The sequence below is a fragment of the Cololabis saira genome, chromosome 16, assembly GCF_033807715.1.
Source record: "Cololabis saira isolate AMF1-May2022 chromosome 16, fColSai1.1, whole genome shotgun sequence".
NCBI classification, from domain to species: domain Eukaryota; kingdom Metazoa; phylum Chordata; class Actinopteri; order Beloniformes; family Belonidae; genus Cololabis; species Cololabis saira.
In genome coordinates, this window is record NC_084602.1 from 5,655,249 (window position 1) to 5,727,337 (window position 72,089).

General features: G+C 39.6%; 2 protein-coding genes across 2 annotated transcripts; one reads left to right on the top strand and one right to left on the bottom strand.

Annotated features, from left to right (window-relative positions):
* Window positions 1-2,876: 2,876 nt before the first annotated feature.
* letm1 (leucine zipper-EF-hand containing transmembrane protein 1) lies at window positions 2,877-40,949 on the top strand. Its single transcript, XM_061743702.1, has 15 exons — window positions 2,877-3,193; window positions 10,979-11,036; window positions 15,137-15,629; window positions 24,964-25,107; window positions 26,750-26,887; window positions 27,514-27,717; window positions 28,603-28,722; window positions 28,831-28,962; window positions 29,854-30,012; window positions 31,493-31,600; window positions 32,202-32,234; window positions 32,811-32,945; window positions 35,439-35,632; window positions 37,743-37,899; window positions 40,228-40,949. The coding sequence occupies exons 1-15, from the start codon at window positions 3,109-3,111 to the stop codon at window positions 40,378-40,380; spliced, it is 2,313 nt and encodes a 770-aa protein (XP_061599686.1). The 5' UTR covers window positions 2,877-3,108; the 3' UTR covers window positions 40,381-40,949.
* Window positions 40,950-57,017: 16,068 nt separating this feature from the next.
* LOC133462831 (uncharacterized) lies at window positions 57,018-59,575 on the bottom strand. The gene is made up of 2 exons (XM_061744282.1): window positions 59,366-59,575; window positions 57,018-58,094 (listed from the first exon to the last, which is right to left on the bottom strand). Exons 1-2 carry the CDS (start codon window positions 59,573-59,575, stop codon window positions 57,018-57,020), a joined length of 1,287 nt encoding a protein of 428 aa, XP_061600266.1.
* Between the last annotated feature and the right edge of the window lie 12,514 nt (window positions 59,576-72,089).

A 72,089-nucleotide genomic window follows, 5' to 3' on the forward strand; every position in this document is an offset into this window, starting at 1 on the left:
TGGTGAATATTTTTACAATCCTTTAAATCAATTGTTAAAGAGTTCCATAATTTTACACCACATACTGAAATACGCATTTGTTTTAAAGTAGTTTGTGCAAACGGATGTTTAAAATCAAATTTCCTCCTATGGTCCTTATTTTCTGAACTAAACACAAAAAAACGTGAGTGAAACTGTATTTTATTGATTTTATTAAACTGACAATAAATCTCTATTCTATTGTAAAATAATAATTTCCGTCAATTTTATTACCAAAACTAATATTTATACTTTTGGATTATTTGAGTAGTCACTTTTTTGCATAATAATTTAACTATGATGTTATAGTGTAAAATGTCACCATGAGTTACAAGATTGTTCATTAATTTGTTAATTTGTTCATTCGTTCGTTTATCGTCACAGACATCTGCATGAGCCATTCTCCGGTGTGAAATAAGAAACAGTATAAATGTTTAAAATATGCTTATATGCTTTGTATTTCGTATTTTAAAAAGTAGCAGTCTTATGAATTGATTTTAAAGGGAACCCTGCGTATTAAGACATGTAGGTCTTAAAAGATAAATGTTGGTATCAATTATAACAATGTGATATAAAAAAACTTTTTGATGTCTTCGTTTTTATAAAATTTGAAAATATAATTTAACTCGTAGGTCGCCATTGTTGTTTACACCGCAATGCATTCTGGGTAGTGACGTCACACGGTTGCACCTGCTGGCCCCCGTACACTGTTTTGACTGTTCAACGAGATAATCCAGAGGATAAACATGTCATCTGTTCAGCCATTTCAATTTGAACCCGAGCACAAGGTCAATGAGGAAGACAACACTGAAAACATATCTCAAAACGAGCCAAATGAAGACCAAAAAAGACGGGATACTATGGTTTAGTTTATGGCATGGTATGTCAATTGATGGTGTTTGATTTTATTGTTTGTTTCTATCTTAAGTATGGCGTTGTTCAGTGCTAGAAAGGTATCTATAAATAAAGCATATAACTATTATTGTTATTATGAAGCGTGAGCATATATATATACAGTATATATATATATATATATATATATATATATATATATATATATATATATATATATATATATATATATATGTATATGTGTGTATATATGTGTATGTGTGTGTATATGTGTGTGTGTGTGTGTGTGTGTATTCTTATTTTCTGTCAATCTTCTTTATTATTGGATATTATATATATGTTATAGGGGGAAAACATTGACATTTCACAATCAAAAAAGAGAACAGAATTTAACCCAAAATTACAGTTCCCAGGTACATATGCTCAAAAACGGCTGTGATAGTGTCACCAAGTGGCTTGTTACAAAACTGCAATACTTTCCTTTCCTTCTGAATGTTTTCACATAAGTACAAACATACTCTACATTGTTCATCCTTAGACATCTATAAACTATTTCTAGCTTCAAGGAACCTGGAGAAAATCCAAGGGACCTCACCTCACCATGAGAAAACAAACAATATGTGACGGCTTTGACAGGTTTTGTAGGGAAAAGTTATATTTGCAGAGCTCAAAGTTTGTAGCTTATTTTTCTTAGTCAAGCTTTCAAGGTGTGTAGCAGTGAGTTGACTTACAGTTATAATATAACATCATCACCGTGACGAGGCCACGGTTCCAACCAACTGGCTCCAACTACACTCGGTGCGTCTGAAATGCCATACTCATTCTGGAGAAATGTATTAGTAGGGATTGATGGACACTAGCTAAGCAGAAACTTCCCACAATGCAATGCAGCGGTGTTTGGTTGCTGCGCAGATACGTATATGTCATAAGTATAATAATATTATTATATAATATTAATATTATAATATTTGTATATATTAATATTATATAATGTCATCTTGTTTGGGCCAGGATAAACGGGAAAGAGCGGAGCCGAGCTGCTACTGCTGCTGGGACAGGAGTTGTTACCATGGTAACAACAGCAGGAAGTGCCGTGTGGCTCCTCTGAGTAGTACGTCCCAAATTGGGACTCCCAATTAATGCATATTACTGATATTTACTCAAAAGTGTGCCAAACTTAAGTATACCTTTTGACGTATATAATGTTTAGTATGGCATTTCAATTCAATTCAATTCAATTTTATTTATATAGCGTCTAATACAACAGAGTTGTCTCTAGACGCTTTCCAGAGACCCATACCCAGAACATGACCCCCGAGCAGTTATTACATAAACAATGGCAGGTAAAAACTCCCCTAGTGGGAGAAAAACCTTAAGCCAAACAGTGGCAAGGAAAAACTCCCCTTTAGGAGGGAAGAAACCTTGAGCAGGACCAGGCTCATAAGGGGGGACCCTCCTGCCGAGGGCCAGACTGGTGGGTCAGGGACGGCAACAGCACAGCAGGCAGGTGGAAGCAGCAACGGGATGACCAGGGGTGGGGACCGCAGGCCAGCACGCAGCTCCCGAAGCTCCGGCCCAATCAGCAAGTCCCAGGTTGGGGTGCAGGGTCAGGGAAAGACTTGTGCTCCGTAAGGCAAGCTACAAGCCACCCACGACCACCTGCAGGTTCCGGTGTCCGGCAAAGGATGCTGCAACATGGACAAAAGAGAGAAAAGGGAGGAGAAGGGGGGGCCAGCACAAGAAACTACAGGAGCGACTCTGACACACTAAAGTTTACACTACCTAGAGATTTACCAACACCAGAGGTTTACTAAACACTAACTATAGGCTTTACTAAACAGAAATGTTTTAAGTTTAGTTTTAAAGGTGGATTTTCGGACGCACGGAATAGCTTTTACTTTGTAAACCCACCGGAAGTTGCACCTTCTCCTCCAACTATAATGGCTTTTACTTTGTAAACCCACCGGAAGTGGCACCTTCCCTTCCGCCGGGCAGCTTGAGCTTGAGCCGGCTCGCTGTGACGTCAGTGTTTGGCTAACTGTCACCACCTAAAGCAGAAGGAAGGACGTCCATCACATGGAGATAAACGCTCCACTGAACCGCTATACATGCCTGGTAGCCCGCTGAAGTTCGTCCAGGGCTTTGGGACTCCTATGTGAGACTGTAGCGTCGGTCTCGACCACTGAGCGGAGCCGCGGCGGCTGCTACCAGATCCCGAGCAGCGACTCCCCATAAAGCATGGCGTTAATCCTGTTTACCAGGTCCCGGGCTCCTCTGGTCAAAACCTCCCGCTCGCTCAACAACGAGTTCAGGAAGGGCAAAGGTAAGGTTTTATACTTGGATTCATTTCAGCAGACCTGCCTTTAGGTGTTTGAGCAGTGATCCTGGGTGTGTGGCGCTAAAGCCTGATTTATGGTTCTGCGTTAAATAGACGCAGAGTACGGTGCGCGTCGCCGCGAACCCTACGGCGTAGGCTCTGCGTTGGTGTAACGCGGAACCATAAATCAGCCTTAAGCGTTAGCCCCGGGGCCTCCGGGGAGTCCGGCTGTAGTTCAGGTGTCTGTTGATCCCGGTCGACTCTTCAGGATTATTCAAGGTGACAACACCACTGGCGTCACCATTTGTTGGAGATTCTTTGAAAGGGTACAGGCACAACCATCCAGCCGTGTGTAGGGGAACAGAGCTGGGGCTGGGAAACCTGATCTGGGAGGAGGTTACATGAGGACGTCCTGGTGGGGTGACCTGGTGCCCCCCCGGGCTCTGAGGTGATGCTGTTGCTATGGAAACACGTCCTGGTGACCCCCCCCCCCCCCCCCCCCCCCCCCCCGCCCCCGGGCTCTGAAATGATGCTGTTGCTATGGAATCTAGGGATGGGCCCTGCTGATCCCCCCCGGCTCTGAGATGATGCTGTTGCTATGGAAACACGTCCTGGTGGGTTGACCTGCTGACTAGGGTTGCCACCTTTCAGAAATAGAAATAAGGGATGCCCCGATTTCAGCAGCGCAGGAGCCAAAAAAAAAAGCCCCAAAACTTCTAAACTACATAAAAATGTCTATTTTATATGAAAAAACCAAATGCTTTAATAGCATTGAACTTGCATGACTGTACAGACAGCCAACCATACTAGCAACTGAAATAGCCTCCTATGCTATGTAAGTCCACATCAGCCCAGATGTATAATATAGCCTACAGGTGAAGAATATGGTGTAAAAGTTAATTTATTTCAATAATTCAACTAGAATATGGTGTAAAAGTTAATTTATTTCAATAATTCAACTAGAATATGGTGTAAAAGTTAATTTATTTCAATAATTCAACTTAAAAGGTGAAGCTAATATATTACCTAGTCTTATTACATGCAAAGCAAGATATGTTAAAACCTTTATTTGTTATGATGATGGAATTGTTTATTGATTTCATAAAATATATATATTAGGTTCACCTTTAGTTAAATTTACTACAAATGACGTTTTGCAATATATTCAAATTTTCCGACTTTCACCTGTATATTATGCCATCAATAAATAAGAGCTTAATTTATGTCCGTATTGGTTCAATACGGAACGCAACTTTTAATTCCCAATTCCCAACCCATACCTGGAGGTGAAGCCCGAGTCCTCCCTGCTGTCTGGCACACACACACATATAACATATATATATATATATATATATATATGTATATATGTATATTGTAATAATAATAATAACATATAAAGATCTGGGCACAGAGTGCAGCAGGTCCTGTTGTCCCGCCACAAAGATTTTGCTGGCCTTAATGTTTCCTGTGTTTTATTTTGTTCATTATTGTTAAATTTAGTGTTGATGTGTGTGTGACAGACGTGTGTATGGGGTGTTAATGAAAATACGGGACAAATCGCGTCCCGTATTAGTTCAATATGGGACGCAACATTTTTTTTCTCAAATGAAGGACAATTCCGTATTTTACGGGACGGGTGGCAACCCTACTGCTGACCCCCCCGGGCTCTGAGATGATGCTGTTGCTATGGAAACACATTGATATCTGACTATTTGGCTCCCATCAGATGTCCTTTCTTTGGCAAGAAAAGAGGAAGAAAAAAAACAAACAAGGAAAATGAGGGTTATGATATAAATATAAACTCCCATATTCAAAAAAAAGTACTTACTGTAACACTTGGGCTGAGTCTATTAATAGCACTCATCTCACCTCAAGGAGTGGAGAAAAAAAATCCTGGTCTTTGGGTGTAGGTGTTGTTTCCTCTTTAATTTAATTCTATCAGTTTTTGAATGAATTGTACAGGAAACATATTACCTATAAAGAAAAATATAATGTATGCTATTATTATACAATTATTTGATTTATAAAATGACATAGAAAACAACGGGTATATTTTATTATGATAGTCTTGGTAATGTGTCTGTTTCATACTTTTAATTAGCAAAAATAATTTTGATAATGACTTTTACATTTCAGGAGTATTTACAGTAAAGTCTTCATGAAAAATTCTAGGAACAATCAAGCATAACTTCTTATAGAATTTTTTTATTTTAATACAAATGTTTTTACCTAATTTTTGCCACGTGTGCAATACATAGAGTAAGTGAGAGGTGGACATTTCTGCTCAACTCTTTTTGATTATGTCCTGGTTCCTTAAGAAAACCCACCATCACCACCATTTCTCTGCCCACTGATTGGTCTTGAACAGGGCATCATTAAATCAGAATGCAGTCTGACACTAAATGAGAAAGAGAAACTGACTCCTCAGTGGAATTGAGAAGTGAGAGTTCATTACAAGACGTTTCCCCCGTTGTTACCTGCGTCCAGGCAGCATATCTTTGTTGCAGTCTAGGAAAACGTTCTCTTCCTCCCTTCTTAAGAAGGAACACAGCAAAGACAGCAAATATTGAAGTCCTTTATTACAATATCTATCAATGATATTTGATATAGGTGATATGGCTTGTTGCACTTTGAGTGTGTAATACAGAAGTGGCTCACAGAGGTCAATGAGTTATATTGAAGACAGAGGAGGACTATACTGTACTTGTGGAAAAAAAAACTCATGTCTTTAGTCAGGGTAATGTGTCTCTGGGGCTGTTGCAAGGGCAGTAATAGGGATTTGTCTGTCTGCAGTGAGTGATCTTGGCTGCAGGCCCGCATTATCAGACATATGGGATTCCTTCCACCAATAAAGGTCAATGTCTATTCTATCTCCACTAAGACAGTGTTATATTCCTATTCAGTTTCACATTTTTGGGGCTACGAATGGTGTTGGAGGTCTCTCCTTGTCAACACTTCATACATTTGTAGAGTTGTAAAGATATAATGTACAAAATTACGTATGAGTACACAAGTATGCATAAACGATCTCTGTTTTTATAATCAAATTATTATGAATAAGGTTGAATAATAAGGACAATTTCTGTTTGAGGTGCGTATTTATAAACTTAGACCCATGCATTGACCTTTAAGCTCTGCTGAGAAAGCTTAACATTGACCAATATGTAGCCTTTGCAAAGTGGATAACTGTCATCCACTTTGGATGCCTAACTAAAAGATCACAGACAGTAAAGATCAGCTCATTATCTAACACAAGTCAATAATCTATAGGAGAAAGAATAAAGGTTTAGTTCTGATAAGGTGACTGCACAAATGGATCTTATACGTGCAAAGTGAGTAACTTAAAACATGCACTAGTGTATACATTTTTTTTTTCTTCAAGCTTTTACTTTTTATTTAATATGGCCAGTATGTTGGAAATAACTTCCTGAAGTCACTTTGTACTAACAGTGTTGAAAATGAGTATCTCTGCCCCACTGTATAAATTGTCTGGGAGTGTTGTCCAAGGGGAGACAGTCCAGGAATACCGTTGTTTGATATTTTTTGGAATCTGGGAAAGAAACTTTGATGGCATTTTAAAATCCATGGCTTCAAATAAAGTTAATTTTGAACTTACGTCACTCCAAAAATACAATTGTGCAAGTGATCATATATCTAGGATATACAGGATTGTCTCAGAAAATTAGAATATTGATAAAGAGTGATAAAGTTCTTTATTTTCTGTAATTTAAAAAAAACAAAAATGTCATACATTCTGGATTCATTACAAATCAACTGAAATATTGCAAGCCGTTTATTATTTTAATATTTCTGATTATGGCTTACAGTTTAAGATTAAGATTCCCAGAATATTCTAATTTTTTTAGATAGGATATTTGAGTTTTCTTAAGCTGTAAGCCATGATCAGCAATATTAAAATAATAAAAGGCTTGCAATATTTCAGTTGATTTGTAATTAATCGGGAATGTATGACATTTTTGCATTACAGAAAATCAAGGACATTATCACAATATTCAAATTTTCTGAGACAGTCCTGTATATGCAGTCATGTAAACCTCCTCACAGTGGTAATTAAGATGTTGCTTTTTTATTATGAGGTAATGAGGTTTAATCCAGTTCAGGAAGGAACACATTCAGTACACTGTTAGATTGTTTTATTAAAGCAACTGAGAGGATAAAAAGAAAAACGGTCACTTTATTCAACATTATTACGAGAGTACTTCAAATAACTTTTCCTTGGCCTGTGTTAGGAGATAGTAGCCGCTAACGCAGCGTAAGGGGTAATGGTGTAATTAGACTGCACTTTTAGTGCCTTGAAAGCAGACAGCTGCAGGCTGTGAATCATACACCAGCTAACTGTTGCACCTTCAACTTAAACAGCCACAAGTCAGAGCCGTTGTGTGGTCGTGTCACCTTCGTTTGACCTTGCGCTGTCACCTTGCACATAGTAAGTGGTGTAGAGTTGAGTAACGCACTCTTGCGGTGTTTCCAGGCTCTTCTTTGAGCGCTACAGTAGCGGGCCGCTCGGCCACAGAGCCGGTGTTCCAGCAAAGTCTGTCCTGTTAACAAGCTGCAGCCTGTCACGTCCAACCAGGCGTTGCTGGATTCACGCCAGCCGCCACGTGAGGCTCAGAGGAAAGGGGGGGTGGCCGAGTGAATGGCCCTCGTCCCATTGGATGAAAGTGTCTCACCACCCCGCCCTTTCTCTGTGTGGTCTGTGGGCCTCACCGGCGTGAACCACAGTGAACTATAGCATGGACATTAACAGGCATCGGCAGAAAGAGAGTTCTTTACAGACATTAAATGTGTAACACACAGAGGTGTCAAAAGTATTCACATTCATTACTCAGGTAGAAGTATAGATACTAGAGTTTAAAAAGACTCCTGTAGAAGTTGAAGTATCAACTCAAGTTTTTTACTCAAGTAAAAGTATAAAAGTACTGGTTTCAAAACTACTTAAAGTATAAAAGTAAAAGTAATGTAAGGGAGAAAAAGCCATTAAGGACAAAAGCCATTGAAAATGAATGTATCTTAGTATAATGCAAATATATTAAAGAACCATATATGTGTACTATTGAGCATTAACATGTGTTTCAGAGAGCAGGAGATATGATGACTAGTTGCCTATAAGTATTGTAATGGTGCAAAAAGTCAAACTTCAGAGGCATGTTATCATTTATCCTAACCTTTATTGGAATGTACATCCAAGTTTAGTTGCAGGAATCTGAGGGAACGGATGTAAGAACAAAACTGGACAAGAACATCTGAAACAACCACAACCAAATTCACTCTATCCAGATGGAGCAATTTAACTGGATAGTTTTTATTTAAAGGGCGAAATGAAATAGAGTAACGAAGCTGTTTTTAAAATGTAAGGAGTAAAAAGTACAGATAATTGCGTGAAAATGTAAGGAGTAAAAGTAAAAAGTCGTCTGAAAAATAATTACTCCAGTGAAGTATAGATAACCAAAACTTTCTACTTAAGTAGTATGTATATGTAGTAAGTACGGTAGTATTTGTACTTCGTTACTTGACACCTCTGGTAACACAAAGATATTTTAACTGAAAATATAATGACACTATTTTGATCTGTAAAATCTTTCATGGCCAGGCACCACCCACATTACAAGAATCTGTGAAAAGAAATTCAAACAGATTAATGATTTGATTTATTCACACTCACACATGTGAATTGGTCTCCTGGAGAAGCTAAAAGCTTATTGTGGGAGCCAATGAACATAAATACAGTAGACGGGAATACATACACTTGCACTTAATACACACTAAACAATACAACATGCACTTTATACTAGACTACCACTTACATACAACATATCACATTACAAACACTTAACATGAAACATTTTGTGATCCCCAAGTGTACATCTATATACAGGACTGTCTCAGAAAATTAGAATATTGTGATTTTCTGTAATGCAATTACAAAAACAAAAATGTCATACATTCTGGATTCATTACAAATCAACTGAAATATTGCAAGACTTTTATTTATTTTTTAATATTGCTGATCATGGCGTACAGGTTAAGAAAACTAAAATATCCTATCTCAAAAAATTAGAATATTCTGGGAATCTTAATCTTAAACTGTAAGCCATAATCAGCAATATTAAAATAATAAAAGGCTTGCAATATTTCAGTTGATTTGTAATAAATGAATGTAGAATGTACATTTTTGTTTTTTTAATTGCATTACAGAAAATAAAGAACTTTATCACAATATTCTAATTTTCTGAGACAGTCTTGTATGAGCTTAACAATTGATTCTTTAACTGGCGTTTGAATATGGAGATGGACTGTGACTTTTTAAGGCTGATCATTCAACTCATTCCAAATCTGTGATCCCCGACACACAACACTCATACTTGTTCCCACAAGTTTACGTTTTTTCCCTATGATAAGGTGTTTATGTCTAGTTTTGTGGGTGTGCTGGGGAACAACGGAGATTGGGATGAGTTGAGTTAATCTGGGATTCAAACCTGAGACCACCTGATATATTGTACACGCATTATGAAAGTAGTTATATTCTTTAAGGCGAAGAATACCATAGTGGGCAAACAGATGGCCAGTAGGTGAATTAAATTCAGTCCAGGAGATGGCACGGATAATTGTTTTCTGTAAAACTTCTAATTTTTTTTTAGATGACTGGGATAAGTATTACACCAAATAATATTGCAGTAATTTAAATGAAGTTCAAACAAGGTTTTATACAGAGTGAGAAGGGCAGAGCGTGATTAACCAGAGCTGGTGTTAGAGGCGACTGTATAGTTCCTTTTAGAAAAAGTGCTTTTAGTCGAGCCACTTTTTCGGTTCGTATCTCTCACACCTGGAATGCAACACCAAGCACGACACGTGAACTTCCCACTCTGACCTCTTTCACCAAACATCTTAAATCCTGGATGAACAACACTGTTATCACAACAGGCTTAAACTTGTGTAGTTTGTCTTAATGTTAATTATCTGTTTTCATTCGTACGTACCAGAGCAATGTGCAATCCAACACGCACTTTGTATGTTACACAACTTGGATTCTCTCAGTAACATAATATTACCATCGCTGGTATTTTATTATTGTAATATGCATTTTTTGCTCAAGTCACTTTAAACTCAAGTCACTTTAGATACAATCCATACTGCTTTTAAATTCTGCTAAATCTATTTTGCTACTATGTATGTTTTATGTTTTTTCCCTTGTTTGATTGTATTGTTTGACTGAATAGTTTTTATGTTTTCTGTGGGGACTGCGTGTGGAAACTAGCATTTCTGCTAAAATCTGGTGTAGTTACACTGCTTAATGTAGTGATCATTAATATGCATTGTCCCTTCTAAATAAACTTTGATTTGATTTAACTGTACAAATTATATTTTGACTGTACTTTAGAATTAATTACCAAGAGTTGCTCTTATTTCTTTATTTCATCTTTACTTTGTATACTACCATTATGCAATGATTCAGCCCCTGAAACAAACCAGGGCCAACTGTGGATTTCATCATATTTCTGTCAGGTGTTCCTTGAAATGTCATTACATAAGGAACCGGTGTCGAGGGAAACGAGTGTCACTTGAGAGTATGTTATTGCATAACCAGTTATAGGAGGTATGTGTCTGATGTCAAACATTTTGTAAATTATGTTCCTCAAGTAACATAGATCAGCAGAAACTGGGAATGGCTGCTGATGCATGGCTTTCTCATCAGATACACATAGTCTGAGTGTGTGTTAGTCTGTGTAAACACTTGAGATCCTAACAGCTTCCTCCTTTTTTTCCTTTCAGGGAAACTAAATGAGGGCCCTTGTTTCAACTGCACAACTCTCAGACTTGCCAGTCAAAAGTAAGTAATACTAAATGGGAACTCTACAGTTTGTGGAAATGACTTGTATGATATGTCGAGTAAGTTTGTACAGCTCATTAAAGCAATGTTATAGCCTCCAAAAATAACCCTGTTCCCTACATACTGATCATACCAAGACCCCTATGTCCGCGTCTGGAATGGTAAACTCTGTCTGACCCCAGTCCTGCTGGAACAGCTCTATTCACGACTGGAGGAAACTATCCAGGTACCAACCCCATCCCTCCAACACATGGAGCTGGGTGTGATCCCATCACACTGAAGACAGGCTGGGAAAAAATCCATTTGTCTCCAATACAACAAAACAACAAAATAAAGAAAAAAAAACCACGACACACTCAACTGAATGGCTGTCAGGCTTCACATGTTTTTTTCTTCTCTCTGCTTCTCCACTTCAGCAGCAGTTTCCTCTTTTATCCTCCTTTCAATTGATTTATTTCAAGAAGAAGAGCGGTACTAGCTTCATATACAGGACTGTCTCAGAAAATTTGAATATTGTGATAAAGTCCTTTATTTTCTGTAATGCAAAAATGTCATACATTCTGGATTCATTACAAATCAACTGAAATATTGCAAGCCTTTTATTATTTTAATATTGCTGATCATGGTTTACAGCTTAAGAAAACTCAAATATCCTATCTCAAAAAATTAGAATATTCTGGGAATCTTAATCTTAAACTGTAAGCCATAATCAGCAATATTAAAATAATAAAAGGCTTGCAATATTTCAGTTGATTTGTAATGAATCCAGAATGGATGACATTTTAGTTTTTTTTAATTGCATTACAGAAAATAAAGAACTTTATCACAATATTCACACTTTCTGAGACAGTCCTGTAAAGTTGAAGGTACACACAAGAGTCTCTGGTGCAAGTGCAGGATCAGAATTTGAAGTTGCGATCTTTAGAAATATAAGGAGATCATTTCAAGTATTTTTTATTTCTGCTGATAATACAGAAAGCAATGTCAGGCAAAAAAGGATTTAAACCTCAGTCCGAAGTTTTGAATATAAAACTAGTGCCATTGAAACCTCAGTCAAACTGCTCAACTTATGTGGAATAACGTAAACATAACATTTTCTCCACTGACAGAATCAGTCCATCAGCTTCATCTTAGCAGACCTTTCTTTCCATTCAGACATGGATTAAATATTTGCAATTGCAACCCCCAGGACATGTTATTCACATAAAACCAGCCACTCGTTTGCGTTCATTTCTGCAGCAACAGTGCAGAGAGCAGCTGTCAGCGCAGCGTCAAGGTTTTGATTTGACCTGTCGATGCTGCTCAGCTTTTCACTGGCCTCACTCCAAATGTTCAGAGTTGAGCAGCATGTCTGTTTTAGCTCCTCAAAACTCGTCTTCAATGCTTTTACTTTAGATTGTTCGATTTGGATAAAAGCTGCAGAGTTTAAAAGCTTCGCTGTGCCTATCTTTAATCAGCAGATACAATCAGAAATGTGTTGAAACTGAGCTCTTAGTCACGGATACATTTTATTATGCTTCTCTTTCTCATATAATATCTGTTACATGGCTGACCGTATGAAGAATCAGAGCAGTGTTAACGTCTCACTAATAATAATGTCACTCTTGGTTTAATTGGACGTGTTTGCAAACATCCACTGTGAGATTGCAACTGCATCACAATCAGATAGCGTTTCACACAGATGGCAGAAGCCACTGATGTAGCACCAAGGTGGGTTTTCTGCATCCGTACCAAATGTCAAAGCAGATGCAGCTCATGCACCAGTAGCCTCCCAGTGTGGTACGCCGTAATCCTCTGAACTATGTTGAATCTGAGTGATGGTTAGTGTATTGCACATGTGTGCTCTGAAGTTTCCCATTTATTTAAAATTAGTCTGGATGGTACTAGCAGGATGTAAATGTATTTTTTGTTTTGTTTTTTGTTTTATTTTTTATCTATTATTTGAAAAAGCCTTGATTTCACATATGCAGATTAGTTAAGATAACATTGGCATGACATTTTGTAGAACTTCTGATGTTCCAATGCCTCCTGGCTCTTCCCAGAATGTTCTTTGTAAAATATTTACATGGAACATGGAAAGCTTCTCATCTTAAATATTACATACAGAAAATGACACACAAAGCAGAATGAGTAAAGATCGTGCTGTAGATTATATCGATATATCATATTACAAAACACATTTTGATCCCATTCCTTATTTTTGTCAAGTTAGCAGAAGTCAGACCTAATAGGTTTTATGTTCTCAGTCCACTTAGACACATCTGGTAACATTTCTACTCTATTTTTAGAGAGAATGACAACTTTTCCATTATGTATATTTCATATATATTATTCCTATCCATTCATCTATAGTGGGGGATTCAGGTTCTAACCACCTCCTTGTAACAGCTTTTTTGCTCACTGCAAGCAGTTTCTTATCTTTGTTATTCCACCCCTCAAATTGGATGTCACCCATATATAGAGTATCAAACCATAAGGAATTTTGACTCTAAATATGTTGTTAATGTGTTTGTGAATTTCCCCCCAATAGGGTACAATAACCTTGCAATCCCAAAATACATCGAAGTGATTGGCATCCTGAGTCCGTAAATGGAATTTTAAAGCCTGTTTGGCAAGATTCCTTCCTCATAAATGAAAAGAAATACTAGTGGGCGACCTCTTTAGTACGTATTCAAAGAACTGTGTGAGCCTGACGGGTCTCCCAGCCCCCACAAGCAGCTTCACAAGGCTCTGAGTTCAGTAATCTTTTATCTCACTGGAAATTACTACAAAATAAGTAATAAATTAACCCTGGATTGAACAAAAGTGAAATGGTAATGTTTAATCAATGTCTTCGAATAGGCGTTGAAATGGATTTCCTTTTGAACCACTTCTGAACAGCTTTACCAGCCAAAGTCTTTCCTGGGCTAGTAGAGTTTAGGATTGAAGTGATTATTTGAAAATCATACATTTCTGGGTAACAGAAGTCTGATAATCCTGCATCAACTTTAGGTCTTCTCAGTCTGTGCAGTCAAAACATTCTGGTGTTTTTTCAGTCTTGTAGCTGAAATTGTTAAAGTTATCCTATTGGTGTTGCACATGAGACCCTTGCGCAGTAACACCAGCAGACCAGCATGAGCTGTGAGTTTACGGAAATATGTTGTTGCCATCTTCATTTGTCAGTATATATGTCATGAAACACACCGATGCCAGTCCTCTGCTTTCAACCCATCACTAGTTACACTGAGACCAGTGGGCTGCTGTGTTTCTGGTGCCCGGAGAGCAGTTGGGGGGTTAAGTGCCTTGCTCAGGGGCACCCGGGGACTTGACCCTGGGTGCTCCAGACCCGAACTCACCTCTTGTTGTCCCTGTCAGTAACGTTTTATCTGCGTGTAATTGTCATGTGACTATACGTTTGACCAATTAAGAATACATGGTGACTTAGAAGGGCAAATGATTGCAAGCATGTCATTGTTTCTACAGCACAAGCAAAGCTTTTCCAAACCTGAGTGAGTTCTGCAGAGTATCTAAAACTCAATTTAAGGGGGTTTATTTTACTGGTTTATTACACAGCTGTTTTATATGGAAGAGTATTAGGGCCATGCAGGGGAAAAAATATTTGAGAGGGGAAGATTTTTTTTTTTGATTGTGCACTCGAGAAAAAAGTTGAAATGTCGAGATTAATGTTGAAGTACAATTTTGAGAAAAAAGTCGAAATTTCGTGAATAAAGTCGATATTTTGAGAATAATCGACTTTTTTCTCGACATTTCGACTTTTTTCTCGAAGTGCATAATGAAAAAAAAATGTTCCTCCTCTAAAATATTATTTTTATTTTTCTCCTGCCTGGCCCTAATACTCTTCCATAGTTTTAGAATGAAAACACGCTAGCATGGACGTGGTGGAGTGGTTGCATTTGTTAAAGCATACATGCATGAAATTCTGTGTTTAAAAACATTGATTTTGTGTTTTGTACCTGGGGATTTTAATTCCTGTCCATTTTTAAGGAGGTCTGAAGCTGCCTCTGCTTCCATGTGTGTTTGTTTTTTATTTTGAAATATCACTTTTGATCCAACATTGTCTGAGCGTTGTAATCAGCAACTCTGCTCTGCTGTCTCCTCAGGCTTGATGGGCTCCGACTTGGCAGCACAGGCCAGGTTTCCTCACTCAGCCCGTCGCTCCTCCTGTCAGACGAATGTGTGGGACCCGGCCAGAGCTTCGACCAACAGCGGCTCTACTGCGGCTTCGTGGTGGCGGCGTCTGCCTCACCTTACCCTGCCATCACAGCCGGCGTCCAGTGGACAAAGGCACGGCCGCAGGACATCCCCGGTGTCAGGTGGATACACACCTCAAGGAGAAGATGGGACGACTCAAAGGTGGAAAAGTCACTGCGTATACTCAAAGACAAGAAAAAGAAGCTGGAGGAAGGGGGGCCGGTTTACAGCCCCACGCTGGACGCAGAACCTGCCAGAAGGACGATCCGACAGCGGGTTCTGGATGAGATCAAGCACTACTATCACGGCTTCAAGCTGCTGTGGATTGACACCACCATTGCAGGGCGGATGCTGTGGAGGGTCCTGAATGGAAATCCCTTGTCTCGCCGGGAGAGGAGACAGGTGAGCATCGGATATTGTCGTTACAGTTTTTGGGTTTCACCAGTTACAACGAGCTGCAGGCCTTGGAAGACAATAAGTCACTGATATATTTTATGTTTGCTAATTATATATTACGGAAGAGTATTAGGGCCACGGTCATTATGCACTTCAAGAAAAAAGTCGAAATGTCGAGAAAAAAGTTGAAATGTCGAGATTAATGTTGAAGTACAATTTCGAGAAAAAAGTTGAAATGTTGAGAAAAAAGTCAAAATTTCGTGAATAAAGTTGAAATGTTGAGAAGAAAGGCGAAAATATTGATTTGAAACACATATCACACATATGCAGTTGCATAACTTCAGAAACGTCGCCTTAACGTTCCACTCCAAGGATGTAAGTTAGTTAGTTAGTTAGTTGCGGCTGCAGAGCTGTCAGTCACTCTAACTGGATTTGATGGGCCAGAGGAGACATTAACACTTTATTCACCAAATTGTATCAACTTTATTCTCGAAATTTAGACTTTATTCACGAAATTTTGACTTTATTCTTGAAATTGTATTTCAACATTAATCTCGACATTTTGACTTTTTTCTCGAAATTGTATTTCAACATTGTTCTCAACATTTTGACTTTTTTGTTGAAATTGTATTTCAACATTAATCTCGACATTTCGACTTTTTTCTCGAAGTGCACATTAAAAAACAATCTTCCCCTCTGAAATATTTTTTCTCCTTCATGGCCCTGATACTCTTCCGTAATATATAGTGTGTTTATCTGTTCAAAAAACACAAATCTTAGTGGAGAGTGGGAAAATGTGGACTTTCTCGGCCAGTGTTTTCAGTAGAAAAATACAATTTCTTCCAGTTTAAATCAGCATTTACACAGCTGATGAACCATCATGAGCTCAGAGATGAGAGGTGGGCTAGTGAGGATTGAAACCTGCCACCTTACACGTCTGTTGCCTAATGCTTAATCCGTGTCTTAACCTAATGTGATCAGTTAGAGAAATTGGATTTACACAGTGTTTACTCACCACCCACTCCGGAGATTTAACTGCTTAATTACTGTGAAGCTCTTCGGGGAAAACCTTGACCTGTTACAGCTGTGATCACAAAGCTCCACATTTAACCAAGATTATGATTTTTTTTTTTTCACAAGTTGACAAATCATACTGAAATGCTTATGTAATGATTTGGTCAAATTACCACAATATTTTGGCTCCCAGCCTCTTCTCAGTCCTGCCACGTCCGTAGAAGACAGGGGGGACTTTGGGGACTTGAGTAAAATAGTTTGCCCCATCATCTGCAGGCTGCCCCGCTTTTGGAGCTAGCTGTTGTGCAAGAACATTCAAACATTAATATGGATGCAAAGTAAATCGTAGGTGGAGATGAAGATGGGGAGGTTGGACAATTGTCTTCTGACTGGACCTTTAATGTAACAGAAAACTGCAGGTCTGAATGGTTTGCTGGATGTCAAGTTTTCAGAACGAGACAAACAAAATGACAATGATCGTGAGTTGTTTCTCATTTTAGACCGCGGTTAACTAGGGCTGCAACTAACCACTATTCTGATATAGATTAGTCATCGACTACGGAAACGATTAGTCGACTAATTGGATTATAACCCTCAAAATTATTAAACGGCTCTTATTCAGTACCCTATTTTCCGCACTATAAGGCGCACCTAAAAGCCTTTAATTTTCTAAAAAAAACAGCAGTGCGCCTTATAATGCAGTGCGCCTTATATGTGATCATTACAGTAATTTCTGTTACTGTAGTCAGGGGGATTGTGGGTAATGTAGTTGGTGTCGCCGAGGTAATGGCGCTAAAAACGTCAGGAATCGTCACAGACGTTCAAGACGACAGCAGCGACGCTGACTCGCATAACGGCGACTTTGACGAGACGGAGCAAAGCTGGTTTTTATTTTGTTAATAAAGTTTGACATACGGTACTTTTCTTCTTGTTTTTTTTTTTTGCATTTGCTGTAGGATTTTGTAGCATTTCCTGTAGCGCAGCTCCATCAGGTAGATACGTAACTCAACCCCAGCCACTATAGTACGGTATTTTACCATATATTTAGTGCGCCTTATAATGCGTATCTATGAAGGGTGTTTTAAAAGGGGCCATTTATTGAAGGTGCGCCTTATAATACGGAAATACGGTACTTAGCTTTTACATTTTGCCTGAGGTTGTTTAAATGATGCGCTAATTATAAATTAAAGACATTAAAGATGGACACTTAAATACATATTTTAATGAATTTTACTGCCGGTCGCCGTGGTGTTACATCGGTCGCCGCCATATTGTTTACCTGGTGCTGTATCACGCATGTGCAACTCTCAACAGACGGGAAGGGAGGAAGATGCTCACGTGGTGACAAGTTTCAAGAGATAGGAATGAAGGTGATGCCTTACTCTGTAAATTTTTTTTGGCCGACAATAGTCGCCAAGTAAATTAGTCGGCAACTATTTTTATCATTGATTTTGGTCGACAAGGTCGACCAATCGTTGCACCCCTACAGTTAACCTATCTCAACTATTGTGGGGATTGAAACAAACAAAAAACAATCAATATCATCGCTGTTTTTGGGAGCGGGAAACAAAACACAATCTTTCATCATTTTATTGTTTAAATATGTAAAGAGTCACTTTGCTGAAAATATCTTACCGTTATTTTTAATTTACAATTCTACACTTGTAGGATGATTGAAAGTTTAGTGATTTGATCATCTGAATTTGATTAAGAATAAACAATAATTTACAGTCAGCCATTTTGGAAACAGATGTATTATTTTGAACCCTGTTCTAAGTTAAGGCTTAGATGCCTCGCTGGCGTTGTCTTTTATAATAATGTTCCACCTTTCCTGTGTTCATGGCAGCTGGTTCTCAGGCATTCAGGTCGTTGTCTAGAAGGAGGCCTGTTTTCCGCTGCAGTAATCTGCTGAAGTCGTCAGTGTAAGAGTCAGTTCACCGAGGGTGAACACGTCACCCCTGATCACTCTGACGGTGTCTTATGTTCGTCAATAGTTCTGGAACAGATTTAGGTGACACAGTTGCCCAGCTGCCAGTGCTCCTCCTGCTGGAGATCTGTAGACGGCTGGACGTGTCTGGATCCAGCAGTCAGAGTTCCTGTGAGGCTCAGCAGCCGTGAGATGGGACTAACTGTCGCTACATAGTAATTTAGTTCCACTGGGCTGAAAATGTTCCCGATGAGGCTCCATTACGGCCTCTTTGACTAACGCAAATAACATACTTACAAGACCTAATAGACAGACAGCTACTTCATTTTTTCATTCTTTTTTTTAATTATTTATAATTTTTATTTTTCAAAATGAAGACAAAAAAAGAGGTTAACAACACCACATTTCACATAGCAACAAGAAAAACATTACAATGACAAAATAAAAAAAAAGACAAGGGGGTGGGGGGGAAGGGTTGGTAGAGATAAACTTCAGAGATGATGGAGCCTCTAGCGTCAGTTCAGGTCCAGCTCTAAAAGAAAAATAAGTAAAATAAAATAAGAAGCATGTGGCCAACACATCAGGTCATGTTATTGTTCCATTATTCTCAGGTGCTCTCTAATGACAGTCCATGGGGCAAATTGGCCATTTTCATTGTCTTTAAGGATTGAGGTTGCCTTTTCCATTGACAATAAATCCAAAAAGTCCTTCAGCCAATTGTATTTATTATAGCAGTTTGGCTTGCGAATCTTCCAATTCATAAGTATTGTCCTCTTCACAGACAGAAAAGCTAGAGCAATGATACGTTGCAAAATTTTCACATGTATATTTTCCACTGCACTCCCCAGTAAAAACATACAACAGGACATTGAGGAATATGAATATTCAAAATAGCTTTTAAAATGTGAATTACTTCAGACCAGAATTGTTGGACCAGTGGGCAGAACCATAATAAATGCATAAATGTACCAAACTCACTACAGCCATGCCAGCACACTTCAGAGACATTCTTTCATTCTTATTTAGAAACGTGCCAATTATGTTAATACAGTTGTTTTCAAATATTCTATGTTACATAGAATCTAGGGCTGGGCGATTTTGGACAAAATTAAAATCCCGATTTTTTTTTTTTCTCTGAAAACCCGATTTTCGATTTCGATTTTTTTGGTAAAGCTACAAAAGACTGGAATAAATTGTTTCAAATATTTTATCTTTATTTTTAAAGAAAAATAGCAAACAAATTTCCCAATTGGGAATGAAGTGCAATTGAAAGATACTGTAAGTAATAAATTGACAACATTTACAATTTTCTTCACCAAACAAAGATGACTAGACGAGCTCTGTCTGTAATGCAGCCAGCTGCAAAAAAGGAAAATCGATTTTCCGATTTTCCTTTTTTTAAACATCGTCTTGATTAATAAATCCGATTTAGATTTAAAATCGATTAATCGCACAGCCCTAATAGAATCTATGAAATCTATGAAATCCAGATCCCGGCCCTACTCATGACATGTTCTGGATCCACAATCTAGTTCTGCTCTTGGCAAATGGCTCTAGTTTAATCAGATTATTGACTAATTTCTATCCATCCTTTCTGGTGATTGTTGCCACTAAGTGCCTTGTAATCTGTTTAGCAGCTCGGCTCAGCCAAACAAACCACCAGGAGTCCTGCACTCTGTTTGCTAACATAACAGTGATGATGATGCTATTGATATTTATTGTCTGTACCAGCCTACAGAAAAACTGAATGTCATTCATTCAGCTCAGTTCAGTTACATTTGATTTGTTCCGTTGACTTCGTATTGATTCAACAATATTGTCTAATCCCCGAAGGGCAAACAGTATAATCTCTAAAGGGAGATCCTGTTCCTTCTGTAGGCTACAAATACATGAAGGATCAACATCCTGCTTCTGGAACAGGGGACAGAAGTTGATAACAGCTTTTACCTGGCGTTCTAGCATTTAAAATAAGCATGATTAATTTAAACTGGTTCGTGATTGTGGCTCTCATCAGGATTTATTTATTTTATATTGTGAGATTTTATATAATTTATTTATTTATATATATATATATATATATATATATATATATATATATATATATATATATATATATATATATATATATCCTTTTTTTTTTTTTTGATTTGTATTCAAGTCAGCTAGCAGTGAAAGCCAGGGCTCCACTGAAAAAGCAGAATTTTACAGCAATCAATAAAAAACATACAATTACAAATTTTAAGACACTACAATTTCAAAGTTAAAAATATAAAAGTGTTCACAACTACATTGTTTGCTATTATCATATTAACATGTGATGTGAACTCTGTTGTCTGCTTGAATCTGAATATTGATTGCATTTCTTATTTAATTAAATTATTGTACAGTATAGTTTTTGGTGCAATCTTTTATAGTTTTCAAATCTGACACTTTTTTAATATTTCTGGTGTAAAATAAATCCTTAGCTCTTTTTCCCAATACATTAAGATCCTAACCCTTACATTCTGAATGTAGTTTTTGTTTTTGTAAACAAAGTTTTTGCATCTTTGTCTTTGCAAAGGTGTAAAACGTGTAGAGCTCAGTATGGATGTATCTGAACAGTCTTACAATTTATACTATAACACTGACTTATGATGTTCATGGGGCCTCTAAAATGTAAAAAAAGAGATGATGTAACATGTCTTACAAAGTTAAGAGCTGCAATGTCCCTTTTGTAATTGTGATTTATTTATTTCAAAACAGGGACAGTGCACAATAAGACATTAATCTTGTACATGAGAATTTGCATTGTGCCAGGTTGTAGCAGCTTGCTGTTTTCCACCTGTAGTCCCTGGGCAGCAGTTTAATTTCTTTTGTGTTAATTCCAATATTCATTCTTATGCCACAAGGCACAAAGATGATTTTAATTTACCGTTTTGAAGAACATGTAAACATCAATCTTTCATCACTTTCAGAGGCCCCACTTGTGGAATTCACTCAATAAATCTCTTAAATCATCACCATCCTTGCCAATATTCAAAAAACATTTAAAGAACATTCTTATTGTTTCATCTTTGTAGTGTTTATTATTTAATCTGAGTTACATGTTTTTTTTACTCCCCCTTGTGTAGCTTTTGTTTTGCTTTTTATTCATATATGGAAATTATTCTATAGAAGCCACCAGGCTTCTTCCTTTCCTTGCATGTTATTTAAATGTTTTTGCATTTATTGTTCAATTTGTCTTATATTGCTAAATAAATTAACTAAAACTAAACAGGTGGATGGAATAGTACATAAAAGTTAGTGTAGAAAAAAGAAGTAAAAGAACAGAACAAAGCAAAGAGACCATAGATAAAATAGATAAATAAAAACATGGAACCAGATTCAACAGCATATTTTATGCCATAAACAGTATTTACAAAACCATTGTAATGGGGCGTGTCCAAGAAAGTGGTGAAATGCCCCCCCCAGCTGCTTCATTTAATCCGTACTCCACCATCACATCTGCAGCTTTTCAAATGCTCCCGACGGCCTCGGACCACATGTTCCAGACCCTCAATACCCCATTCATCCAACCTGGGCTGGCTTTGCCTCCTTAATCTCCTTCTCTCGCATTCCCTCGCTATACTCAGGCCTCCGTTTAAGACTCCTTCTATTCTTCTGCCACCCCCTCCTCTCCTCTTTGATGCAGAACTCTGGGAGATGATATACATGTCAATGGGCCTGCAGACAAAAGGCCTTTCTCTCAGCCCGGACTAAATCCCTCACCCCACTGGTCCGCTGACATTCAGGTGGAAAGGGCAGAGAAGGAGGGACTGGTGTTTGTCTTTGTGTTCCCCCGGGTTCTCTTCCGTAGATTGTGTCCCGGGACGGTCGCTGAGCCGCAGCTGGACACCTTGTACAATGAAGCAGATCTGGGTTTTTATCTGGCGCTTCTGTCCTCACAAGATTGTTCCGTTCCGTCTTTAACTAATGTACTTGCTCTTGCATACAGTGGACGGTTTTTGGAGCCTTGTGGGACACGATTTCCAATTTGGTTTACAACTTGATGCAAAAAGAGTTGCCGTGGATCAGTAATGGCACTTTTCCACTAGTACCTACTCAGCCCGACTCCACTCGCCTTGCCCTCGTTTCTTTTCAATACCCAGATGAGAAGTAGGAGGTTGGATAGAAGCTGCTGTGACGTATTTGATTGTGTATCTAAACGAAGAAGACAACAACACTAAAGATGTAGAACCTGGAGGAGATGATAGATGTGCTGCTGGATCTGTGGCTTGTGTTCCATATCAAGTTAAAAAATGAGAGTCAGAGAAGCTTCAAGTGGCGACGCTTTTTTAAAAATTGGGTTTGTCTCGGCGTTGCTGAAAAGTCAGCTGGAGCCGTGAGCAGCTATGAAGTGACAGATCTCCTGGTAGATCTGGTCGTTCCTTATCTCCGTCTAGATCCCTTTTTAATTCTCTCCTCAGCACCAGGTTTATGAACATCTGACCCTCAGAGTTGGATCATTAAACAGACTTCTGCTGCCATTGCTGGTTGAATAAAATGAACAAGAATCCGTCAGAGTCTCTTTCTCTGATTTCCTCCTCCTGACTCAGACGTCTGACTCCAACCCCCCGACCAATCGGTGGCCTGTAGTGTGATGATGTCAGATACAGCCGACTCAGCAGCTTAGAACCTCAGCAGAATAGTTACAGAAAAGTATCTACTCGGTACGTTAGACCCCTAGTGGGAAAGAACCAAACCGAGTGGAGTCGGGCTGAGTAGGTACTAGTGGAAATTTAAAGCGCCATTAGTGGACTGAGATGAAACGGCACGAGATTAAAAACGTTAAAAAGTTGGAACTCCATAGAGATGTCAGGAAGGGGTTTTTTTGCAAAAACGACACTCTCTTGGAACTGAATGGGACTTTCAGGGTCACTTCCCGTGTGCTCTAAAAAGTCATTTTTGAGAGATAAATGGTGGAGCAATAGGCAATAAAATTACAAAGCTAATAGGAAATGTACACACTCTTGCAACAGTGCAGGTTTTTAGAATATAAAAACAAGAAATAACAGTATTAATCAACTTTAATCTAGAATGGGATCTTGCAGCAAACAAAAAAATTAGGAATATTTTAAGTAAAAATAAAAAACAGGCTTACAACACCCTGATTGCGCAAGTCTGTTAATCCTTTTGTAACAGGGGACTGTCATAATATTAAATAATAACAGTCCTGGGAGCTTACCATCACATTCAAATCCAGGCCTGGAGGTAAACACCAGGCACCTCCCATTAATTAAGGTGATTCTGATTAAAACTTTAAGAAAGTCAACTGTTGGGTAGTTTTTGGTCGCACTCTCTCTCTCTCTCTCTCTCTCTCTCTCTCTCTCTCTCTCTCTCTCTCTCTCTCTCTCTCTCTCTCTCTCACTCTCTCACTGAGAGAGAGAGAGGGGCCAGAGAAGTTGTGAGACGTTAATTGTTGAAAAGCACTAATCAGGAGACGGATAGACAACAATATAAAGGCACTGAGACCGTGGACCTTAGTGACACCATGCATGCTACCATCTTCCTGCCATAATCTGTCTGGGCTGCGGGATACAGCGGCAAACTGAAACTATTTCTCATATAAAGGAATATCCCAGCACATCTGAATTATACCAGAACATTTGTTCATACCAAACCGTGCAAAAAAATGTGTTATTGTCTGATGAGGCAGAGGTTTGACTTTTTGGTCTTAATTTCAAAAGTATTTGGTGCAAAGCAAAGAAAAAGCATTTCGTCAGCTGATTCAGGTCACTTGTCAAGATAGATGGGAAATTTAATTACAGCAAATACTGACATATTTTGGTACAGAAATCAAAAAACAATATTAAAAGAAGAAAATGATGATGATCCACAGTAAATCAAAGTCGTGGACCGGCCCAGTCAGAGCTCAGACCTCAAAACACAAATGAAATGACCTAAAAAGAGTCATTCCCAGGCGATCCCCTCAACGTTTGAAGGAACTTGAACGTTTATGTAAAACCCCAAAGTGCAGATGTGTGACATTAACAGAGATTTAAGATGTGATGCTGTAATAAAAGCAAAAGGTGGTTGCAGGAAGTTTTATTTAAGAGAGGGTTTCAGATTGACCCAGTTATGTCGTGGTTGGTTTCTTTTGTTTAAAATACTACCAATAAATACTTTGTTTTTCTTTAAAATTCTGTTTGTTGGAATATATAAGATGTAGTAAGTCTGAAATGGATGGTTTAGTCATTTCTGGCTACATGTCGTGTATTGGGGCACATATATTTTTGATATCTGCTGGCATATCAAGCACATCCAAACTCTAATTATGAGTGTATGTATCTTGTTCTCATTTGTGTGTTTTTTTTATTTTTCTTCTTTTTTTTGGGGATCTGAATTTGTTTTCCTGACGGTTCCTCATACGTTTCTCCCCAGTTCCTCCGAACGTGTGCAGATGTGTTCAGACTGCTGCCCTTCCTGGTGTTCATCATCGTTCCCTTCATGGAGTTCCTGCTTCCCATCGCGTTGAAACTCTTCCCCAACATGCTGCCGTCCACCTTCGAAACACAGTCAAAGAAGGTAAATGAAGCCTCACGTTGGATTTAAAGCAGATATCGCTCTAGTTTTAATTATGGCATGTTTCTCAGTATCAGCAACTTTAGTTTGTAGTAGCTGATCCCGCTATATGCAAATATGAAAATACTATTTCATAGTCGTAACAGGTTTGAGGATTAATGCTGTTTAGTCGTAAATGTATGATGCTAACGTATCTTATTTATTGATTGGATGGATCCCCATTAGCTGCCGCCTTGGCGACCACTAATCTTCCTGGGGTCCATAAAGTACATAAAATATAACATAAATGATAACATCTAAGACATAAATACATACTGTCATACATTCCTAGCATAACTACACTTATAATAAAAACAACAGTAATACACATACATGCACATCAGTTATATATGCATAATCTCATAATATATTAATAACACTATAATGATATTAATACACTATAATAGCACTAATAATACCATACATTAGTAATATATTTTCAGTCTCTGCTATCATTATAATAATTCTACTAATTTCCATATCAATAATACATTCCCAGTCATATGGTCTGCAGCATTAGCTGAGCCTTAAGTCGTTTTTTAAAAGTGAATATGTTTTGTGATTGTGAGCGAGATATGTGAGGAGGTAAAGAGTTCCGGGACATTATTGAACGATAGAGTGTTTAAGTAGATTAGTTCTGCGAGTTGGAGGTATCAGGTATCCAGAGCTGCATTTCTGGCATAATGTTTATGTCTGTCTCTAGTATTTAGTAATTGGTTGAAAAAATATTCAGGTGTCTGTAGGGCTGGGCGATATATCGGGATTTTAATATATATCGATATATTTTCAAACGCGAAATGGTACGAGACAATATCGTTTATATCGATTTTAAAAAAAAATAAAAAATTATGATTTTGATATAGCTTATTTTGTGACAAATTGACTTGAATGTTTTATTTGAGATTTGCACAAATGTTTTGTTATTTGCACAACTGTCAACCTCAGTGGAAAAGTCTGCCTGTTACTGTCTACATTGTATTAATTGCACAGTGTATTTTAATTTAATTGTTATGCAGGAAAGGGATATTTGTTTTATTTTTATTCAAGAAGCATTTTTATTCTATATATGCAGGCAGTTTATTTTTATTTCATTTGTTTTATACATTTTGATATTGTGCAGACCTCTGTTAATAAAGGAACCTGTGTGACATTTGGCACGAGGCTTTGTATTAAAACTGACTGTTTTTTTAAGGGTTTGCCTCAGAAAACATGAAGCTAACAGAGATGCTATGCTATAATACTTTGGGGGAAACCCCAATTATGGCACAGAAAAAATATCGATATATATCGAGTATCGCCATTTAGCTAGAAAATATCGAGATATGACTTTTGGTCCATATCGCCAAGCCCTAGGTGTCTGTTTGAATATGATGTTTCTAAAAAACATCAGGATGTTGTAGCTTAGTTTAACTTCAACTGTGAACCAGGAAAGTCAGGAGCATATCAGCTATATTTGTACGTGTTGAGCAGTGAAGTGCCAGTCTAGCGTATTCCCATGTTTTAACAGAGTGTGGGACATATTTCTTAATTTCTTTTCGTCTTTATTAAATATTCAGTGTGCAACAAATGTAACCAGCGTCATTTTGGATTTCTGACCTGATTTTAGGAGGAGAGATTGAAAAAGGAGCTGAGGGTCAAACTGGAGATGGCCAAGTTCTTGCAGGACACCATTGAAGAGATTGCTTTAAGGAACAAAGCAGCCCAGGACAACGTGACGGAGGAGTTCTCCACCTTCTTCCAGAAGGTTGGTGTCCCGGGACAAGGACTAAGCCGGGCGTTACAGCGTAACACTGCTCTCTGCTGGTCCAACCCAGTACTCAGAGCTTTGAATTCATTGAAACATTTATGTGGAAATCTACGGAAGAGTATTAGGTCCATGCAGGAGAAAAATTATTTGAGGGGAAGATTTCTTTTTATTGTGCACTTCGAAAAAAAGTCGAAATGTCAAGAAAAAAGTCCATGTCGTGAATAAAGTCGAAATTTTGACTTTTTTCTCAACATTTCAACTTTTTTCTCGAAATTGTACTTCAACATTATTCTCGACATTTCAATTTTTATTAGGGGGTAAGTCACAGTAGAACAGGAATAAAAAAAAAGATATACAGTCTACCCCCTAGGATGTTTTTTTTTTATTCAAGAACAGAACATTAGACAATTCAATGAAAATAATGATAAATAAATGAAAATTATTTTAAGTAATATTTAAGTATTAAAGCTACACAGTATAAATTAAAAAATAGATGAATAAAAAGGGGAGAAAAAAAAACTGAAAAAAAAAAACCCAAAGCAAAAAAAAAAACCCAAAAAACAAAGTAAAAGTAAATAAATAGATAAAAAGGAGGATGTATAATAACGTTGGTGTTTCTGTAGATCCGCAGCTCTGGGGAGCGTCCCAGTAATGAGCAGATCATCAAGTTCTCCAAGCTGTTTGAGGACGAGCTGACCCTGGACAACCTGACCCGGCCTCAGCTGGTGGCGCTGTGCCGCCTGCTGGAGCTGCAGTCCATCGGCACCAACAACTTCCTCCGCTTCCAGCTCATCATGAAGCTCCGAGCCATCCGTGCAGATGACAAGGTATCGCTCTCCGTCAGTGTGTTTTGTGTTGAGGGATCTGGTGGTTGTGTGATCACAACATTCCCAGCTCCTCTTATCACTTATCAAACCTGCACTCACAGCTTTTACCTTCTTATGCTGCATTCACACTGAAAGCGCCACAGGCGTCATAGGCGTCCGGTTGCCATTCATTTTCTATGAAAGCGCTGCGAGAGGCGTCGGAGCCGTCCAGAGCATCAATTTGAAGTTGAAAAATCTCAACTTAATGCAAATGAGCAGCGGCGACGCCAAGGCAGCGTCCAATCAGAGACCGGGATTCCCAAAGCAAGAAGCCTCAATGCAGATTGTACTTTCATGTACACACAAAAGTACACTCATTCACATGCGTACAGGAGCAGAGCTGTGCACTAACACACTTATTTTACCAGGAATTAATATATTTCATCCAGCAAAATGACATTTTTGCTGATTTGACTGATGGTCGAGGAGCTGTATGGTCTGAACTATTTTATTTGCTACATCGATCCAATGCAAAATAATTAAAACCCGTGCTTATTAATCACAAAACACAGTTTAAACATCATGACCAAATCTGCTGGGACCCGGTGTGTCAGTGTTCACCGCAGACAGACTGCAGCTTCACCGGGACCAACGATGATGGTTGATGTTGATCCAGGACCAACCTGGTTAAGGAGCATCAAACTCACTCTTATCTATGCAGAAATAACGCTGAAATATAAAGAAGGCTTCCCAAAGTGTGATCCATGGTGAAATAGGAAACTGAAGATGTACACGCCCCTGGCCACTGCAGCGTCGACAGGCGATTTTTCAGTGTTTCAGTGTGAATCCAGCATTAACGATTGCTTGTACAGTTTTAAGCACTTACACTATGTTGTGTTGAACCAGCTGATATCGGAGGAGGGAGTGGAGAGTCTGAACGTGAACGAGGTGCAGGCAGCGTGTCGCGTCAGGGGGATGAGATCTCTGGGAGTCACAGAGGACCGACTGAGGGAACAACTCGTCCAGGTAACACGGAACACCAGAACACGCTTCATTTACAGGGTTTATTTGATGACCAGTAGAAGTCAAACACATGATGTACATGTTCCATATATTCCTGTTGTGTGGTTTTAGTGGCTGGAGCTGCACCTGAAGCAGCAGATCCCCACGTCCCTGCTGCTCCTGTCTCGAGCCATGTACCTTCCGGACACGCTGTCCCCGGCTGACCAGCTCCAGACTACACTGCAGAACCTTCCGGAAATGGTGGTATGTTGTCTGGAATTGTCCTCATCGTCCAACCTAACATCATCAAGTATTCCAGTCTACTTTTGGGGGAAAAACTCACATCAATGTATCTAAAGAACAGATAGAGTTTCTAAGTGAGTTGTGGGTGCTTACTTTTTTTGATTGATTGATTTGATTTATTTTGTACATGTAAAAAGACAACAATTAAAAGAGAAGATAAGAAAACAAAACAAAAAACATACAAAGAATTTCATCCTTTAACACTTAATATCTTAATTTACATGTTCAAAAAGGAGTAGGAAGAAGTGTCAACTTATATAATCCTACCCCCATTTACTAATCATTTATTAACGAGTATTTATAATAAGTAGCTATACTATAATTATACTCACACACTTACCTATACATACAAACACATAGTTGAATATTTCTATATATTTGTACACACATACCCATATAAATATAAATATACTTATTTACACCATACTATCTCTATATTAACTTCATCTGCTCTATATCTATATATATCTACTCACACATCTACTTACAAGCCGCTAAACCCTTCCTCTTTGTACGTTGTGAAAATCATGTTTTTATATTTGTTTTTAAACTGGTTAAAGTTTGGACATTGTTTTAATTCTGAATCCATTCTGTTCCAAAGTTTAACTCCACTGACTGATATAGAAAATCTTTTAATTGTTGTTCGTGTGTTGCAAGTCCCAAAATTTAGAGTACCCCTTAAATAATACCTCCCCTCTCTGTCATAAAACATTTCCATAAAACTTTAATTATTCATCTTTCTTGATAATTCTATGCAGCTATTATTTAATTATAATGACTTGTTATGGTGAAGGCAGCTCCGTCTGCACTGGTCTAGTCTTCTGTCCTACCAACCCTCTCTTTCCTCCGCAGACCAAGGAAGCTCAGTTGATGGCAGCAGAGATGGAGCTTTCCAAGGTGGACAACAAGACCAAGCTGGAGACGACGCTGCAGGAGGAGGCAGCCATACGCCAGGACACCAAGGACCGGGAGATGGAGAGGCTGGCCGACGCTGCAGAGAAGGCTGCCAGGGTAAAACTTCTGGCTTTTTAGGGTTGGAGACCCCTGATCTACATACTGAGGCACAAAGAGAAAAATCCAGACCCGTTAAAAGTGTGTAACATGACCATATTTGGAGTTACTGCAGGTGAACAGTACTTTCTGCTATAAGCCTCTATTAGACCGACTCAAACATCAAAATTCTGTCATGGTTGAGTCTGGCGTCCACATTACTTCAGCGAGAACAGTCGTCTGATATTCCAGCTGAGATTCCTGGTCCCAGATGCCTCGTGAGGAAGGGTGGCCTTGTGACATCTGTTTACACCTATATTATAAATGTTTTCCAGCGTGGTAATGTGGACATGAGTCAAAGCGAACCAGAGTGGACGCAGCCTTGGATACAGACCTGACATAACATTCTTTGAAACAAATAGATAGCTAAATAAGTTGTGGGAGTCGTTACTCAAACTGCAGCATTATATTATATTATATTATATTATATTATATTATATTATATTATATTATATTATATTATATTATGTTATATTATATTATAATTGGGGTTTGACCTGGTGGTTGAGAGAAAATGAGATTTGATCCTACTTTTGATTTTATTTATATATTTTGGTATGTGAATACCAGGAACAGTTGATCAGAAGAAAGTAAGAAGTATCTAGGCCTGTGTTGAAAAAATCAATTTTCCAATTTTAAATCGATTCTCATATTAATTCCTAAAAATCGATCGTATGTCTAAAGATCTTTTTTTTTTCATCATTACATTACAACTTTTGGTATTTTTTGTTTATGCCCAAAAAAGGAATGTTTTGTTGGACACAAGAATAACTGGTGCCATGTTTTTGCCTTTAAATATGTTTAAAGGTATGAAAACATTAAAGTTTTCAGTTATAATTGCATAAATTGTCTATATTTCATTACTTTATATACTGTCTTGGGGTTACATTGCATTAAATGCTAAAAACTAAATTCTCAAAAATTAAAAACCCGAAATAAACCGAAAATGGAAAAAATTTAAACGGAATGTGGGAAAAATTAAAAGCGATTTCATCTGTTTCCTCCCTGGATCTGTTTGGTAATTCTGACCCACGATGTTTCTGAAAGCAGTTCTATCAGCATTCTGGGAGCTGATTGGTCCTTACAGCATCATTAGCTGCAATACTTGCTGTTGAATCTCAATATAATACTAGTATTACCGTAATATGTTGCATAACTACACATTAAAACTGTTTTTTGAGCTGTTGTATTAATTATATGACCAACTAACCCAAATTCAATATCGGAATCGGATCGAATCAAATCGTGATGATCGATTCTGAATCGGGATCGAATCGATTCTTGACATTTGAATGGATCCCCAGCCCTAGAAGTATCTATAAATATTTCAGGTCCATTTACTGCATATCCACTTTAGTTTATTTGTGTGTTTTGTTTAACTTAGTTGTCCCTTGGTGGCTTTTCGTTCTGTTGCCCTGAAACGGCCTCCCTGTGTTTGCAGGAGGACGAGTTGGAGCTTGAAGCCATGAAGGCCGACTCGTCTCAGGCGGAAAGAGCCACTCATCCAGAGACGTTGAGGGATACGGCTCCTGTTATCGAGGCAATCAAGGTAACGCAATGAAATGGAGAGGAAAGTCAGTCAGTTTAAAAAGTTTTGGCTGAAAAACCACCAAAACAAGTTTATTCTGATCAAAGCTGATGTTTCTTCAGGAGATTTTTGCTGCATTCATGTTTCAAAATGAGTTTAAGCACTTTATCCATCAAATTATACACCTGTTCAGACTGAATCTTCAGTTACAAACTAATTTAATTTGAATGTTAATTCAAAACATTTCTGGATTCATGAGAAAAGAGTCGTAATTTCAGTCATTAGAAAATGTTTAGCTGATTACGATACCAATAATGACCTAAAATCAGTATGATGAGGTCATCCCTCCATATCAAAGCAGGTTCCTCTGTTAAAAAACGCACGAATACAGTGTTAAATTCTCATTTAAATGTTAGTGGTGGTGTTACTGGACGTTTTTGAAGAAAAAACATTTTATTTAGCAGTTTCTGGTTTAGTTTAGCAAGTCAGCGCTTCCAAACATAACTAAAAATGAGAATCATGAATGTGTGGTGTTGGGGTTTGTTTTCCTGTGACGTGGATGCTGATTGTTGTTTCTTCATTAACTTGTTGCTGCTTTCTTATTTAAATGTGTGGCGCACAGTTTGGGCAGTGGCAGACGTTTCTCCGCTACCAGGTTGGATTTCATGATAATCCCTGAGTCCAGATACTTCCCTCTAGTATTCAGTTTCTGTGCACCGATGTGGGTTAAACAGCAGTTGCATATCATTCTAGCATTTCTTTTCAGCTTTCCAGGCTTGAAAAAACAATAATTAAAAAAGGAATGATGTATAAGTTTGGGGGTATGTGGGAATAGGTATTACTGAAAACTGGATCTTGTAAAAGACATGCTAAATATGATTAGCAAATGGAGTTTGGCCCACATTTCTAAGGACACTCCCCTCTCTCTCCCTGGTCGATACTTCCTGAATGTTTCTGATCCAGCCGTGTCTGTGGAACTCCTCCCCTAATGTGCTAGTGTTTGTTGCCTAGCCCAGTATCACTTTCCCTTCACTTTATTTTCATATTTAATGATATATGTCCATTTTGCAAGTTGATATAAGCACAAATTGCTGTATTTGTTAATGACTGCCAAAAACAAATGTCATTTTTTTTAAAACCAGATTCACGTGAAATGTTGGATGTGGTTGGGTTTGACTGTAGGACTGATAGTGTTGATTATGATCTCAACGATTGTACGTCTGCGTTTCAGGGGGAGGAGATTACGAAGGAGGAGATTGACCTGTTGAGTGACGCCTGCTCCAAGCTGAAGGAGCAGAAGAGACTGCTGACTCTGGAGAAGGAGGAGCTGGAGGAGCTGAAGGACGACGTGCAGGAATACAACGAGGTGCCCGACTTTCCTTCTGGATCTCTGTAACAGTAGCATGATAATAGCTTGTGTGGTTTGGCAGCACATGAGTGTATCTGATGTGTTTGATGCATTTGTAAATGTTTTTACTTCACTGTGGTCCGTTGGTGTTACTGTTCAGTTCAGTTCACTTCGTATTTATTTTGAGCGGTACAACATTTTTACAACATAAGTGACCTGCGTGCAACAGAAAATTGAGCAAATACCTTTAACAGTAGACGTGCAGGTTCAATATTCAAATTAATTCATTAACACTCGAAAAGGAGTGGGAAGAAGAAAACTTATTTAATCCCACCCCTGTTTCTCATCAATAACTTCACCAATTTTTAAGGCTTCCTCCTGTCTTAACATTTAAACCAGAACAATGAACAAAAGACCTATATCAAATTATGTAAGGGATAATGCCCGATGAGGTGTACATTATCGGAAATATATGGATGATGGGGGGGTGTGAACCGTCCTCCACTTCGCGTTGGTGTGCCTCCGCGAAGTCCATATATTTCTGATAATGTACACCTCGTCAGGCATTATCCCACTTATTCCACGGCCACTTACATAAAAAACATAAATATTAAATCAGTTATTCATGCTTTAATGTGTTTTCAATTGAAATCATTAGTTTTATAACAAGACTAATTAACCTCTCGTCTGCAGCCGTTGGAACCTGGTAGTTTTTAACAGTAACACCTGAGGGTCTGACTAATACCTGGAACAATCACTACCGTCCCATAAGGTCCTTAATGGACACAGTGTTGATTCTCCAGTAACTAGGACGGACCTGAGATACGACTTAGCAACTGGAGATATTCTAGTCCGCTCAGCTCCGCTCGGCTATGCTACAGTAATAAATGAAATACTCTCACTCATCTCACTCATCTTCTCCCGCTTTTCCGTTACCGGGTCGCGGGGGCAGCAGCCTCAGCAGGGATGCCCAGACTTCCCTCACCCCAGACACTTCCTCCAGCTCTTCCGGGGGGAGTCCGAGGCGTTCCCAGGCCAGCCGAGAGACATAGTCTCTCCAGCGTGTCCTGAGTCTTCCCCGGGGTCTCCTCCCGGTGGGACATGCCTGGAACACCTCCCTAGGGAGGCGTCCAGGAGGCATCCGGTACAGATGCCCAAGCCACCTCAGCTGACTCCTCTCAATGTGGAGGAGTAGCGGCTCGACTCCGAGCTCCTCCCGGGTGACCGAACTCCTCACCCTATCTCTAAGGGAGCGTCCAGCCACCCTGCGGAGGAAACTCATCTCGGCCGCTTGTATCCGCGATCTTGTCCTTTCGGTCACTACCCAAAGTTCATGACCATAGGTGAGGGTAGGGGCGTAGATTGACCGGTAAATCGAGAGCTTCGCCTTTCGACTCAGCTCCCTCTTCACCACGACGGTCCAGTACATCGACCGCATAACTGCGGACGCTGCACCGATCCGCCTGTCAATCTCACGCTCCATTGTTCCCTCACTCGTGAACAAGATCCCGAGATACTTGAACTCCTCCACCTGAGGCAGGACTTCTCCACCCACAAAAATGAATATATATAATATATAAATGAAATATATAAATATAAATATATAGGAAATATATTTGTTTCAAAGAATCAAAGTCCACAGATAGTTTCCTAAACCGTTTTATTAAGCTACAAATATTATCAATCATTCAAATAAATAAACGTTTCACCAAATAAATTAAAAGAAATTACAAAATCACTCATGTCGGCGTCCTGACTCCTGCGGTAGCCGGCTCTTCTTGTCTGAATCTCCGTTGCCGTGGTTACCACCTGGTAGTTGATCCAGCGCAATGATATTAAAGTTATCAGGCAATTTGACCGGCCTTGTTTTCTAGTAGTGTAGGTGATCACTTATAACCTTCACCTGCCAGCCAATCAGAATCGAGTATTCACACAGACCGTGGTATAAAATAAAATAATTCTACAGTATTTACATTTCATAACCACAGTGTGTGTGAAATTAGGAACAATGTATATTGTCACCACGGGTGACAGTTAACTGTTAACAATATCAGAACGTAATGGACAATACATACCAACTTAATGAGGAACAAGTACACATCAACATTTCAAGACTGAAGTTGATTTAACAAAATGTTACAACCCACTCTCTTTATACTTTGACCAGACCATATGTTTATATAGCAATTTAAATCTGTGGATATTTTGGCATTGCTTGTGTTGGATATCCAGACTGTTCCAAAGTCTCACACCACATACAGACACACAAAAACTTTTACGAGTGGTTTGAACTTTAGGTATTTTAAAATCTCCATATCCTCTCAAGTGATGAGTTCTCTCCCGAAAAAATCTTGTATATTACTTGGTAGTAATTTGTTGAATTCTTTAAAGTAGATTATTGATGTATAATATTTTATAAGATCATGGATTTTTAATAGTTTTAACTGAATGAACAAAATATGAGTGTGTTCTAGAAATCCAACCTTGTGAATGATTGTCCGTGTTTTCCAGGATCTGGAGGAGATAAAGAAGGAGTTCTCAAAGAGCGGTCAGGAGAAGGCCCTGGAGGAGTCCAAGGCCAGCCAGCGTCTTTCCAAGAGAGTGACCCGTATGATCGGTCGCATCGACAAGATCATTGGGGAGCTGGAGAAGGACAAGGTGATCCTGGACGGACGGGTGGTGAGTGGAGCCACCCCGCCTGTGGGGTAAGAGCCGGATATCCCGTCTATCACAAATGTGTTGTTGTGGCTTTGTACTGTTGGTAAACCTGTTCTTGTCTGAAGGACAAGGTTTCCTTGAAAGTGAATGATACAGAGGCAACCTTTGGCTGGAAAGAGTTACAGTAATCCCTGGTTTTTGGCGGGGGTTACGTTCCAAAAAGAACCCGTGATAGGTGAAATCTGTGAGTTTTTTTTTTTTACAATTATTATACACGGCTTCAAATTGCGGGGATCAGCCCCACCGCGACCCGATTAATTAGATTTGAATGGGAGAAAATGAAAAATGATTATGAAAAACAATACAATAAGTTAGGGCTGCACGATTAATCGTTAAAAAATCGCGATCTCGATTCATGCTTGAACGCAATCTCATTTCCAAATGACGACGATTTAAAAAAAAAAAATAAAAAAAAAAAATATATTTTTTTTTTTTTAAAGATGGCTGCATAAAAAAAGGACTAGGCCTATGTTCTAGGTTGTTGTAGTCCTGTCATGGTCAACTATCATGTTGTCATGTTTGTTATATTTTGTTAATGATTGTGGATTACAATTGGAGAAACATCTACCTTTCTCATCACCTGACACATATTGCACATAAATATTGTTAAAATTGTTATTGTTAAAATTATTTAAAGACAAGAGAGATGTTTATTGTTTTTATGTTCAATGTCAGCTGTTACAGCAAAAAGCAGCCAGAGGAATAATTTGTTGCCTCAGAACTACAGGATCTGTTACAAGTCCCCTTTCTGAAAGGGTGTTCAACTCAGGGAGGAACAAATATTGTTCAAAATTGTTATTATTGTTTAAATTATTCAAAGGTTTGTGTAAAGAAGACAAGAGATGTTTATTGTTATTATATTTTTGTTCAGCTGTTGCAAAGTTAAAGTAATAAGTGCAATAAATTTTATATTGGAAAAAAATCGTGAGAGAATCGTGATCTCAATTCTAAGCAAAAAAATCGTGATTCTCATTTTGTCCAGAATCGTGCAGCCCTACAATAAGTACAGTAGGACAAATTGTGACTGGCGTGTATTCCACTGCTCTGCTGACGCTGCTGCATCCTGACTCGCTCTGTAGCGTCTTTTTCTCCTAAAGCCGCGGTGCAGGTGTGTTTTTTCGTTCCAGCTCTCTCTTCATCCTTTAAAGTTTTGTTTCTGGTTTAAAGACTGCAGTGCAAAAATGAAAGGAATTCAGCTGATGAAGACTGGATGGGATAAAAATGTACAACCAAAGTTATATCTGGATCAGTTACTGTCCCCGAAGTTCAAAACGGTTTGACTTTTCTGAAAATGTTGCCTGTGGATCATTCGCTTCAACTCTATGAATTGTACTTTGTAAAAAAATCAAAAAGAACAAAACAGCATCACACTCATCTCTTCATCTCTTCATTTTCCTCATCATCCTCATCGTTATCATTGCTTTCACTGTAAAATGGTGGTGGAGATAACAAAGGGAATACAAAAATTGGAAAAAATGAGTATAATACATTTTGCAATTCAGAAACCGATTCCGGTCCCTAACTGCTTTAAATTTTCACAGATTATTCTTTATTAATTATAGCGATGCCACCAGGTAAGATGGGCGGATTGGAACCACCATTTGCTTGCCTGTCGAATGCTAACATTGCATCGTGTAACCATTGCACCAAAGTGCAGGAAGCAGAGATGGAAACAGCTTTGTGTTGTTGTGAATGTTGTTAACAACTCTCATCTCTTAATGAACTGATTTCACCTCATTGCTTCATCTGCAACAGTTTAAACTGGTTGGTTCTTTTGACGTTGAAGTATCAGGGCTTCAGTATGGAAGTCTTTTTATTTATATAAAACCTCTTTGCAACTATGAAGACTAATTTGTTTTTAATTGTAGAAATTTAGTAAACCAGGCTAACAAAAGAATCAATTAGACCTGAGTGTGCTGTATTGGATTTCAGCATGTGATGATTTATTTACCAAATTTAAGATGCTACGAATCAAAATGACAATCAGAAACCGTTTTGGTTGGTGTGATCTGGATGCACTGAATGCAGATCTCCACCTGAGATTTCTCCACCACATTTTACGTCCTGCCAAAGCCGGTAACTGTTTCCTGTATGCAGTCTGTTCTACACCTTCAGGGAGAACCTGATCAGCATTGACGAGCTCATCAGCGTCATGCGCCAGATCCAGAACATTCCAGAGGACAAGCTGCAGAGGATCGCCGAGGCCCTGGACGACAACAAGGACGGGAAGGTCGACATCGACGACGTCATTAAAGTACGTTCAGCAGTAAATCATCTGTGAGCCGTTTCTGGTGCCACTTTCATCGATTTCTTCCTATAAATACTCAGGCTAGGTGAAGTAAAGTTTCACCTCACCCCTCATTGGCCACGGTTACATGATGTTTTTTAATTCGGGTTTAATTATTCCGAATTAAACTATTTTCCTTCGAGTTTACATTGAAATAGTAATTGAGGTTTACATGGAAAACACGTTTGATTGGCTTCATCCAATTCCTCTTAAAGGGGACCTATTATGGCATTTAATGTATATTTTAAACAGGCCTTGAATGTCTTAAAAACAATCTAAAGCTTGTTTTTTTCTACATAAATCAGAAATTCAGCCTGTGGGCCATGTCTCTAGTTTTACCGCTTCTAACCTCTTTTTCTGTGAATTCTAAGGGGAGGGGGGGCTATGATAATGAGGCTCTGCGCTGATTGGCTGCTTGAATGATGTGTAGGAGGGGAGGGAACAAAACCTCGCTCCGGGCAGAGCAGCCGGCTGCGTAGCAAAGCGTGTCCCATGCGACAGAGCTTCGGCGACAAAATCGGCGACAAGATAAATTCCATTGCTTTATTTTTTTTGTATTGGACTGTCCTAACTGGCCGCAAGTTTAACGGTTTCAGTGTGGACAGAGAGAGTTTAACGGTTTCAGTGTGGACAGAGAGAGTTTAACGGTTTCAGTGTGGACAGAGAGAGTTTAACGGTTTCAGTGTGGACAGAGAGAGTTTAACGGTTTCAGTGTGGACAGAGAGAGTTTAACAGTTTCAGTGTGGACAGAGAGAGTTTAATGGTTTCAGTGTGGACAGAGAGTTTAACGGTTTCAGTGTGGACAGAGAGAGTTTAACGGTTTCAGTGTGGACAGAGAGAGTTTAACGGTTTCAGTGTGGACAGAGAGAGTTTAACGGTTTCAGTGTGGACAGAGAGAGTTTAACGGTTTCAGTGTGGACAGAGAGAGTTTAACGGTTTCAGTGTGGACAGAGAGAGTTTAAGGGTTTCAGTGTGGACAGAGAGAGTTTAACGGTTTCAGTGTGGACAGAGAGAGTTTAAGGGTTTCAGTGTGGACAGAGAGAGTTTAACGGTTTCAGTGTGGACAGAGAGAGTTTAACGGTTTCAGTGTGGACAGAGAGAGTTTAACGGTTTCAGTGTGGACAGAGAGAGTTTAACGGTTTCAGTGTGGACAGAGAGAGTTTAACGGTTTCAGTGTGGACAGAGAGAGTTTAACAGTTTCAGTGTGGACAGAGAGAGTTTAACGGTTTCAGTGTGGACAGAGAGTTTAACGGTTTCAGTGTGGACAAAGAGAGTTTAACGGTTTCAGTGTGGACAGAGAGAGTTTAAGGGTTTCAGTGTGGACAGAGAGAGTTTAAGGGTTTCAGTGTGGACAGAGAGAGTTTAACGGTTTCAGTGTGGACAGAGAGAGTTTAAGGGTTTCAGTGTGGACAGAGAGAGTTTAACGGTTTCAGTGTGGACAGAGAGCGTCTGATGTCACGCAGCTCGATAGTCGGACGCTCTCATTCAGTTACACGCTGTAAACGGATCTTAAAGCCTGATTTACGGTTCTGCGTTAAATCGACGCGTACCCTACGCCGTAGGCTCTGCGTTGGTGTAACGCGGAACCATAAATCAGCCTTTAGTCACCTCGTCTTCACACAGGAAGATTTCTCATCATTTCTTATGTTACAAGACAGATGAATCATGTTAACTGTAAATAAATCACAACACTGCATTTTCACAAATGGCAACTTTATTGTTAAAAAAATAAAACATAAGTTGTATATAAATAACATGTACGCACTATTACTGGCTCAAGGAAGGGTCGTGGGTCTTCTGAAGGTGTCGTTGAACAGATTCAGGTGCTTGGAAGATCTGAAACCATGAACAGAAGAAAAATGTATTACGGTACTAATAGAGCCACCAGGGCCCCTCACTGATCCGGTCCGTGAGCAGCTCCGGCAGCTCGGTGAGCGGCCCGGTGCTCCGGAGCTAAGCTAAATACTTAGCCCATGCAAAGATCATACTTGTAAACAAATATAAATAACATAAAAAATTAACGTCACTTACCGCTGACTCGTGTGCAGTTGCCGGGTCCGTACTGTGGGAACTGATCCTTTTTATGAGGGTAAATGTCGATGCAAAACCTCATTTCTACTGTCCCTCACTGTGGAAACAATCACCGCTTCTGAACAATGGCTAAAGCTCCAGCCGGCGGAGTTGGTTGTGGGCGTGGTTTCAGCAGCGGAGGCCGACCTATATGAACCGCGTTATAGCTAGGGATTACTGTACAGCTTTTTTCTTAGCTGAGTTCCTTCTGTCTTCTGTTTCCAGGTAGTGGAGCTCATCGACAAGGAGGACATTGACATTTCCACTACGCAGGTCGGCGACATCATGGTGATGCTGCAGAAGGAGGAGAAGCTGATGGAGAAGGAAAAGGCCAAAGAGAAGGCTGAGAAAGAGGCGGCCGCCACGCTCAACAGCTAACTAACTCATCCTCATTCTAGACACAGAAGACTGGTGAAAATGACCACTAGGACGCCTGTGACCGGTACCCGGTCACTGAGAACTGGCCAGCAGGTTGATTTAGACAAGATAGGGGGGAAAATAATCACACAGTTGAAAATTGATCCCAAGATTGTTCAAGCATCAGAAAATAAGGCTTCCCGCCTTTTTAAATGCTTAAAAATAATTAGGAGCATTGTTTTAGGAGCATTTAAGTTTGTGGTGAAACTTCTCCCCTTTCACTTTACTCATTTCTACATCTCAGAGGAATGAACATCATTGTTATTGACATCATCATCATCATCATTCCACTTAGCTCCTTTTCCTCTTTTTGTTTATCCATCCTCCCCCCATGTCATATTTTTTTCATCACTTGTACCTGGACTGGTTGGTTGTTACTGGCTTCTGTGTATTTGAATGATGGCGCCAATCAAAAACATTAGTAAGCTGCAACGTGCAATACACAACCTTCCGTTTGGGAAGTGACATTAGCTTGAAATTTTAAAATCTGCTCTGAAAATGGAGCAGAATCCGATTCATCGCCTTCTTTAATAATGAGGATTTCAGAGAATCATGTGGGACGTTTTTCCAGAGAGACGGGAACTAAAGTTTTACAACAGTAAAACGTGTGTATATATACAGTATATATATATCTAAAAAAATTTTGTTAATTTAAATCTTCATTCCTAATAACTTTGCTAAATCTTTGAAAATGACACATCCTAATTTATAGCACATACTCAAATACACAGATGTGCCAGAGTTTACACCTGATGTTGTGTAATTCCCTCCAGAACAACTCCAGGATCCTCCGGGTCCTGATGGTTTTGGCTCGGAGCCTCTTGGACCGGACTAACCGGACTATCCGGACTATCCGGACTATCCGGACTATCCGGACTAACCGGACTAACCGGAGTAACCGGACTATCCAGACTATCCGGAGTAACCGGACTAACCGGACTATCCGGAGTAACCGGAGTAACCGGACTATCCAGACTATCCGGAGTAACCGGACTAACCGGACTAACCGTCCCACAGAGGCTCTGTGGTGTCGCGCTCCTCAAAGGCCACGAAACCTTCGCCCGCTCTGCTCCTTGAACTGTTTTTGAATAGTTCATGTTGCGTGACGTGGCGTATCGTTCTGCTGGCCGAGGGCAATTTCATGTTGGTACCAATCCAAGTACCACCCGCGTGAATGCGACAGCCTAAAATCTCCCAGTAAAACATTGCAGTGTCACGAAATAATCCATGTTATTCACTTCAGCCGTCAGCGGCTGATAGGTGTTTATTCTTCAAGTATTCACTCTTAGCTATTTGTAAAATGTCAAAGTTGTACTGCACCTCATTTAATGATCAATCAATCAAAAACAAAAGGATGAGTGATGCATATGAAGTGAGGACTTGTCTTCTTTTGCAGTGATTGGTGGTAGTTTCCCTTCGTACTCTGGTTTCAGAACATAGAAGAAGTTGTTTAAAGGATTTGTGGTCACACGTTGAGCAGTATTTGTGCACACGAGTTGTATAATAATTACACTAGTCGTGAGGTTAAATCCAAAGTGGCCTTTTCATGGTGCATCATGGTTCATGTACTGTTGTAAATTCTGCTTTTTTTTAGTATTTTAAGGAGATTATGAACTAAGCTCTGATATCTTTCAGTTGACATTCATGCGATTTTTGACTGAAGCCTCTCTGGATGAATTTGTCTTTAGATCATGTTGTTTAGATTTGATGTCCATACCAGGTAGTTTTGTGGTTTTTCTCTCCTTTTCTTTTCTTTTCAGTACTGTAGGCGTGTTTGTGGGTTACAAACATGGATTTGTGAGGATAAAGTTTTACAAAAACTACATTTGTCCAGGTAGCCGTGGTCACATATCACCTGTGTTCACGCTACAAGCAGCTCGACGGCCGGCGTTTAGGTGTATTATTCCTCCATATTCCTGCCAGCTGTTAATTTGATTATTTCATATACTTCTTTAGTGGAAAAAAAGAAAAATAATGTTTTGTTCTGAATTGTCTCTATTATTCTCACATCCTTTTTTTTTTGTACATTTGAACTTAATGAGCTTTTTGTCATTTCATCATCTGATGATCGGACTAGAACTCTAGAAGCAAGTATAAGGTTATATGATTTATAAAGATAAATTTAAAAATCAGGCTGCTCTTTGCATGCTGATGAACTCTTTACTCCCTAAATACTGCTGGGAGTTTATCCTCACGTAAACAAAGAAGCCAGCGCGATAATTAACGTGCTGCCGAGCGGACGACGGTCCATTTAATCGTTCCCAGAATCCTTTTCCATAGAGTTTGTTTGACTAACAGTGCCAGTCAGAACAAGTGCTGCCCGACTGGGTGACGTCTCAGTTCTGCCAGGACCGGTGGGATTTGACCGGTCCCTGGCAGAACTGAGCCCCGACCACATGTGGACTGGTGTCGGTGCCCTCTGCACCTGACAGGTGGAACTCAGGGCAGCAGTGTTGTTAGCAGCGTTGCTGCTGTTTGGAGTCGACGACGGGTTCACACTCGGGAGGAACAGGGAAATCTCCCGCTACAATGTCCCCCTGACTCCATAAATACTCTCTAAACTGTGTTTAGGAATTAAACGTCATTTGAATCAAAGCTTTAACTTTAATCAGTACTGAGCAGTCGGGTTTCTATTTAGCTTCTGTTTCTCTTTTCCATAAATAAATTACATTTAAAAAGAAAAACCCACAGAAACAACGTCACTTTCAATTTATGAATTATTTAACAAGTGACCAATTAATACCCTTTTTTATTTATTTAGCTACTCCTGTCCTATAATAGCAGTTTTACTCACACATATTGATGAAGAGGAATAGATGTTTGCCATCCAGTAACATGGGATGACATCATGGTTGTAAAGTTATAGCAGAACAGACATTTAAAACACATGATTTTTGCTAAATGGCCACTGTTTTTTTTATATAAAAAACACAGTTGTCTTGTGTGACGAGAGCATTGTTTAAACCTCCAAAGAAAGACGTTTGCAGCAATGCATTGTGGTTTGTGTTTCTGTGGCAGCAGCAGAACAGCTTCCCACAACACCGGCACCGGTGTCGTACTGGGCTGTATAAGCTTTAAAGACCTCAGGACAAAGAAAAGAGGGTGGTGCTGGCGGGAAAAGCCGTTTGACGGTGATCTTAAAGCAGACGTTTGATTGGCCGGTCTGTTAATCGAAGCCGGGGTTTTCCTCTTTCTTTAGTCCTGACGTAGGTGACACAAGAAAAAGGACATATGTTAGATCTCTGTCATGAAGTCTGACTGTTCCTAGCGATGAATCACTGCTGTGTGACTGCACTGTCATGATTTCACGTAGTAGTTGTGTATTCGTTGATGGACTCAGGGTTTGAAGGCTCAGTCTGAACCGTCCTGTAATATTTGGACTGAGATGTTGATGAATATTAAGTCATTTATGCACCATGTACCCTTCCTAGATTCCTTTTTTGTTTTCGCTTTTTAAGCAGAACAAGTTGCTGCAACTTGTTAAAACAAGAATATTACATTATTCATATTTTATGCAATAATTTTGAACATATATTAACCCCTAATCAAGAAAGAAAGATGATGTAATTCCATAATCGTGTAATAATCCAATAATTATCACATAAAAGAATGAAAAATGGTCTTTCTTGATGTGAGGTTCAGTTTTGGGGTTTGATGCACCTTCAGTTAATTCTTTTGAGTGGAGACCAGTCCAGGTATCTCCCGCCAGTCCGTTCTATACCTAAAGGGATGATGCTTTCCTGAGAGAAAATTAAAAAAAAAAAAGATGTTTTGTGTTTCACATGAGATGTAGAAACAAAAGGCAGCTAAAAAACAGGATCATCAGTAGAAACCCAGTCCATCTGTTTCTGCAGATTAAAGGAACAGTTAGGCTTTTCTTAGGGCAATACTGAAATAAAAAGACGATGCATGTTCGGAAAAAAAAAAGTATTTTTTTGCACAGATTTCCCTGGACTCCTGTAGAGATCCTCTCTGAGGCGAAAGCAAAGCTGTTCCCTCTTTCTTTTCAGTCTCTCGCCCTTTTCTTTTGAATGTTTACGCCTCTATTAAAAAAACCAAAAACAACAAAGAACACATTTTTCCTTAGAAATGTTTAAATCATTGGCAACTGTCGGATTTCACAACATTAAAACTCCAAATTCAGTTTATAACGAAGCAAACGACTGAAGCCAGTAAGTGTTCTCTCACCTTGAGACGGGACGCAGGCGCGTAGCATAATCTGATGACTTTATGTTTATGAAACCATATTAAAGCTGATTATTGACTCGTCCAGGGCAGAGACGGAGAATACTGGAATTTGCTTTTTTTTTTTTTTAAATGTTATTTATTTATTTAATCAAATTTTCCATTTTATTCACCCCAGTGTGGAGACATGATGTCGTTGAAGACGTGACGTGAAAGGGTGCTGGATTTGATTGTAGTTGAACTTGAATCTCATGTATAACGAGCATATTTTACTTCTTTTTGACACATTTTTTTGTGTTTCTGTAATGAGAGTATAATTTGGAAAAATGAATAATAAGTGATGAATAAATTGTATATGGTCTTGAATTCCTTTTGGTTTGATTTTGTTTTTTTTTTATGGTTATTTATACAGGACTGTCTCAGAAAATTAGAATATTGTGATAAAGTCCTTTATTTTCTGGAATGCAAAAATGTCATACATTTTGGATTCATTACAAATCAACTGAAATATTGCAAGCCTTTTATTATTTTAATATTGCTGATCATGGCTTACAGCTTAAGAAAACTCAAATATCCTATCTCAAAAAATTAGAATATTCTGGGAATCTTAATCTTAAACTGTAAACCATAATCAGCAATATTAAAATAATAAAAGGCTTTCAATATTTCAGTTGATTTGTAATGAATCAAGAATGTATGACATTTTTTGTTTTTTTAATTGCATTACAGAAAATTAAGGACTTTATCACAATATTCTAATTTTCTTAGACAGTCCTATACATTCTCAAATTTTGCTTTCCACATCTCCATTATTCACCTTCTGTCTGCACCTCCACTCTAACATGTTCCTTTTATTTCTCATTCCATTTTCTCATTCCTCCCCCGTACCTGACCTCCACACGGAGCGTCCGCCTCCAGAACCAAACCAGATCCATTTTTCTGGTGGTCATTTTAAATCTTGTGTAACGGTCTTTGCTTTAACCCACCTGGCTAGGAGAAGAGCCAGGCTTTATTTCATGAATGTGTCTTTGAATAATCTTGAATACACTGCATGCCTTTGGCCCCGTGAGGCCGTCGCACACCGGCATCACAGACGGAGCCTGATCTCTGCAGAACCTGCATGCAGCCACGAGGGCGCATCTGTTTACACGTTTTGCAACTACACGAGATGTATTTCACCTCAAGAATAATAAAACTTAGCCGTAAGCATGTTTCACTGCAGGAGGAAAACGTTACCTCGCAAGAGTGACTGAAAAAGGACTAAATGATTATTCGTGTAAATGTTATCTGGAGGCCGCTCATCCTCACACCTCTCCCCATCCCAAATGTATCATAGGTAGAAAATCACCGTATAAGAAGATAAGGTTATCCTTTATGTCTCCCTCAACGGGGAAATTCACTCTGTGCAGCAGCAGTTACACTTAACATACACATGCAGGGAAAGGGTAAAAAAAAAGTAAAAAATATATAATTACAAAATATAAACGGTATATACATTGGAATGAAAAATAAAAAAGTAGTACATTACAGGAAAAGAAAGAAAAAACAGTGCAAAAAAAGCAGGTAGGATGTGTATGAGGTAGACAGATATTGCACACATGGTTATGGTAACAACACCCCATTTATCTTGACAAGCTTTCAATAACAACAATGTTCTGCAAGTGTAGATACAGTAGTTTGACTGTATGAGTCAAATAAAAAAACAACTTTAACCTGAAATGAATAAATATCAAATTAAAAGACTTCAACCTGAAATAATAAAGAAATATTGAATAAAACAAAAATTAACATGAAATAAATATTTAAAAACAGAAGCCTCAAAGCAGGTCCAGCTGGTCTGAAATCAGGACTAAACGTGGATGTGTGTCTTTTACAGATGCACACGTCTCTATTTTCTGGATGCAAAGTCATCAAGGAGGTTGAACAGTTCTCTTTTTTTTTTTTTTAAATAATATTTTTATCCCCGATATCCCCCGATTTTTTTCCCATTTTCATCACCCAGTGCTCCTACCTAAGTGACAGTCCTGGGCATTGCCATCCTCTACCAACCCCAGGAGGCCCTGCACTGAGATTGAACACTTCTTAACAATATAAATTGATATAAAACTACAGCCAATATGTTATATATTGGCTGAGGTTTATTGCTTATATACGACCAACCGGTCATGTTACCTCTCTTTCAACGGAGGTGAATGTATGTGGCGTTAACACGGCATTCAGTTAATGTTCACCACTGGAAAAACACAATCCTCCAGTCCAGACAGAGATTCCTATCTGATGTGGCAGCTCAGGTGTTTGTGCTAAAGTCTTATTTCAACAACATACCCACCTTCAGATATCAGATATCCACAACGTCATTGTGCCATTCATGTGTTTGGAGTTTCTAATTACAGATATCTACAATTCAGTTGCAGATATCCGCTATGTGAATTACGGATATCTGTAACTGAATTACGACTAGCTGTAATTCCAGTTACAGATATCTGCAATCTAATTCTGACTAGTCCTAATTCCAGTTCAAGATATATTTAATTCCCCTCAATTCAAGATATCTACATTGTCCTTTTTGGATATCTTAAATTAAGTTTTGACTAGTCAGAACCAAGTTGTAGATATTGAAGATGAAGGAATTATGACTAGTCAAAATGATGTTGATATCTCCAACTGGAATTACGGATAGTCATAATTTAATTGTAGATATCTATAATCAAGTTATAGATATCTTGAAAAGAATTTTAATTAGAGATATTTCAAATTGGAGATATATTTCACTTCCATTCTGCCTAGTCAAAATGTAATTACAGATATCTTGAGTTAGAGTTTTGACTAGTCAAAATGACGTTATAGATATCTTGTATGACAATTCTGACTAGTCACGTTGTAATTACGACTATAGTCAAAAAGCAGTTGTAGTTATCTGCAATGTTAATTCCAGATAGTCAAACTTAGTCAGTAAATGTTAAAAGGCTTGCTATAATAGTTCTGCAAGGGCCTGCCTGCCCGCTCCCCTCTGATTGGTCAGATGTTGCAGCCAATCAGTGCACGGTCAGATTAGGTCTCTTCTCTCTTCTCCCTGCAAATGCAAGCGTGTGCCCTCGCGCAAAACGTGGCCCGCGTTTTGAAGATGAGGCCCTCCAGACAGGAGCGTTTAGGGAGGGGGTCAACGTTGACACTGGGCTGTTTCCAGGTGTCCAGCTCTTTCCAGACAGACATGTGGGCCTCTTCGTAGCTCAGCACACTTGTTATTATTATTCGTAGCTCAGCACACTTGTGTCGGTGGTGTCTTTACACCGGTGGTTGTTTCCACAGGCCGGTCCCAGGTTCTGCTCATTCCCCAGTGTCTCTTCAGGCTCCCTAAGCCTTTCCCAGGCTAAAATTCTCCTTTCCTTTTAGTCCTTTTAGTCGAGGCACATTTCCACCAGCGGGAGTTCCAGGGAGATGTTTCGGGGCCGGGCCGTTAATGCGATTCAAGATTCTTTATTTGTCATCGTTCATATTTCATAACAACGAAATCAACCTACAAGTGAGTTTTCTTGAAGAAAACAGTTTGTGAGAAACGTGAAAGTTACTGTGATGGTGAAGGAACTCTGCAGGTGTGGAGAGAATGAAGCTCCGCCCACTGATGACATCACATCCTTTAAGTTTTTCATATATATATATATATATATATATATATATATATATATATATATATATTACTGTATGTGTATAAATATATACAAATCCCTTTTTATTTATTCTTGGCATTCATCCTTATTTAAAAATGAAATAATTAGAGAGCAAATCCTTTAAGATTTTACACTCTTTAAAACATTTTGTATTACAGACTTAAACTATTTGAATGTTGTGTAATTTATTGATTTAAATATGATCTGTTGAGAAAATATTTAGACATTTTTCAACCAAAATGTTCACTTCTATCAAACATGGTCAGTTTCAGACTCAAAACAAAAAGAAAATCCAGAGTCAGCATATAAATGTAATCACTTTTAGGTTGTTATGTCCCATGTCTCATGAACACGTCGTCCTGATCCATTTATGGCCTCGCGGGGATGAAAAACATCTTCATTGTGATAAATGGAGTGAGAGGAGCCAAGAAAGGAACATCTGAACTGATGATTGAACTCTATGTCCACCTTCATTAAAGCACAAACTTAATGTAAATATGTTGTAAAGCAGTAATGAAGGTTCTTCACTGAAAATCCTCCCTTGAAAAGAAAACCACCCAAACAAATCAAATCTTCCTGCATAAGTGACTCTGATACTGGACTGATGTTCCTGTGTTGGGTCTCTGCGTCCCGACCGGTCCTGTGTGTTTCAGACTGGTCTCGTCTCGTCCACCTGAGCTGAGCCTGAACTAGAGGAAAAGATGAGACCAGTTCCCCTCACTGGTGAAGTTTACCCAGCATCTCTCCACAGGTGCTTCATCTCCCCCAGAATAACATCTGGAGAATCAGTGTTTCATTCATGAATGTCTTTTGGCGCTTTTCCACTAGTACCTGCTCAGCCCGTCTCGACTCGACTCGCCCTCGTTTCTTTTCAATACCCAGATCAGAAGTAGGAGGTTGGAGTGAAGCTGCTGTGACTCTGCGACACAAACGAAAAAGTAAAGGCACCAAAGACGGAGAACATGGATGAGTTGATATATCTGCTGCTTGTTCTGTGGCGTTTATTTGATATAAATTTAAAACAACGCCATTGTTCTTCGAAAAAAATGAACAAGAAGCCGCGAGTCGCTCTTGAAACGATGTCACCTCCTGACTCAGACGTCTGACTCCAACCCCCCGACCAATCGGTGGCCTGTAGTGTGATGATGTCAGATACAGCCCACTCAGCAACTTAGAACCTCGGCAGAATAGTTACAGAAAAGTATCTACTCGGTACGTTAGACCCCTAGAGGGAAAGCGCAAAACCGAGTGGAGGCGAGTGGAGTCGGGCTGAGTAGGTACTAGTGGAAAAGCGCCATTCGAAAATCCTGTTTCCCAGTCCTGCTTACAGCGCTTTGTAAACATGTTCTTTGTAAGCATGACTTCTCAATTTGCTTGGAGTCTGTGGTCACAGTTAACTTTTATTCTGATCTCTGATTTCCTCCTTAATTCTGCCGTTTGTTTTGTTTGCTCACACACTAAATAACGATTTGTTGAAATAATGAGACGCTTTTGTCGTCCCACCAAAGGTTCTTGGACATGAAAACATTAACTTGTGTTTTATTCTGGTTCATCAGAGTCAGGTTTGATCCCAAGCAAGAGGAGCAGCAGATGACAGGCCTCTGTCCCCGTTAGGGCTGGGGCCCAAGTGGGAAGGCAGGGAAATAAGCTATTCAAATAACTCCCAATTATATCATGAGGATTTGTTCAGGTGGTTGTAATCATTTATTCAGGGTTTTTTTTTTTTTTTTAGTTTTTCAGTTATTTTTTCAGGTCTCTCCACAATCCTCTAGACCGGGGATCAGCAACCCGCGACTCTAGAGCCGCATGCGGCTCTTTAGCGCCGCCCTAGTGGCTCCTGGAGCTTTTGCAAACATGTTTGACTTTTTTTTCTTTTTTCTTCTTTTTTTCCTTTTCTTCTTTTTTTCTTCCTTTTTAATCTCGACATTTCGACTTTTTTCTCGATATTTTGACTTTTTTCTCGACATTTCGACTTTTTTCTCAAGATTGTACTTTAACATTAATCTTGACATTTCAACTTTTTTCACGATATTTTGACTATTTCCTCGACATTTCGACTTTTTTCTCAACATTTTGACTTTTTTCTCAACATTTCGACTTTTTTCTCGACATTTCGACTTTTTTCTCGTCATTTTGACTTTTTCCTCGAAGTGCATAATGAAAAAAAAATCTTCCCCCAGTTATAACTAATATAGATACATGCAGCATGTGTTGCCTTCATTATACAAGACTTTTCATTTTTTGCGGCTCCAGACATATTAGTTTTTTGTGTTTTTGGTCCAATATGGCTCTAAAACATTTTGGGTTTGCCGACCCCTGGTCTAGAAGATGATCATCTTCAATGTTCAGAATGATCTGCCCTGAAAGTCCCGACGGCTCTTCCATCACATTGCGACAGTTGAATGTTCAGTCACTTCCTGCATCACTTTAGAAAACGAGAATAACTGAGTAGAGAAGAAGCCAGAGCTTCTCAGACGGAGGTAGGGAGGTTTTCTACCACCTGTATATCTGCATATCATGAACTGAGCTGAAAGCAGACGTGTTTTTGAGTTGAGGGTGCAACATGTTTACGGCTGGAGGTGAAACCACACGGTTGTCTGCTGCCGTGTGAGTCACGGGTCCAGGACGGTCCTGCTCCTCCACCGAGCAGAACCGGACGGATCCGTGACGCCTGTATCGCTCACAAGCTGCTGTGATCACATCGCTTTAAACCACGTGCAATAAATCTTTCCGTGCAGCTCCGTCTGTGGTTCTGTCTTTCTTCAGCGTTCAAACACGTTTCAGGAAACCTTCTTTTCTCTGGCAGATAAATATTCTGGATTTGAAACACAGACCTTAAAAGATTAAACTAAATGATTGTTTCTGGGTGAAAAAGGGGGGACTCCCAAGGGGGTCTTTCCCAACAACATCAACTCTCTGAAACACTGATTTCCCAGAAGAAGAAGATATTCTTCACCAATCATGTTCCTGTTTTCTCAGAGGTTGACAGATCAGATTTGCTGGATGCTTTAGGGAGACCCGTGAGACCAGCGTTACAGTAGTCCAGTCTACTGGAGATAAAAGCTGGACCAGGTCTTCTAAGTCCTGCTGAGACATCAGTCCTTTAGTCCTCATGGTCTTTAGGTGATAACAGACTGACTTCACTACTGTCTTAGTTCAGGTCTGAATCCAGAATCACTCCCAATACAATTCAATTCAATTCAATTTTATTTGTATAGCATCTAATACAACAGATGTTGTCTCTAGACGCTTTCCAGAGACCCAGAACCCCAGAGCAATTATTACATAAACAATGGTAGGTAAAAACTCCCCTAGTGGGAGAAAAGCCTTAAGCCAAATAGTGGCAGGCCAGCACGCAGCTCCCGAAGCTCCGGCCTGCAAACATGCAGAAAAGAGAAAAAAGGGAGGCCAGCACAAGAAACTACAGGAACGATGGACAAAAATGATGACTGAGATATTTATAATAAATAAAAATGGGAATGGGGAGAAGAGAGGAAGGGAAGAGGAGAGGAGAGGAAGGGTGAGAGGCACCGCCCAGTGGATCATGTCAGTGCCCCCCTGCAGCATAGGCCTAGAGCAGCATATCTACCATCAAGCTATATTTGAGACTAACTATTATAGTTTTGTTCTATAGCTGCAACTATGACTACTGATTCTAACACACTAGAGTTTACACTAACTAGAGGTTTACTAAACATTAATTAGAGGTTTACCAACACCAGCTAGAGGTTTACTAAACACACTAACTATAGGCTTTACTAAACAGAACGGTTTTAAGTTTGGTTTTAAAGGTGGAGGTGGTGTCAGCCTCCTTAACCCAGATTGGAAGTTGGTTCCATAGTAACGGTTCCTGATAGCAGAAGAACCGCCCTCCAAATCTACATTTAGATACTCTAGGAACTACGAGTAAACCTGCACCCTGGGAGCGGAGAGCTCTGCCAGGAACATAAGGAACTATCAGGTCTTGTAAATACTGCAGAGCTAAGCTGTTTTGGGCTTTATATGCAAGTAATACAATTTTAAATTGGATTCTGAATTTTACGGGTAGCCAATGGAGCGACGCTAACTGAAAAACTGATAATTTCTATACAAATAGTCAAATAACTGGCTTGAAACTGCCTTTTCCAGAATTTTAGATACAAATGGAAGGTTGGAAATTGGTCTATAATTTGCTAAGATGTCTGGGTCAAGAGAAGGTTTTTTAAGTAAAGGTTTAATTAAAATTACAATCCCAGATTTCTGGACTGGCTATTTGTTTTTATCTTCACTGCTTGAAGCTGAGTGCTGACTTTAATCTTTCTTCCTCGGCTGCAAACACTATTATTTCTGTTTTGTCTTCATTTAACTGAAGAAAATTCTGGTACATCCACTCTTTAATTTGAACAATGTTTGAATTGGATTCTAGTCTCCTGGTGAGATGGGTACATAGATTTGTGTATCATCTGCATAGTTATGGTAACATATTTTGTTCTTTTTCATAATTTGAGGGAGTAGGAACACATAGATGTTATTTGTTATTGATTTAGGTGCCCCTAAATTGAACCTTGAGGAACTCCACATGCTATTTTTGCTAGCTCCGATTTGTAGTTACCTAAAGACACAAAACAGTCTCCGTCTTTTAGATAGGTCTCCAACCAGACAAGTCCTGTGCCAGAAAGTCTCACCCAGTTCTTCAACCGCTCAATGAAGATGTTCTGGTTGACCGTGTCGAATGCTACGTCACTGCATGGTTTACGTTCGGGTACGTAAGCGACTGCGTAGTTACGTTTGCACATACGTCACACCATTTTAGGAAGCCCAGAGATAAAAGCTGTTTTAATTTCCGCTGTAGCGCTGTTAATATGCCACTTTATTAAGTTTTAATATTTTTTCAGGCGTAAAAATAACCGTTAAGATCCCCAACCTGGGCTCAGTTTATCCAAATAACGCCTGTTAAGAAATTTGATCCAATGTTTTCGGGGATGAGAAGAGCCGCCGGGTCAGGAACTGATTAATGGTTCCGCGTTAAATCGACGCAGAGCCTACGGCGTAGGGTACGCGGCGATGCGCACCCTACGCCGTAGGCTCTGCGTTGGTGTAACCCGGAACCATAAATCAGCCTTTATTCTGGCGAGATCTGAAAAGACTTTGCAACAACGGGCAAGCAAGTGATTATGTACATTCACTGAGTGAATATTAAGAAAGTAAAATATATATTTCTCACTAGAAATGTAATCAAAACACATTTTTATGCAGAAACTAACTCAAAATATTGATTTTATTCACTAAAAATGAGAAATGTCCGCCATGTTTTTTTGTTTGATTCAGTCTGCAAATGATGACGTAAAGCATTCTGGGAAATTTCTCTAGCCCTAGATCAGTGAGTCAGTATCTGAAATCCCTCACTGTGAAAGGCTAGATTCATACACACTAGCCCTCGTTATGTCCACTAGCCCTACAAGCAAATTGGAATTGGGACACCACTACCCTCACGGAAACGTGCAAAATTTAGGGGTAGTGCTGAAAAGTAGGACTAGGGGGGGATTGGGACTGGCCCCAAGACTGACATGTTGCCACTATCCGTATTGGAGCGGGCGTCATTAAGGACCTTTACTAGAGCTGTCTCGGTGCTGGGATGTGGAAACCTGACTGGAAAACATCAGTCATTAAGTGTCATGAAGTTATACAGCTGTTGAAAAACAGCTTTTTCTATTATTTTACTGAGAAAGAGGAGGTTTGATACGGGCCTATAGCTGTTCATTAGTGACCTGTCTAGACTGTTCTTCTTTAAAAGAGGCTTAATGACGGCGGTTTTTAGGCAATAACTGTCATCACCGGCACCCGCAAACAACTTGTTCCTGCCAGGAGGCAGAGAGATCGCTCTGATCTCAGGTTGTTTAGACAAACCACACTCATGCATACAGTATGTGCTTCTCTGTTGGTTTGTGGAGCTGCCAATCGGCCGTCAACAGAGCTGATTCCACTGCTGCTGATTCCAACAGTTTAAAACCTGATGTGCTGGCACTCATAGAAACCTTGATAAATCCTGAAAAGACGGCTCCGCCAGTGGCTCTATCCTCTAACTACTCTTTATCCCACACATCCTGTTGTTCAAGGCAATGAGGCGTCCTGATAAATGGATCTGACAAATGGAAATTCCCTCCACTGCTACCTGACAAGACATTTACTACATTTAAATACCGTGCTATCACGGTGACGGCTCTGCTTACAGTCTCTCTGCTTGTTATTTACAGTCCACCCGGATCACTAGAAACACTACTGTATTTAATCCCAGATATATTTAACTTGTTCTTATATTTCTTATATTAGTGTTTTATGTAAGGCAGGGTTTGTCATTCTGTGGTATTTGATTTTATCGTTTGTTTCTGTTTTATGTACAGTGTCCTTAAATGCTAGAAAGCCGCCTATAAATAAAATGTATTATCGGTAGAAATCAAATCAATCTTTATCTGTATAGCGCTTTTCATACAAATGAAAGATGCAACGTAAAACGCTTTACATAAAACATAAATTAAATCTTGCTTTTTGGTAATAAACATTACATTACATTACGAAGAACATTACGTGCTGACACACAGGGAGTTGTGACTTTTGGCACTTTTCCACTAGTACCTGCTCAGCTCGACTCTCCTCGGTTTGGTTCTTTTCCACTAGGGGTCTAACGTGCCGAGTAGATACTTTTTCTTTATCTATTCTGCCGAGGTTCTAAGCTGCTGAGTCGGCTGTATCTGACATCATCACACTACAGGCCACCGATTGGTCGGGGGGTTGGAGTCAGACGTCTGAGTCAGGAGGAGGAAATCAGAGAAAGAGACTCTGACGGATTCTTGTTCATTTTATTCAACCAGCAATGGCAGCAAAAGTCTGTTTCATGATCCAACTCTGAGGGTCAGATGTTCATAAACCTGGTGCTGAGGAGAGAATTAAAAAGGGATCTAGACAGAGATAAGGAACGACCAGATCTACCAGGAGCTCTGTCTCTTCATAGCTGCTCACGGCTCCAGCTGACTTTTCAGCAGCACCGAGACAAACAAACAAAATAAATTAAAAAGTGTTGCTGCTTGAATCTTCTCTCACTCTCATTTTTTAACTTGATATCAAACACAAGCCACAGATCCAGCAGCACATCTATCATCTCCTCCAGGTTCTACATCTTTAGTGTTGTTGTCTTCTTCCTTTAGATACACAATCAAATACGTCACAGCAGCTTCTCCAACCTCCTACTTCTGATCCAGATGCTGAATTGTTATGGAAAAGAAACCAGACCGAGTTGAGTCGAGTAGGTACTAGTGGAAAAGTGTTTGGTCCACACTTCACAAGATTTATTTTCATAAAAAGAAACAGTTTAATTTTGAATTCAAATGTTACTTCCAATAATCAAAATAATTAAAAAGAAAGAAAAAAAAGATGTCCGTCAATCAGGGTGGGCCCATAAGCCCCGCAGTCATGGAGGAGATGCGGTCTGCGGATGAAAGGCAGCTGGAAAAAATGGACAACCTTTCTAAGCAGCAGTTCCAGGCGCTGCGTCAGGATGGCGAGGAGAGAGGAGGCAGAAATGACCCGGCAGCAGACGGAGCAGTTGGCAGCTTCAGCCAGAACTTCTGCGGGGTCCTGGGGCGGCTGGTTCCAGCACTGGGAGGCAGCTGGGACCCCAGGCCTCCGCATAGGCAGTACTGCCTCTCAGACACCTTGGAAAAACATTTTAGTTGGTTTTGCTCCTATTTGTTTTGTTTTGTTTTGTTTAAAAAAAAAAAGTTCAACTAGTACATTTTTTTGTGCATTTCTTATTTCAAGTACATTTCATCAGTATATTGGTGGTTATTTATAATGCAAATATGTAACTTCGGACTCTAAACTAAGATTGTTACCTTGGTTGTTGCTGAAATATACAGAAGAGGGCCATGCAGGAGAAAAATTATTTGACAGGGGAAGATTGTTTTTTATTGTGCACTTCGAGGAAAAAGTCGAAATGTCGAGATTAATGTTGAAATACAATTTCAAGAATAAAGTGGAAATTTCGTGAATAAAGTGGAAATACATTTTGACTTTTTACTCGAAATTGTACTTCAACATTAATCTCAACATTGACTTTTTTCTCGAAGTGCATAATGAAAAAAATATCTTCCTCTAAAATATTTTTATTTTTCTCCTGCCTGGCCCTAATACTCTTCCGTAGAAATAGGACTTCGAATTACATAAATATTTTGTTACAGCCATTTCAGTTTCATCATACAAGGCAAGGCAAATTTATTTATATAGCACAATTCAACACAAGGTAATTCAAAGTGCTTTACATTGACATTAAAAGCGACAGGACATAATAACAAATAGGTAAGAATAAGAAAAGAAGTAAAATAATAAAAAGAACAAGCTATTAAAAATAAGGGCAGTAGAGTACAGCAGGTAAGGTTAATTTAAGAGTACGCTTGAGTAAACAATAATGTTTTTATCCTGATTTAAAGGATCTACAGTTGGAGCAGACCTCAGGTCTACAGGAAGTTTGTTCCACCGGTGAGGAGCAGAATAACTGAACACTGCCTCACCTTGCTTGGTTCAACAAGTTAAAGACCTCAGTGCTCTGTTGAAGCAACACTTCTGCTGAGTTATTTCAAATTCAGGGTAAAATACTTGCAAGGAGATCAGGAAGGAACCAGAATTTATTAAAAGAAATTTATTAAAAAAAGTATCACAATTTCAAATCTTTTAGTCGGCTTAATTTTACATGCAAAAAGAAAAAGTTCTGGGTTATTCAGTGTTGAGATGCCGCATCAGCCCGTCACGTACTTCCCTCCCGTCTTCTTCAACGTCCCGTGCTGTTAGCAGTCCCGGCTCGTCTTCAGACGTGTCCCATTCCTGCTGGTAGTCTTCTCCACGACTGTCACAGAGATTGTGAAGAGCACAGCAAGTAAGGACCATGGATTTGACCAGTTCAACGTCACTGCCGTTCCTCTTCAGCAGACACTTCCACCTCCCCTTGAGTCTCCTGAAGGCGTCTGCAGCTACGGCCCGGGCCCCGGAGGTTTTCCTGTTGTAGGTTTGTTGTTCTGCTGTCAGTCTGTTCTCAGGAAATGGTGTCATGAGCCAGTTCTGTAACGGGTAGGGGGAGCCCCCCAGCACGTAGTAGCCAACCCCCACCCCCCCGATCTCCTTAGTGCACGCAGGGTGCAGGCCTCCCCGCCCAACCCAGTCCCACAACGGGGACGATCGCAGAAGCTGAGTGTCATGGAAACTCACGGGCGTTCCTGCAGTCACACTCCAGAACAGTCCTGCTCTGTCCACCACTCCCTGCAGGACGAGGGAATGCCCACCGTTTCCGTTCACGTAGTCGGTGGGGTCTTGGCGTGGCGCTATTATTGGTACGAGTGAGGCATCGATGGCACCGACACACTGAGGAAGACCCCACCTGTTCTCAAAGTGGTCGGCCAGCTCTTGCAGCTTTTCCTGGTCCGGAAAACGAATCACTTCAGGAAGTAACATTGTGCACACGGCCTTACTGAAGTCCTGCACACACCGGCACACTAAGGTGATACTGACACCGAAGAGATCGCTGATTCTTCTGTATTCACTGTTGGTGGCCAGCTTCCACAGCGCAATGGCAACTCTCTTCCTCAGCGGCACGCAGGCTCGGAAACTGGTGTCTTGCTTCTCCATGGCTGGACGCAGCCGTTCACAGAGGTAGGAAAACGTTCCCTCGGACATTCGGAAATGGTGCAGCCACTGCGTGTGCGTGAATCCCGGGACGGTCACGTCCCACCAGTCGCTGGCCCTGCTGAAGGCCCAGGCCACCGGTCGCCGGCGCCGCTTCCAAAAGAGGGCAAGGATCTAAACAAGAAAAACAAAACATGGTACAGATAAATTACACCATATCACTATGACGTCAAAAAGTAATACAACAGTATTACAACATAATATACTTTACACAGACAGATTGTGTAAAAGCAAACAAAATTATCATAGCCCCGCCCACTCAGAATCCCGCATAGAGAATGAGGTTAGAGAATGGGAAGATAAAGACATGGCTCAGAGGGCTGAATTTCTTTTTCGAGAAAAAAGTCGAAATGTTGAGAAAAAAAAAGGTAAAATTTCGACGTTATTCTTGAAATTGTATTTCAACATTAATCTCGACATTTTGACTTTTTTCTCGAAGTGCACAATAAAATACGGAAGCGTATTGCGTTCACTTGAGAAAAAAAAATTCTGCTATGTTTTTCTGAATTAACAAGTTAATTATCTCAGAATTCAGAGAAAAGTTTTAATGAAAAAAAAATCTGCTCTGTTTTTCTGAAGTAACGGGATAATGATCTCAGAATTCAGGAAAACAGAGCAGATTTTTTTTTCTCAAGTGAATGCAATACGCTTCCGTATGGAGGTAAATTTGTGTCTTAATTATTCAATCAAAAAAAAGATTGCTTCAATAAAAAAATATATTTTCAATTAAAAAAAACTCACTTCAATCAAAAAAAAAATTTCAATCGGAGAAAAAAAGTGTTTGAATGCAAAAAAATATTTAAGACTCAAAAAAATGCATTTGAACACTGTTTTTCTTTGATCTGTAGTAGTAGTAGTACAGTAGTGTTTTTTTTTGTTTGGGCCATATTATGGGTAGGACATTTGTGTCTTTATCAAAAAAGAAGTTGCTTCAAAAAGGAAAAAAAATATTTTCAATGAAAAAAGAAATCACTTCAATAAAAAAAAACTTTTTCAATCAAAGAAAAAAAGTGTGTGAATGCACAAAAAAATATTTGAGACCCCAAAAAATTGCATTTGAACACTTTTTTTTTTTGGATTGAAAATATTTTTTTCGATTTGAAATTTTTTTTTTTTATTGAAGTGAAAAGAGTTTTGAAGTCTTTTTTGATTGAATCATTTTGACACAAACATCCCGCAGTGGGCGGAGCTTCCCCATTGGTCAGGCATGTTTGAGTGACAGGTGTCTACACCAACCACGTCTTTCTGACAAGCAAGTTATGGTCACAAATCTACCTCCATACTTCCGTAATAAAAACAATCTTGTACGAGTTAGTTAACATATGCTGCAACTACAGCATACACATGGCTGCTTGGAGCTGCTTGGAGCAGCTAGAGCAGTTTACCTGCTGGCGCCGGCGTCTCTGTCTCCTCCTCCAGGTGCTCCTCTCCCTCCGCCTCAGCACCCACGCCAGGAGCCTTCTCCTCTTTTCGGCTGAGTTTCTTTTCGCCGCTCGCAATCTTCTCTCAAACATCCTGGTGTTGAGTTTATACGCTAAATAACAAAAGCCGAGCATAGCCAACTTGAGCTGCTGCTGCTGCTGCTGGACCTCCATTGTTGCTGTTGGTGGCTTCGCGTGTGTTGTTGGCGCACTACTTTATTACGCGAGGCGTGTGGACTGAGCCGCGCATGCGCGGTGAGTGGAAACGCTCACCTGAGTCGAGCGCTGAGCACGTACGTCAACGTCGCCGCCATATTGGATGTGGCAAGACTCCGCTGTAAACTAATACAAGCAAATGGACTTATTTTCATAAAGCGCCTTTCTACAAAGAAATTTACGTTTTACGTCTCATTTATTCATTCACACACGCACTAATATACTTGGGAAACAGTTAGGCACCAGATATAAGATATTGAATTTTCTCAGATGGCAAAAATAAGAACTTTATTGATCCCACATTCGAGTAATTCATGTTATATCAGAGAGAACAAGGTAGTGCCGAAAAACAATATATATCCCCCCTCACAAAAATAAGAAAAATAGAGAAACATATTTTCTAATCAACAAAGCATATTTTACATAAACATATTTAAAAATGTTCAAGTAACAAAATAACATATTTGAACCATTTTTCAGATTTTTTCAGTTATTTTATTGGCTGAAAAATGGTTCAAATGTTATTTTATTGGCTGAAAAATGGTTCAAATATGTTATTTTGTTATTTAAAAAATTTAAACTCGATGCAGCGTCTACGTATATACTGTATAGACTGACTCAGAAAATTAGAATATTGTGATAAAGTTCTTTATTTTCTGTAATGCAATTAAAAAAACAAAAATGTCATACATTCTGGATTCATTACAAATCAACTGAAATATTGCAATCCTTTTATTATTTTAATATTGCTGATTATGGCTTACAGTTTAAGATTAAGATTCCCAGAATATTCTAATTTTTTGAGATAGGATATTTGAGTTTTCTTAAACTGTAAGCCATGATCAGCAATATTAAAATAATAAAAGGCTTGCAATATTTATAAGGAAAGGCAATTTATGCCATTCCTCCGGCAGTTAATACGGCCCGAACCGTAATGTGCATCCAGGTGTGTTATACATCAAAATGTGCGTCTCCATCCTGCGACGATGGGCAGTACTTTTCTCAGTCAAAAGCGTTACCGTGGCGACGATAGATGCCAAAAAGCGCGCCCGTCCTTCATCTGATTCGTCCATATTTGATAGTTCCTATTTTCTGCCATAACTTTTGAATGGTTTGACATACAGAGTCATGGGTGGTGTCATCGGACTCGGTATTGAGTCCTTGAACATAATTGCTGCAAATTAGCCCCGCTCCTTTTTCTGATTGGTCGATATCTGATAGTTCCTACTTTCTGCCATAACTTTTGAATGGTTTGATATAGAGAGTCGTGGCTGGTGTCATCCGATAAATGTCCAGGCCTGAAGAATCTACATCAAGTCATACAAGCTTCCACTGCAGCCTGAACGTGCACAAGGGTGCGAGGGCCCGTTTATCGCTGCTTGCAGCTTTCATTATCATTATACTGGTACAATGAGATTAGGCAGCAGCTCCATAAAAGTGCACACATGCAAAGACTATGTAGACAAAGACTGTGTAAACAACAAAATGAGGAACAGGAAACATAAGTATATATACAGTATGAAAATGAGTGAATAATAATAATGCACATGAATGAGTGAAAGAATATTGCACTTGAATGGATGAAAGAATATTGCACAGTATGAGGTAGTTTACTGGTTCAGAAAGTTCACAGGTTTGGGGAAGAATCTGTCCCTGAGTCTGTTTGTCTGGGTCTGTATGGACCTGAAGCCTCCCAGAGGGAAACAGGTCGAAGAGATGGAAACCGGAGTGGGGGTTGTCCTTTAAAATGTTCCTTGCCCTTCAGGACATTAAGGAAATTGTGATAGTGCGGTACAGTATTTAAAATGCTCTACCTCTTCAGTTATGATTCAGATGGGGTGGATTTATTTCATGTGGTTGTTGAAATGTGTAAAACAAGTGGTGATGCGATTCTTCTAAATCTCTTCAAATGGCAATATTGGTAAAAGGATATAGAGTGTATGTTTGGAGAATAATAAGTTTAAGATATGTTAAAAAATAAAACTAGGGATCATCAACCATTTCAGCTTAAATCCCTCTTGCTGAGGGGTCGCCACAGCAGAGCATAGTCCGCACATCAATTTGGCTTTGATTTTATGCCGCATGCCCTTCCTGACCCAACCCTGCAAGTACGGGGAGAGACAGACAACCATTCACACTCACACGCACACTCACATGCACACCTACGGGCAATTTAGAGTTACCAATCCACTCAGACATATGTTTGTGAACTGTGGGAGGAAGCTGGAGCCCCTGGAGAGAACCCACGCGAGCACGGGGAGAACTCCACACAGAAAGACTCCTGCCGGGACTCAAACCAGGGACCTCCTTGCTGAGGTGCTAACCACTTAGCCACCGTGCTGCCCTGGAAAAAAACATAATTAAAGCTGCAAGCAGCGATGAACGGGCCCTCGCACCCTTGTGCACGTTCAGGCTGCAGTGGAAGCTTGTATGACTTGCATGTAGATTCTTCAGGCCTGGACATTTAGTGGATGACACCAGCCACGGCGCTTTTTGGCGTCTATTGTCGCCACGGTAACGTTTTTAACTGAGAAAAGTAATGCGCGTCGTCGCAGGATGGAGACGCACATTTTGATGTATAACACACCTGGGTGCACGTTACGGTTCGGGCGAAGAAGCGGCTGAAGGAATAGCATAAATTGCGGCAAAATTACATGATTAATCAAAATGGCCGACTTCCTGTTCAGTTTCGGCCATGGCGCCAAGAGACTTTTCTTTAAGTTGCGACATGATACAGGTGTGTACCGATTTTCGTGCATGTACGTCAAACAGTATTGTGGGGCTTGAGGCACAAAGTTTTCTAGGGGGCGCTGTTGAGCCGTTAGGCCACGCCCATTAATGCAAACCATTAAATATGACATTTTTCGCCAGGCCTGGCTTACGTGCAAAATTTGGTGACTTTTGGGGCAAGTTTAGGGGGGCAAAAGGCAAGGCAAGGCAAATTTATTTATATAGCACAATTCAACACAAGGTAATTCAAAGTGCTTTACATCAACATTAAAAGCGGCAAGACATAATTAGACAGTAAATAACAAATAGGTAAGAATAAGAAAAGAAGTAAAATAATAAAAAGCACAAGCTGTTAAAAATAAGGGCAGTAGAGTACAGCAGGTAAGTATTTAATTTAAGAGTACGCTTGAGTAAACAGTAATGTTTTTATCCTGATTTAAAGGATCTACAGTTGGAGCAGATCTCAGGTCTACAGGAAGTTTGTTCCACCGGTGAGGAGCAGAATAACTGAACGCTGCCTCACCTTGCTTGGTTCTGGTTCTGGAACTACAACAAACCAGATCCAGATGAACCTCAGGGGTCTGGGAGCTTCATAGGAACTAACAGATCCAGATGAACCGGGGTCTGGGAGCTTGGCCCTCATTTCGTCGGGAAAAATTAAAAAAAGAAAGAACTTTTTTTTTTCCTACAGATACAATAGGGCCTTTGCACTGTCAGTGCTCGGGCCCTAATTAGGGATAAGCTGTTAAAAAGATAAATACAGATATACTACATGATTTGATCTATTTTCAAATAGATATTGTGATATAGGAGTTTATGACACATTATTTATTTGCACAAAAATATCTTGTGTTGATGTAAATCGATTACAATGTTTGAGATTGTGTATATCTTAAGCAATTACATGAAACAGCATTGGAGGGCCTGTCCAAAAGTAAATGCTTTCTGGCATAAAATCCATTGAGAGTTAGTGATGATTTTTGGGTCAGATGTAGCTTTTAACTGGGACAAACTTCTTTTTGGGTTTGATCACTCTGTATCTTTGGTTGTGGAATCAAGATACCTGTTTGCCTCCTTCATTAGATGATTGGTACGACATAAATTACATGTACGATATCTTTGTAATGGAGATGATAACGTTCTCTATGAGGCTTCAACAACCCAAATTTGAAGCAATCTGGGAAGATTGGAAAAGTTATATTTCCCTGAGACGCCCTGCTTTTGTTTGAGATGTATTTCATTTACCCCTTTGTCTTTACATAAAGTTTTTTTTTCTCTTTATCTTAATGAAAACACCCATTGTTTATGTTTTTGTTCTTTTTTCTGTTTGCAAGAAAAAGAAAAAAAAGAAACACCATTGGAATGACAGAGAGGAGATAGTAGTGTGTATAGATTGTTATTTTGATCAGGCCCGGATCATTCTGGATCTGAACCTTGTAGGTTCAGTGAGGAGCCAACCAATCAGAGAAAGGACTGCAGGCGGGCCAGAAACCCAGCATCATCATCTCATTCCTTGATTCAGGTCAAAGATAAGACTAACACCATAAAGGGAGTGTTAGAAACAGAGAAGATACATAGTTTAAAGGGACACAAACAAGGAACATCCACGTTCCTGCCTTTAAGGAGAAGTGCATATCAAAATAAGCAAGTTTCTTTAACATCATGTCTTTGTAAGAATTCTGTAAAGGGGAATGTAGCAGTGCGAGTGCTACGGGGCCCGACCGACAGGATAGAGGAGGACACAGAGTTTTGTGCAGAACCCTTTTATCGTCACACACGACACCACCACACGTGCACAAGCACCACGACCAGCAGTTTCTTCTTCTCTGCAGCAGCTTCTCAGTCCGACCGAGCTGCAGTCTCCCAGTCCTCCTTATCAAGGCTGGCAGGGTGGAGAGGCTGATGGGCCACACCTGTGTCCCGTCAGCCTGAGTGGCTGCAGCTCCTCCACCCTGCCACAGGGAACATTTTATTTAAATTGTCTGTTCTTTTATTTATTTGGGGCTCTATTTAATGTGCTTGTGCACAAAAGGAAGCCTGCAGAGTTAATACATGTGTAACCTAACGCATATCTAACAAAACGTGCCGGTTAGTGAGATTGATCAGTGAAAATCCCCTTCAACCAGTCTTCCACAGTCCTTGACTGCTTCTCTTCAGTTCACTGTAAACTGCTTTTTCTACTGTTTATGTTTTCTTTCAGAACATTTACATTGTACATTGTATCATTAACATGTTTTATCTAGTTTATGGTCTTGCTGGTTGTGAGAATGACCAAAAAGGTTTTTATGTGCAACAAGAAATTATTTGGCCTGAAGGTTCTTCTTCTTCTTTCTCTGTGCATTTAATCATCTCACAATAGAACACCAAGAAGGTGTGGTTTTTGGAGGTTTCTGGAGAAAAACATCTGATTTGAATGGATTTGTACTTAAGTGACATTTTGAATGTGTTGAAACAAACGCTGACTGTTGTTTACTGTCTGGCCTCTAGATTACAGGACGTGACGGTGTTTAGATGATGCAGGTACCGTCGCTCACATGATCCTCTCTTTCTTTTTTTCTTCTTTTTTGTGAGATAGAGAAGCAGATTTTTCTTAGTTGTGTGTGAGGGGTATCTGTTTATCATATTCAACCTCCAAATATCATGATCTTGCAACATTCTTATCTTTTCATTACATGGTATCTTAGAAAAGTGATTAAACTGCAATACGTTTTTGTCATTTGTTAAAATGAATGGTGTTATCATTCATAAAGTAATAGGACTAAGCTTCATATAAAAGTAAATAGTAGCAAATATTACTGTCTGACCACAGTTTGAGATTACTCAGAGGATTTTTCCCTCTACTGGCTTAGAATATCCCTCATAAACTCACACCTTGTTTGAAATGTATGACTAAATAATTTGAATTCAACGCAGTGACCACTAGGTGCCATAGTAGCGCCATGGTTTCTGGTTTCCTCCAACAGTCCAAACACGTGGAAGTCAGGTCTAAATTTACCACGGATGACTGTGAGCCTCCATGAATGCCACTTTATCTGAATTTACCCTGTGAAGATGCACCTCAGTCCTCCCCAAATGTTGCCTTGGACAGACACCAGCCCTCCCATAACTCCATAGATTGATATGTTGGTATGTTTAATGTAAAGAATGGATTTAGTGAAACTATGTACATGTATTCACATGTCATTAACCCACATGCTAGATTAAAGAAGGCTGAAGCATTTCACTTTAAAACTGAGCAAAATCTTTTCTTAAAAATAACACTTTTACTTCTTTAATGTAACCAATTAGTGAATTAAATAGTTTATGCATTGATTAAATCTGTGATTTGTCCACCACAGGCTTTTCAGTCACCTTACGCAGACATTATCAATTACTTCTTATTAAATACTCCTGAATGACATTTTCTGTTATTGCTGTTAATGTCTAACATTAATAGCTCTGGGGTCAAACCACAGATGGAAAATGACCACTGAATTAGACCTTTAATGCTCTGGTGACCTGTCCAGACTGTATACCACCTGTCATGTGGAACACAATCCAGCTCCCAGTGACTCCAAACAGGATGGTCTTGTGGTGTTCAGTAAATGACGTGGCCTTTATTGACAATTGGAAGACGTCTTGGGGAAAGCCCGGTCTAATTAGGTGAGATTCATCCAACGTGGGACGGTGCAGCTCTTACTTTAAGAAACTTGGCTGATATTATTAGACTCCCCCTGGACAATACTGCAGCAGGGTCCAGGACAGGATGCAGAGCTGCAGTCTTACACGCTTCTCTGCTGCTTCTCTAGGACCAACGCCTGCCAATAAAACTGTAGGAATACAAAATTATGTAATTGCCGATTTTAACAAGGTACCAAGCAAAATAGAGTTGGTGTTGATTCCCTGCCCTCCCAAAGTTCACCAAGCGCAACGTGATAGAGACGTTATTCAAAATAACCTTGTAAAAATAAAGACTGTTACACATTTAGTGCCAATTAAAACCCCCAAATTAGATGAGGACTCTAAATATAAGCTTGTTAAGCTCCAAGTCTCTATTAGTAAGCAATCTAATAACTGAAACCCGGCCTACAGGAGGAAGAGTATGTTTAAATGAATGTTTAACGCCGCCCGGTTACTTTAATTATCATATTCCCCGAAGCACGGGCCAAAGCAGAGGAGTAGCAGCGATCTATAACGCCAGTCTCCAAATAAAATTTTAAACCTAAATGCGATTATAATACATTCAAAAGCCTCACGCTAAGTCTGAAACTCCCAAGCTGTAAATTGGAGAAGCCAGTTTTGTTAGTGGTAGTGTACCGGCCCCCTGCTGGTGCTTATCTAGAGTTTCTGTCTGAATTTTCAGATTTCCTATCTGGTTTATTGATCGGTACAGATAAAGTCGTCATAGTGGGTGACTTTGGATGGATGTTGACAGCGATAATCTTAAATTAGCTTTTAATTCTCTTCTAGAATCGATGGGTATCTCACAAAAAGTAAACAAACCAACGCACTATTTTAATCATACTCCGGATCTCGTTCTCACCTACGGTGTCGAACCCGATAATCTGTCGGTGTCGCCTGTAAACTCCCCCCTATCCAACCACTATTCATAATGTTTGAATTTAGCATTGTCAAAGTTAAAGTGCAAAATAGGAGGTATTATTCTAGCAGATGTTTGTCCGATGAGGCTTTTGCTAAATTTAGGAAGACCATCGCTTCTCATCTTCCTACAGTAGAAGATAGTGAAGTTGTCGAGGCCAGTGACCTGGGTTCTACCTCTGCAGGTATTGATTTCCTTGTCAGTAACACTGAAGTTTTGCTGCACTCAGCTGCAGTTGGTCCTTTGAGAAGGAGGGTTTCCAACCACAGGAGCTTAACTCCCTGGTATAATTCAGATACGTTGAAACAAAACGTGCGTAAAATGGAAAGGAAGTGGTACTCTTGTAAGTCTGTACATTCTTATTGTACATGCAAAGATAGTGTAATAGTATATAAAGCGCCTATCATTAAAGCTTATTATTTATCATTGATATAGGATAATAAAAATAATCCACGTTATCGTGCAGCTCTCAATTGTGAATTCAATTCAATCAATTTTATTTATATAGCGTCTATTACAACAGAAGTTGTCTTTAGGATCTTTCAAGAGACCAGGGGCCTCATGTACTAAGAGTGCGTGGATTTCAACGTGAATCCGTACGTGGAATTAACGAGACCGCAAAAATTCATATGTACAAAGCTGTGCGTTCGCCCAAATCCACGCAGGTTTCTCTGTACATCCCAATCAGCGTGGATTTGAGCGCACATGCGGGAACACAACACTCCGCCTTGTCTCCTCCCTCAAATATATGTTTGAATATGATATGAAGATAATTATCCATTAAAAACCGCTCATCCTAACAAGAAAATGCTCTGAGCTGGAATAAATAATTCATTTTGGGGCATTTAGGGGTGTCGGACTCCAGTCCTCGAGGGCCGGTGTCCCTGCAGGTTTTAGATGTTTCCCTGCTTCATTGCACCATGATACAAGTGACTGTGTCATCAACAGAACTATCCAGACTTTGATGACAAGTTGGTGATGATGATTAATTAGAATCAGGTGTGTTAAAGCAGTGAAACATCTAAAACATGCAGGACACCGGTCCTTCTGGGATTCAGTTTGACACCTACATTATGGTGTTCTTTGCTTTGCGTTGCGTTCCGTGAAGAGTTTTGGTTTTATTATGATCGTACGGGTTTGTGAATGTTTATGGGCAGCGTTAGTGAATCATTACAACCTGCTTTTCTTGTTTGTATTTTAAGAACCGTCACCAGAATTTTTGGTGGATGAAAAACGGCTCCTCGTTCTGCTTTATTGTCATGCATATTATATACTGACAGATTAAGACCAATGTACACATTATGGATGTCCGCGATCACCACTCTCATAAGTATAACAATGTGAACAAAATACATTTATATTTAAAACATGAAGCATTACGATCTGATTCCTCCGCTGCAGAAATAAAGACAATTTGTGCCGACGGGATTATGAGGTGCAAACGTGAGAAATAAAGAGCAAAGTTGCTGTAACTCGAGTGTTTCATCCGCAGGAGGAGAGACAGGTGTCGTGCCAAAAAGTGATTGAAGGCCAAATACAGTTAATGAAAGGTTGTTTCTGCCTAAATATGACTTGATCTCATTCTTGAGCTTCATAATCTGAAATCTGACGGTTTAGCGCTCTCGCTCAACGGGCTGCTGTGCGCGCTCCCGCGGCCACAAATCAGAAGAAATCAGATTCTGGCAGACAATCACTTTTTGGCACAACACCGGTTTTTGCTTCAAAATTAATTTTAATGTATTTCTGTCCAGACACAGTTATGGGATGTTTAGGATCTGGCTTTTATCAGTAGTCCTCCCATACGGTCGTCATGACGACAGACAGATGTCCGACCTGCAGCTCCAGCTGAAAGATCATGTTGGTCTGAACCGGAGCAGCTGGTCCAGTTCAGGAGAGAGATCCAGAAGATCCTCTTGGTACCTGAACCAGCTGATGGTCCAGTCTTAGTCCTGGACCAGCAGATGCGTTTGGTGCCTGAGGACTCGCTCCTGATCCTGCCATCAGCAGGTTCCTCTAACGGAGCCAAAGCTCCATCAGGATTTGCGGGTTCCATCGTTGAGCTCCTTTAGTTGTTTGTTCAGATCATGTGGTTGATTGTGAGATTGTTGCAGCTCCACTCTTGTGTAACTTATCTGGTGATATGGGGACTGTCATGTCCTTCACGTGGTCGTGAACTTATTGTTGACGTTACGTTTCCTCATATTCTGCACTTCACTGCATCACCAGTGAGTGTCGCCAACGGACAAAACCTCAGAAAAGTGCGTACAAAAGCCTTAATGTGTGAGTGAAGGACCGCAGCTTTCTACGTTCACGTCATTCTTTGTACATCCGACCGTGAGCGTTGAAAGTGGCGTACGCACGTTTTTTGTGCGCCGCACTCTTAGTACATAAGGCCCCAGAACTTGACCCCCGGGCAATTATTACATAAAAATAACATAAACAATGTCAGGTAAAAAACTCCCCTAGTGGCTAACTGGTGCACTACAGGGATGACTATATAAATAGATGTATACAGCAGACACTGAGGTGGTCAGAGGGGCCAGATTGGAAGTTGGTTCTATAGTAACGGTGCCATATCATATCTATCTGACAGATTCCAGTTTGTTCATGTACATGAGGTTTCTTCAGAACAGTCAAGGGTTTGTTATGGTGTTCCGCAGGGTTCAGTGCTAGGGCCAATCTTGTTCAGTTTATACATGCAGCCATTGGGAAGTATAATCCAGAATCACGGCATACACTTTCATTGCTATGCTGATGATACGCAGCTCTACTTGTCTATGAAGCCGGATGAAACAGAACCGCTTCTAAATTCAGATAAAACAGAGGTTATCATTCTTGGTCCAGAGCATTTTAGGAAGGGATTAGATGGTGTTGCGATGGCTTCCAGTGCAACTGTGAGAAACCTTGGTGTTGTTTGCGATCAGAATTGGTCATTTACCATATATTAATCAGGTTTGTAAAATAGCATTTTTCCATCTCTGTAATATCAAAGATCAGGAAAATCCTCTTGCAGAGTGATGCAGAAAAACTAGTTCATGCGTTTGTATCTTCTTGACTACATTACTGTAATGTGTTATTTGCAGGATGTCCAAGTAATTTGCTGAATATCCTCCAGCTGATCCAAAATGCAGCAGCGCAAGTGCTGGCAGGAATCAGCAGGAGAGACCACGTCTCTCCAGTCCTTAGTGTCGCTCCATTGGTCCCCGTAAAACTCAGAATCAAATTCAGAATTGTAATACTTACGTATAAAACCCAGACCTGATAGTGCCTTATGTTCCTAACAGAGCTCTCCGTTCTCAAGAGGGCAGGTTTACTCGTAGTTCCTAGAGTATGTTAGTAAACCTCTAGTTAGTGTTAGTAAACCTCTAGTTAGTGTTTAGTAAACCTCTAGTTAGTGTTATTAAACCTCCAGTTAGTGTTAACAAACCTCTAGTTAGTGTTAGTAAACCTCTAGTTAGTGTTAGTAAACCTGTAGTTAGTGTTAGTAAACCTGTAGTTAGTGTTTAGTAAACCTGTAGTTAGTGTTAGTAAACCTCTAGTTAGTGTTAGTAAACCTCTAGTTCTTGTTCAGTAAACCTCTAGTTAGTGTTAATAAACCTCTAGTTAGTGTTAGTAAACCTCTAGTTAGTGTTTAGTAAACCTCTAGTTAGTGTAATCTCCAGTGTGTTTAGGGTAAGTAGTTGTAGCTGCAGCTGCAGCTGCAGGAGCAGACTAAAGCAGCTGGTCTGAAACAAAGCTTCATCCTAGATATGCTGCTGTAGAGCTACCCTGCTATAGAGCTACCCTGCTATAGAGCTACGCTGCTATAGAGCTATGCTGCTATAGAGCTATGCTGCTATAGAGCTACCCTGCTATAGAGCTACCCTGCTATAGCGCTACGCTGCTATAGAGCTACCCTGCTATAGCGCTACGCTGCTATAGAGCTACGCTGCAGGGGGACACCAACATGATCCACTGAGCAGTGCCCATCACCCCTCCTTCTCTTTCTTTTCTTCAGATCAAACCTCATTTATTAATTTGAAGTATCTCTTCACCATCATTGTCCTCCATTGTTCTTGTAGTTTATTGTTCTCGTCTGCCCACCCCTCCTTTTCTCTTCTGTTCATGTTTGCAGACCAGAGCTTCAGGAGCTGCATGCTGACCTGCAGTTTTTTTTTTTTTTTTTACCTTTGACAACATATCTGTGCCTCTCCTCTTTCTGTTCCGGCCTTCAGCAGGAGGGTCCCCCCTTATGAGCCAAGTACTGATCAAGGTTTCTTCCCCTCTTCAAGGGGAGTTTTTCTTGCCATTGTTTATGTAAAAATTGCTCGGGGGTCATTGTCTGGGTCTCTGGAAAGCACCTAAAGACGATTTGTATTGCAATAGACGCTCTTTAAATAAAATTTAATTGATAAAAACAAATGTGTGTGTTAGTGGGAAGCTGTCCTGAGTTTTTCCTAAGTCTCCAGGCGTGTCTCCCTTCCAGATCAAACATCCATCCATCACTGGCTCCTGGACCGCTGGTGACTGCTGCTATCTGGGGTCAAGTTAACCTTCACTCTGGCGTCTGTAAACAGCCTGACTCGTCAGTAAAGGCCACTCATCCTCTGAAGTTGCTCATAGGGATCAGTATTAGTGGGGGTCCATGATTGCCCTTCAACCAACAAGTCTCACAGTCACATAGAGTCCATGGATGCAGTAAAACTTTCCGAACTTCTCAAAGAACTGCAGTTTCATTTCTCTGACTGAGTTATATGGGTAGATGAAAACAGCTTTGGCAGTTGCAAAAGCCACAAAATCCCAAATTTTGACATAAAAATCAGGAAGTAGAAGAGTTACCAGTATACTGTATGTGAGGTAGAGTCAGCTGCCGGTTATCATGTCCTCAAAAGTGCCCTCTCCAGTGGGTTATTACATCAAATGTGAAAGGGGCTTTTACTTGCTATAATGATAAATCCAGAAAGAATTACTACCACTACTGTATAATTTTCTCCTGCTTTAAAGAGGTTTTCAGTGTGTTTTGCTTGTTTTAGTTGTATGGAGTTCAGCATCATCAGAGTTGATCCTTTTCCTGGCAGCTACAACAGGAAAAAAGAGTTTCTAATCTTCAATACACCCTCTCTGAACTTTTACAAAAAAAGTGCTCCAAAATTTAAATATTCACAATAAACATCTTCGACAACA

Excerpts from the sequence above, each read along its gene's own strand:
- LOC133462831 (XM_061744282.1), bottom strand. The coding sequence starts at position 59,575 with ATGGAGGTCCAGCAGCAGCAGCAGCAGCTCAAGTTGGCTATGCTCGGC. Across the intron at positions 58,095-59,365 it reads AGAGACGCCGGCGCCAGCAG|ATCCTTGCCCTCTTTTGGAA; the intron begins GTAAACTGCTCT and ends TTTCTTGTTTAG.
- letm1 (XM_061743702.1), top strand. The coding sequence starts at position 3,109 with ATGGCGTTAATCCTGTTTACCAGGTCCCGGGCTCCTCTGGTCAAAACC. Across the intron at positions 27,718-28,602 it reads CCATCCGTGCAGATGACAAG|CTGATATCGGAGGAGGGAGT; the intron begins GTATCGCTCTCC and ends GTGTTGAACCAG. Across the intron at positions 32,235-32,810 it reads AGACGTTTCTCCGCTACCAG|GGGGAGGAGATTACGAAGGA; the intron begins GTTGGATTTCAT and ends TCTGCGTTTCAG.